Source organism: Dipteris shenzhenensis, chromosome 1 (genome assembly GCF_047967505.1).
Source record: "Dipteris shenzhenensis isolate YYH24624 ecotype China chromosome 1, Dip_SZ_1.0, whole genome shotgun sequence".
In the NCBI taxonomy this organism is placed as follows: domain Eukaryota; kingdom Viridiplantae; phylum Streptophyta; class Polypodiopsida; order Gleicheniales; family Dipteridaceae; genus Dipteris; species Dipteris shenzhenensis.
The window spans coordinates 16011919-16084007 of NC_141596.1; the positions used below are offsets into that span (position 1 = coordinate 16011919).

A 72089-nucleotide genomic window follows, 5' to 3' on the forward strand; every position below is an offset into this window, starting at 1 on the left:
ATATCTCCAACAATTGTAGCCGCCAGAGCCTAAGGCTACATTGGCACGAGCACATCATGCTAGTCAATGAGCCATAAGAAGAGCTAGTGCCAGATCAACAATATGATTACTATACCCAAGTGACTGACTTACCATTGGAACAACCACCGGCAAGTACTACAAAATCATCAGGATGACTACATGGGCACCAATTATATCAATAGTATCGCCAATCGTCATCATCATCTGTCATTCTCCATTATCAAGCGAGCCAAATGCTTCAAATGTTAGAACTATTCACTAGCTTGGCCAAGGAGGAGCATGCACGAGAATTGGAAAGACACAGACTGTAGCAGCCCATCGAAGACCAATTCCATGGAATTGCCATAGAGGTCAGGGCACTTTGGGCACAAATAGATGAGAAAGAGGTTAAAGAAGTGCACATGAACCAAGCTCTCCAAGCTCAAGAGAAGGCAGTGCTAGATGTGCCCTTGCACGTGAATCATCTGCAAGGTGTATTTTGAAATTAGCCTTTTACATTGGTGGGAGACCCCATTCATCATAGAGCTCCTTGGATAGGACATTCACTCTTGCTTCACCATCCACTATGGCTTGGACTTCATCATATGCTTTATGGATCAAAGGCATAGTAATGTTGTGTATTTCATCTCTCTCACCCATTCACACAAGGATATCTTCTATGTCTTCCATAGGTGGAGGGGGATTTGCTCTTTGAAAGTCTCTCAGAGATTGCGACAATTCCTAAGAGGATTCCAATGGGAATTGACACAGGGCAACTTAGAATGCTAGAGAGTGCGGCACCTTCAAGTTGGCGTCGCGGTACATTATGTTGTGATTTTATTGCTAGAACAAAGGCTCTAGTGTCATTGGAATATTAGGACCCTTGGTGGCCTCTTTTTGTTGGCAGGTAATTACATTCACAGGTTGTGATAGTATGTTTGCGGGCCCTAGACTTTGATGGTCCATCCCAATAATGCCAATTGGGATGTCAGGCTTAGCCTCATTTTGTTGTGGGACCTTATTTTTCATGGGACTATCCATATAGGCATGGCCAATCTTTTCAAAGTGGTTGGAAAGTAGCGGGGCTACCGCCATGAGGGCACTCTACGATCCGGTGATTCTCTCCACAATCGTAGCATTGGTTCTCAATATGTGTTGGGCCAAACTTGATTCACATAGACTGGTATTAAACCTTTTGCTCCTTCCACATAGTACACTCAGTACTCAACTTCATACTCAAATTGCGAGTCCACTTCCTTGGCTTAAGGTTGTTGTATTGGAAATGTCGGAAGAGCTGGATTTGGCGCTCTTGGATATGGTCGTGGATTTGGATTCCTGAGTAATTGTGGGACTTGGGTCTAGAGGGGAATAGGATTCAACCTCAGAGTTGGATGCTTGTGCAAGTGCCAGTTGCCTATACACTGGGATGGGTGCTAGTTGGTATTGTTGAGGTCGAGGCGGATTGTTGCGCATGTTGAAGATGCAACTATTTTCATCATGCCCACCAACTACGTAGATATGGCACCACAACCTTGGCGGTGGATTTGCTTATGCATTGATCCTGGCTCTTAGGATGGGGCATTCATTTGCTGTATGATTGGCCATGCAATGTGGAAACCATACATTTTCTCACCATGGATAAGTCTAAGGTGGCGGTTGACATGTGAAGCTTTTGTTCCATGGCATGCATCATTTCTTCTCTTAGCTTCATGGTCATGGCCTCTAGGCGATCTTCATTAGATGTTTCGATAGTGGACTTGGATTTTTCATTTTTAGAGTGCTTATCTCATGCACCTGCTCTTCCATCATCACTACTGGTGTCAGAGTCGGTCATGCCATCCTCGATGTCAATGGCTATCGCAAGAGCAACATTGAATGTTTCATTATTGCTAATCTTTTTCATGTCTTTGTGGATTTTTTTCCTTAGGCATGCAATGAACTCGGCCATGAGGTACTTATCATCGGGGCATGGGTCACATTTGGCAATTAAGCGTTTCATCTTGCCCAGGTATGTACATCTTCTCACCAACATTGTTTGAGCTTACTTAGTTGGAGAGCAAGATCATCTTCTAGTCTCTCAATTTGAAAGAACCTCTTGAATTTAGTTTGCAGTAGCTCCCATGTGGCTCTTTCTTCCACTAGGAGGTCTAGGTATCATTCTGAGGCAAGGTCATTAGGGAACCAGGCGACCTTGGTTTCATTAGATTGATCTCCACCAGCTCGACATGCGGCATCAAAATGCTGGAGGAATTGGGCTAGATCGCCCCTACCATTGTACTTGGGAAGTTTGATTTTGCCCAAGGGGTGCCTGCCTTGATTGTTATTGTTGGGGCCAAAATTGTTGCGAGGGTTAAAGAAATTGTTCCCCTCTGCTTCGAGTTCAAGGTCACCATCATAGCGCGATAGTGGTCTATCATGTCGTTTCATGGAGTCGTCAAAGGAATTGGCTGAATTTCAAGGGGGGAATTTGGGGGAGAGGATTGTCGAAGGGGTTGGTCGAAGCGTAGTTGCATGCAAATCTGGCGAGAGGTGGAACAGGTGCCTTTGCCATCGCAAGTGCACGTGTTGATGTAGGTGTGTTAGGGGGGTTAGAGATGCATTAGTGTAGCAAGGACAATCATGTTATTAATGTCCCTAGGATTGTCCCATGTGAGTAGGGAAATGCGTTGGTGTAGACGGATTGTCAATCGGAGGTCACGATGGAAATTTATGAGCAAGGACAATCATGTTATTAATGTCCCTAGGATTGGCCCACACAAGGGAGAAAATTAATGAGTGCTAGGAATGCCAAAATGGTGTGAAATGGACTGGAAAATTCCCCATAGCGTGGTGTATCCATGTGTGAAATCTTGGTTCAATCGGTTTGGCCACCAAATGAATGAGTTTCGATGGGTTTAAGTCGAGGTAAAATGTGGCCTTTTTTTGGGGGGGGGGGTCCCTTGGCCTTAAGCGTGGTGTGTGTGTGGGGGGGGTGGTCCCTTGGCCTTAAGCCTGGTGTGAATGGGATTTATGCTAAACTAGGTTAAGTTACTCTAACCTACTAAGTTAGTCTAACAAACTAGTTCTTGAACTAAGCTAACTAGTAGTTCTAGCCTAACTATTACACTAATTGTGCTAATTGTTCTAGTTCCATTAACTAGGAATTGTCTAACCTAACCTAACTATCAGCTAGTTAATCTAATTACAGTTAACAAGAACCTAGTTAAGGTTAATTTTAACTTGAATCTAACTAGCCTAGTTAGCCTAACCTAACCAAAATCTAACTAACCCACCCTAGGTTATCCTAACCTAATTATAAGCCTAACTAGCTACATTTAGTTAAACTAATTATAGTTAGTCTACTTACTGAGTGAGAGTTAATTCTAACCTAACCTAAGGCTAATCTAGCCTAGTATAGTTATCCTAACTAGGGTTTGGTTACGGTTAGGGACTCACTTTTTTTTTAATAAGAGGGGGGGTGGTAGAGAGGGGGGGAGGGGGAGTCTGTCGTCACCGGGTGGGAGAGGGGGAGGTGAGGCTAGGGGTGTGTGAGGATGAGAGGAGGGGAGCGGAGGGGAGGAGTCCAATGAAGGAGGGAGTGCTATGTTCTTGAAAGTTTGTGGTAGTTTGTTTTTTACACATACTTGCATATGTTTACTCGTTACTTGAGACGCTAGTCTCCTCGATAGCAGTTTATTCTCAGTATGCACGGCTCTAAGGCTTTTGTCACCTACAGATATATCGGTGTTATCATTTATAATATAAGTGTAGCTTAGGACCTCGGGTCGTATTCCGGTGAGAGACATAGGCTTAAGTGTGTTAAGAAAACATAGTGCAAGCATGCGTGAAAGTGATGTGCATCATCATGATTGGGGTAATGAAGGCTTTCGCCTTCATTGGGGAGTTGAAGGGTTTACGAGGAGTTTGAGGGTTAGAAGGACATTCAGGGTTTAGGAGGTTCCAAAGTTTAGAAGGAGTCCAGGGTTTAGAAGAGTTTCAGGGTTAAGAAAGAGGATCCAATGTTCAAGGTAGAGTACATGGTGGAGAACTCGTCTCCCTCGCAGATCATGGAGGTTAATGGTTGAGGGACTAAGGGTTTTAGGGGAGCATAGGAGTGGGAGAGGAAGAAGGTGTAAGAGCAGAAGGAAGGAGTAGAGGGTGGAGAAGGGAGGAGAAGGAGGGAGGAGAAGGGAGGAGGAGAGGGTGGAGAAGGTAGAAGGAGGAGGGAGGAGAAGGGAGGAGGAGAGGGAGGAGGAGAGGGTGGAGAAGGGAGGAGGAGGAGGAGGGAGGAGAAGGGAGGAGGAGGAGGGAGGAGGGAGGAGGGAGGAGGAGAGGCAGAGGATGGGTCACAAGGTTGGAGGAGAGGGGAGGAGGAGTTGCAAGGTTAGGACATGTAGAGTGCAAGGGAGCATGGACACTCGGAGACAATTGCTTGGAATACCAAAGTAGAACTCAACACAATGCCCCAAAGAGCATGTGCTTCATTCCATTATGGGGTATTTATACAAGTTGGAGAGCTTCTCTCTCTACATATAGGAATTGTAAGACATTCTCTCTCTACATGTAGAACTTGCATTTAGAAGTTGCATGTAGGAGTTGCAAGTTGCATGTTGCATGTAGGAGTTGCATATAGGACTTGCATGTAGGAGTTGCATGTAGAACATGCATGGAGGAGTTGCATGTAGAAATTGCATGTAGAGCATGCATGTAGGAATTGCATGTAGAAACTGCATGTAGGAATTGTATGTAGAACTTTCATGTAGAACATGCAAGTTGGATTCTTAAGAGGGATTATTCCTAGCCTTATGTAAGTACAAGCGGAGCTTGGCGGAGCTTTGCCGCTACTCTACACACACATTCTGTGCTACCTAAGTCCATGTTGGCACAGATACAACACACGCCCTTAGTGGGGATACTCATGCTCAATCCGATTATATTATAAGTCCATCCAACTATGTATGTCACTATGTTATGCAAGATGACCAAAATATCCCCATCTACCGAGCAACTTCTTTCTCTCAAAATGGGAGAGATATGAACACCTTGACAAGGACACCACTAATTCGATGCTATATGTGTCAAGTTCCTCATACGACTAATGAGTGTCCATACAACGGAGTGGCTAATCTACTAATCTCATGCTTTACATGTCAAGGACCTTATTCCTTGAAAGACAGTCCTTATATGGATACCCCTGCATCAGCCATGGCCCCTTCAATCACACAAGCACCATTGTGCACTTGGTGTGGAGTTTACCACATCTATAAGGATTTCTCAATGCAGAGACCAATAGAGCTAGCTCCTACTACACCTAAGAATACAAGTCTTAATCTTCTCAACATTGAGAGAGGCCAAGTGTCCTCGATATCCTTAAATGTAATTACAAGGGTCAACAACAACAACTTTGTAAGTAGGCCAAAAGAGATAAGGCTAGTACATCCCAACCTAGAGAGGTAAACAACAAGGGTGCATTTAAGGTGGGAAAAGGTTCTCACGAGGTGATTATCCAAAATGGATCCAAGGAGACACATCTACCTTTTCCACCTCATCCTCTTCTAGTCATACTCTGTCAAACGATAACCAATTCAATCTACCACCAAAAGGATGAGATGACACTTGGAGAATGTTGACTCATAGAGGAAACCTATGACCCCCAAAGGTCAAGGTGAATACCCAGACCCTGTCACATCAAGAAACAACACAAGATTGAGGCACAACAGTTGGTGTATGACTGCCAAGAAAAATTTGAACAATGGCTCAAGGCTAGCAAGGGGCTAGAAACCATCCAACCTAACTACCACACCTTCAATAGAGCCCCTCGATGCTCTCCCATACTCAAAAGAGTAGACGAGAAAGAGTCACAAGGTTCATCTACAAGAGGTCTATGGCTCACCCACAGTGACTCTACTTCCTTCCAATCAGGCTTCTCTATGGATAGGCCCCCAACATCCACATGGTAGCCAAAGTAATTTGTCTTGGACAAGAAGAGAAGCTCACGTAGGCGACTTACCATACGCTTCAGTGCACAAACAAGTTGGAGGTTGAGGTATCCTTTATGACGCAGTGGGCCTTGAAAGTAGGTATAAAGCCAATTATGACTTTGGTCCACTACTACTATGATGCATACTATTCTCCCTCCAACAGGAATGAAAATTTGGGGAAGCACGCCAATGTACATTGTCACACTCCTTGCCTTACTTTGGTGCCTAGAGGACAGGCCACACATAGAGCGACCCTGCCATTGCATGGGAGTAAATTACCCACTACCGCACGGGGGAGAGATACTAAAGGCAGCCATCTCAAAGCATTACAACCTATAGGTGACACTGGTGAGACTCAACAAGGGACGGCAACCCTTTTGGGAGTCAGAGGATCCATAGTATTTGCTACCTAGCTTCCTCAAGGTAGTCTTGTATTCATTCTGGAAAGCACTAACTAGCGAGGAAGGGATCGATGCATCAAGGCTTACAACAGGGTTGAGTGGTCCTTTTTGGAGGGCACTATGTAGAGACTTGGTTTTTCAGGCATATGGATTAGAGGAGTCTCAGCCTTGTACAACGGGAGTTCCAATAAGATGCTTATTGGTGGCAACTCTCTCACTCATTTTGGTAGATGGAGTTTACAAAAAATTTCCTAACTAAAAAAAAAATTGGTAGATGAAGTTTACACTTTAAAAAATTTCCTAACTTTAAAAACGTTAATAGTAGTGTTGTTATTAGCATCCAAAGAAAGTGTGGGCATTCGATCATTATTAGCATCAGTAGTGTGATAGAAATATCCACAAAATATTTGGGGGGAAATTAGTGCTTGGACTTGTCCTAATTTTCCCAATTAAATATTTATGTATTATATTAGTTTTGGCCAGTTATTTTGTGTGTATTGTATAGCACAATTCACCCCAAAAAAAAGTGTTTGTGTGTAGCACATAATTGTATGTTTATATCATATTACACATAATGTATTGTATACCGTGTTATATATATTGTGTTATAGGAAAATATGTAAGTAACTAAGCATATACATATAGTATTTAGTCTATCTATCTCTTAGAACAAGGTATAGGCTTCACATCTCAATGGGAAATTCACAAAATCTCACATCTAGAATACATTACAACTCTTATTATGAGATAACATAACTATTTTGGTTTTCAGGACTTTGAGTTAAATTAGGTATATGGCGATTATTGTTTTAATAGTAGTTGTTAGCTAGCATAACCATCTCACTTTATTTTTTAATGTATTCTAAAAAGATACGACAAAGTACAACTATAATGTGTTTATTTGATGTGCTTTTCACAATAAAGTGGGTTCAATGTTGATGTAGAAGTAGCTTCAATGTTGATGTAGAAGTAGCGTACAATATTCACGACCTTAAAATGAGAATGAAGAATCAAGAATGGAGAGGTTTATATGACTTATGTTTATATTATGTTGAGGGCACACATGAAAGGAATTCATGCTTGAGTTTGAATTATGACAATGAAATAAAATCAAAGTGATTGTTATGTTTTGTGTAATTTGGAGATGATCTTAGACAATGAGTTTGAATTATTCTAGTTGAATGATTTTGAATATCTATATAATTTGGAAAATACATTAGATCTATATGATTTTGAATTAAGTAGTTGAATGAAATATATATGATTGTTATGATGAATGCATAGATTGAGAAAGGTATAAATGTTTAACAAATTGGAGGTAGTTTGATTAGTTCTTTTAAAATGAAAAAATTTTAATGCACATATTAAGGGTCAATTATAAAGTAACATGCACTCTATGGCAATTGTGCTTAAAGGATCATATAACTTTATAGGAGGTATTTATGGGTTATATTATAGCAAAGCAGGCATGAAAAAATAATCTACATTTCAATTTTAGAAATCTCACTGCCAAAGGTAAAATTGCAAGAATCTCAACATATCATAATGAGTTTTTTCATGTTGGTATTAGCCTCTATAATTAAGCAACATATACTCTATGGCTGTGCAAAATGCATTCCTCAAGTTTATAAGGGTATTTGCATGGGTCATATTGTAACAAGAAGGCATCAAAGAAAATGTATAGCTGACTTTTAGAAATCCCACTCCCAAAGGTGGAGCAATGATAAAAAGTTAAATTGAAGGGATTTTGTAATATCATAATGAGTTTTCTCATGTAGGTGATGGACGCTAACATGCATTCATGGGATAGTCAGTTCCATTTTCTATAATGTGGTGGATTAAACTACATGTAATGGAGTCATCTTTGTTGTGTGCATTAGTATTATATTGTCGAAGCATATGCAACATGATGCTCCAAAAGACCCATAGTTAAGGTTTGAGGAATCTATGAAAGCACAAAAAGACTTTATACCCTTAATTTATGGAAAATGCATTGCCTTGGGAGTCTTCAAAGATGCCTTTAGAATATTGTAAGCTACTTCATAAAAATGAGAATGAAGAAGTAGCCTTCAGAAGCAATAGTCAAAAATGCATAATCAAGGACATTCAACGAGTAATCATTTTGCCAACAAGAGACTAGGCTATATAAATTTGATTTAGATTACTAATTACACATTTACTTGTTTGATGTCAAGTTAGTAATTTGTGACATCTTTTATTGATGGTAATTTGAGTTGTGAATTATTTTATTTGGATTTTTGGGTTTTCATAGAGTATTTAATCCCCTCAAAGAATGCCTTGCCCTTCATCCCTACCTATTGTAAGTAATTTTGGCGATAAACAATTCCAATATACATTTAAACATAAAAATTAGAGCATGAATATTTTCCGGTGTCCTAAAATATATGGCATCTAAAAATTTTATCATTTCAAAGCTTTCTCATATTTTCGCTATTGAAATGATACGTTTAAAGACGGTCCAAGGGGATTCTCTCTCTCTCTCTCTCTCTCTCTCTCTCTCTCTCTCTCATTTGCTCGATTGACGGGCCACCAACAAGAAGCCATACATGAGAGATGATGATCTTAATGGTGTGCTATATAACTTTCAAGCTAACCACCAAGCAAGAATATATTTGTGTCAAGGATCTTTTGTAATGTATTTTTTTGCAATCTTTGTTCCTATTATATGCGCCTATAACAAAAAATAACAAATTAAGTGCCAAAAGTATGAATTTTTTTAAATCTTAGAGCTCATGTATCCTAACAGTTTTGTACAAACCCTAAAAGAATCCATTAATTCCAAGATTTACTTTTTCAAATTGTGGTCATAGGGCATATAATAGGAGCAAAGGTCCCCAAAAATCCTAACTATAAAGAGAAATGGATTAGGTTTAGTTTGGTTAGAGGTCGAAAATGCAGTAGGAGAGACAAGGACACTAGATAGGCCTTTGAACCAAACTTTGGGAAACTTTAAAAATTAGAAAATCATGTCAAATCCCCACCACCACTTGCCATATTACATTCATATTCATTCACCTTTGAGATAAGCTACAATTCATACCACCCTTCATATATTGTCAAGACAAATTTATGACTATCCTATCATACTAGTGAAGAAAATCACCCTTATATTTTAAAAGGCAAATAAGAATGTGCACATGTAGAAAAGAGAGCGCGGAGAGAAAAGAGGAGGGGGCAAGGGAGGGGGGGCGGGGGGAGAAAGAGAAAGTTTATTTAAGTCTGCTGAAGACTGATGGGTCTATGAGACTGAAAGAAAACCTGATACAATGAGCAAAATGGTGGAGCTACTAAGCAAGCATCCTAACCCATGCTAGAAAACTGTGTAGACATAGTTAGTGATATCATTGTACATGTCAACCATAATCATATACATCCATCTTGGCATCATCATCCTCATGTGGAGACACAGTCTGATTCAATACAATACAAAAGGCATACAGAACGTCAAGATACATCCAATGACAGACTAGGCAGTGTAGGCAAGAAGCCCGTAATCGATCCATGTCTGCTATCTAGATGAGTAATCTGTCGTGCCCTCTTGGTTGCTACCTGATGCCTGACAAGCACCACGGTAACCCCGATTGGCCACACCCCAGGCCTAAAAATAGACATGTCAGTGAGTGTGATCTGTGCGCTCTATCAGGTTCACCACGTCTCGATTTGAGGGTCTTTGCTTCTCCTGCTATCCATGGCTGAGAGAGCAACCTACTCTGCCTGGAAGAACTCTGTGATCGTACTTTGGGATGGGCTAGGCACAGTCCCTACTCTTGTCTCCTCAATCTGATGGGACGATCTCGATGTCGGAGTGCCTCTCGTGAATAAAAGCTACCAGGTATCTCGGATCAGGTTATAGGAGTCTGAAGAGGCCCTCGCATCTGTCTCTGAAAAGGCAATGGTATTGTCCATGAATCTCATGGTAGACTAGGCAACGGAAGATAAAGTGCTCCTCTGACTCCACCTCATGGGACTCACACAATGTGCAAATATGACTCTCTATGGCTATCCCCTCTATTCGTCGGCACCCGATGACATGTAATTGCCAAGGGAAACCCTGAGGTAGCGTGTGTCACCCTATGATCCATGAACCATAAGGACGCACACGTAGTGGAGGTAAGTGAGTCTCGAATGCCGCATCTAATTGCGGTGGGGATGCAGCTTGAATGCTCTGATAAGGGAGAGATGGGTGAGAGGTCTATTCCCCAACAAGTGTTACCACACATGCGTGTAGGTCAAACCAATAAGGAGTTGAAAAGGAGAACCTTGGTCCATGGGTCCTGAAAGTCTGAGTGGAAGCATAGTTTCTCCAGTCGGGCCAAGGAGGCGTAACCTCTACTCTGGTGGGCCTGCATCGTCGGTCTCATCGTGAAGATAGGTCCGGAGAACAAAACTCCCAAGTATGTGTATGATGAAACGATCTCAAGTGGTGCCCTATCAGATGTAAACTACTCTCTGTGTCCTGAGTCTCATAGACTGAGACCCCCTATGTGGAGGACCGGACAGGTGGGTGGTGGGGTCCAATGATGGGACATCCTTCCCAAAAGGTGGTCATGTTGTCCATCGGTGCAGTCTATGTCCGTGGAATCCCTCATACTCTGATATTGAGAGCCTTGGTGGCCCTCTGTTGCTGCTCCATGAGGGTAGCCGAAAATTCCCGCTTCACCACATCTACCCATTTGGAAGTCTCTGCTATGGCTGACTGCATGGTGGCTATCTAAGCCTCCACAACTGCTGCAGGTGTACGCTTGAGGCCATGCTCAAGGAAGAAAACTCCTTCCTGAGTTCTATGTGTCGTGTCTGAGCTCTTGGATGAGACTAGCCTGTTACTGAATAACAATCACCTGCTCCTGAGTGAAACGGGCCTGCTCTTGTGCAAATCGGGTCAACTCTGCCTCATGTGCCCGAATGCTACGTACCTCTATGAGGAGAGACTCCCACAGGTCTACTGGGTCAGCCAATGAGTAGCTCAGGCCTCTCCGGATCTTAGATCGGTAAGGGCCTCGTGCAAAGGTAGAGAGGTGGGGCTAGATGGTGGATGGCAAACGGGTGAGGTGAGCAGAGAGGGGATATCAATGATGAGGGAATTCTAGTAGAATACTGGAAAGAGGCTGGCTCAAGGGGAGAGGTAAGAGGGAAGACAGAGAGTACTGTAAACCAATATGGATATCTGGGGACTGTGAAGTGGGTGATGGAACAGTCGTCGGTGTAGCTATCGATATGGCTATTGGGGTAGATGATCCGTTGTAGCTGTCAAAGTTGATGCTAAGAAGCCCATGTTGAAACTTAGGAGTGTCATAGAAGAGGCTAGGACACGAAGACAGAGGGTATATTGTTGCTTTGTGGAATTCCGCAAAGCCTTTGATACAGTACCTCAAGCATGCCTCATTAGGCGGTTACATGAGCTGGGGTATGGGCTGGAGATAGTTTGGGCTGTTATGGCACTTTATGAGAGGGTTTCTGGCAGGGTTCGGATGTGGAGCGGATGGACAGATGAGATCATGAGCACCATGGGGGTCAAACAAGGTTGTCCACTCTCATCGACCTTGTTTGGCCTCTACATAGATGAGCTTGAGTCTTTTATGAGGACACTAGAAGGAGCTGGTTGTTTTCTAGCCGGTTACTTGCTCCAGATTCTTTTGTACGCTGATGATGTGGTGCTATTATCCTCGTCTGCTGAGGGGCTCTAGAGACACCTAGATGCACTATTGGCTTTTCGCGAGTCCCATGACTTGAAGGTCAACTTGGGTAAAACCAAGGTTGGAACTGTAACGATACCCTTTGGTCCTGGGAATTTCTCCGAGTCAATATACAAGACGAGACAGTCTTCTACACAAAGACACATCAGAGACCAAAGCGCCCCTTATCGGTGGTTAGTGGATACAGTTGGGAGTCAACCTAGAAGTAGGAGACGAGGGAGACAGGTAGAGTACGGGGATTCAAGAGGAGTAGCAGTCTTATATAGATCATCACTTATTGGGGCGATTTCAGTGAAGAGGAGAGATCCACATTCTAGGCTTCTTTGGATCCGACTGGGAGGAGGCTGAGACATCACCATATACACTCCTCTACCATAATATCATGGATTTCTTGAGCCGTGGAGATGTTCTCCTAGTGAGGAGCTTAAACACAAGGATAGAGTGTTGGGATAAGTATGGTCAAGGGCTTGCACTATGGTGCATATGTGCATCTAGGGGAGTCACGTGTGTGTGTGTGTGTGTGTTGTAGAGGCACATCTAGTGCTATGATGTGTCTAGTGTGTGACCTAAGTGATGATGTAAGCCAAAGGTCCCCACATGGGAGGTTCCTTTGATTTAGGCCAGTCCCACTGATGTAGGGGCTAATTGCCACTGATTAAGGGGAGGTGCCTACACCATTCTCTTTCTATAAAATGGAGGTCATTCCTTCATTCTAATACATGGATTTTGCCTCACTTGTGCTCTCACTCTTTGTGCCATGATGCATCTCTTCTACCCCACACTCCTCTACATTTGGTACCAGAGCTGATAGGCTTTGTAGAACTCATTTTGGTAGTGCCACCTCATCATCTTCTCCAACACACCTTTTTGAGCTTTCTTCCTCCTTCCTTCTCAGAATTTGCTTAGCTCTATTCTCCCCATTCCTAGCGACTTTTGACAAGCCCTTCCAACTGGAGTTTCTACCCTATGGGGCGCTCCCTTGGCCTAGAGCATTCTCCCAAAGATGGTGTATTCCACCCGTGCTGATACAAGCAAGCTGAAACGTCAAAACACGCAATTTCGCCCTTCTGCTCAACCATTTCCTGAGCCCTTCTAGCACAAGTTGGTCCATGCCTAGAGCTAGCACAAGTTGGTCCATGCCTAGAGCCTGCTGCTAATAAATTTTGAAGGCCAATGCTTATTGGAGCAAGGAGAAATTAGAGAAAAGACAGTCAAAGAAGGTGCAACTCTCCCAAACAAAAAGGTGCACTATTTCAGCAATGCTCTTCAATTATGTGAATTGTGCCCTCCAAGTTGAGCTAGTCTACTGCAATGCATTTTTGACAGTTTTAGACATTTGATGCTAGAGTAAATGCTAGAGTGATGCTTGAGGATTAAAATGGAGGGAGATAATGTTGTTGCTAATGTCAACACTATGAGAAGTATTATGACACAACTAGCTTCAATTAATTCTCCTGTCACTGAAGATGATGCAATGGCAGTGATTTTAAAGAGCATGCCTCAAGATTTTGACTATGTGATTACTACTTTGAAGAATCTTCCTCAACCCTCATTAGAAGGCATCATTAGTGCCTTACAAGAAGAGGAAAGAAAGAACACTTCCAAAATGGGCAAAATGCATACAGAGGCACTTGCAATAAAGTTTTCAAAGAGCAAGTACAAGGCTTGTAAACACTGTGGGAAGAACAATCACCTTGAGAAAGATTGTTATAGAATCAACCTTGCTCATATTGTAAAAAGAATAATCACTCTGAAAAGTTTTGCAAAGAGAAAAAGAGAACTATGACAAATCTGGTTGAAGAGAGAACTCCATCAGCAAAAGAAGCATCCAACTTTGTGGTAGAAGACAAGGACTTTGACTTTTGAGCCCCACACTCCTCTACAAAGAGCACACCAGGTACCGCTGCTAGATTTTCGAGAGGACGTTGTTTTACTTCTCGACATTCATCTTGCTGACAATGACATATCACGAGTGTCTGCTGATAGACGGACCCCTATCACTTCTTACGAGCATGCACTACTCATTATCTATAATGGTCTTGAGCGATGAGCCTCCCCTAATGGCTTCACTTGCTTTCTGCGTGGAGGGAGGTCTAGCGTAGTTGATTATATCTTGGGATCCGCTGCCTTCACATCACACATCCTAGACTTCTCCATTTCACCACCACCACCTGAGACAGTTCACACACATTTCTTCAATATCACTACTTCCCGCCTTGCTCTACCACTCACCACACCACCCTCCTACACTACCTATCACGACATACACTTTGAAGGTGGATGCGGGTGATGATGATGATGAGGATGGAGGCCCCACCTTGATACTGTACTAGCCTTCGTTATCGCTTTGTTGTCCACACCGAGTCCACTCTTGTTGAAGTGTGTGTTAACGTCCTCTAGAGTAAGTTGCTTTGGAATCATGTAATCTTTCTTGTTTCTCCCTTCATCCTTTTCTGTGTCATTCTCTCGCTCGCCTCTCCCCATCTTGTCATGCTTATGCAAAACCTTTTCTTCGTTTTTCGTTTAAGCAAAAGGGTAAAAAAGCTAACACCCATGATAAGCCTCAGGGGCAAGACGATAACAAATAAATAGCAGGATGGCCAATGCCAACTCGTGAGTTGAGAGGCATTCTGCCAGGGAAATGTATCTCTCTAAGACCAGTGGGCATGATGTTTTACAAAAAATAATGGTCAACGTTAAAGCTGGTCGAATCCAAATTGTGCATGTGAGGGCATCAAAGCAATCTTCAATGTGACCATGAGGAGTTCAAAGAATGTGCCAGGGAAATGAATATATCTCTTAAGCTAGAGGGCATTAGAAACACTAATAGCCATAAAAATGGATAGAGAGGAGCAAGAACTGAAGTGAAATTCATATTATGTCAAGTCTCCAAAATGCTGATAGAAACTCAATAAGAGCAAAATATCACCAGAGACGCCGTTTGGCGAATCGCCCAAATAACTACTAATCGCATTGGAATTTATCGCTTTAATCGCTAATTGTAAATTTTAATGCGCATTGAAACCTTCCACTCATGGGAAAGGGCTTACAGATCCAACATAGACATGAAAACGGCCATCACAGATTGAGACTTTCATTTACAGTCCTCATCCAAAAGACCAATATGATCTAGATTCATGGGTGCCACTTGATGCTGCATCCAAGACTGTTGAAACCCACAAACAATTCGAAAATCAGCAGCCAAAGCACATAAATGTACACCTCTTAAACAGCCAGGTAGGTATTGAGTTTTAAAAGACTACCTTGGTCTCTGCACTGTGCTTACCGGCCGCCCAGACAACACACAGTCTAAAGCATTCCTTATGTCTCTGAAACATACCAATACATGTAAGTCCATTTTGTTTTCCTTCATGTATGCTAGTACATGTCTAGAAATAGTGCACGAGTTTTCTAAAGCATAATTTGTTGCACAAAATAACAAACCTGCCAGTGATAGGCCGGTTGCTATTTGGCCTTGAATCGTCAAATTGGCCATGATAGGCAAGTTCAAATAGCCGCCTTCCATCCTTTTAAAATTCAATGAAGTGGCAATTGATGAACAGCTTGCTATAAAAGTACATACACCCAAAAACCAAACACTCCTATGATTTACCTTCTTGAAAAGGAAAAAGTCAGGTGTGCATGCTGCACCAAATGCTTTTGCAACGTCCTGAGTCTGCAAATAAACATCAGGAATTCAGCACAACTCCACAGGTCTTGGATTTCAGATATCAAGAGGAGGAAAACTTTAATTAAAATATAATGGGCTTTTAAAATTCCTTGAACCATTTACAATTGTCTTCAAATTCCACGCTCAAGAAGTTCACAAATTTGAAGATCAACAATGGATGAACAAGAGCGGTCTCTTCCTCAGCAAGATGAAAGCAGGGCCAAAATCACAATAGTCTTCAAGTGCTAATGTGAACAAGAAGAAGAGGGGGTGAAACCCCTACTTGTAGTGGGGGAGGGATCCCCCACCTTCGCCACCCATGTAATCACCTTGGGTCAGCCCCCAATGCCCCATGCCCCCAACCGGCCTTGATAAGATCAGGCAACCTAAAGGCTGACTTGGGACAACCAGGGGGCCAACTTTCTGGAGTTGAGAAGTGTTGCAGTCTGGACCATATAGATGCTGCATTCACATGGCTGATCTCTGGATCTGCCATGTTCCCTCAGATCATTCTCATTGGCTTCTTCGGGGGCATTAAAGATTGAGCAACTAAGGACTGAGTGAGTACCCAGAGGGTGGAGCATTAAACTCCAACCACTCCCCTAATAAGAGTTTGATGGTCTGATTCCAAGAAGCTGTTCGGTCATGTATCCTTTACCTCCAGCTGCAATTTGCCCTCTCTTGCTCCGTCACTGCCTGAACTAAACCCCAAGCTGGGCAGGCGTGGGGATCAGCCCATGCTGGAGTTAAAAAGTAGTTGCTACCGCTGTTGGAGAGAGAGGTAGAAGAGCAGATGGAAGAGTGGAGGTGCAGAGGTGTAGCAGAGGTGGAACAATAGGAGGGCTGAGTAAAAGGTGGAGAGAAGGTCAAGCAGGCATGAGCAGAAGTGGAGTGGATGGATGGAGAGAGAGAGAGAGAGAGAGAGAGAGAGAGAGAGAGAGAGAGAGAATCACCTCATCATATAGATAAGGAAATGGATATCCCAGCGTTCTTGCTTCTTCAGTCATGAACTCTGGTCCATCCTGCTCATGCCCCACCATTCCAACGTGAGAAAGATTTCAGTCATCATTTTCAGTCATCATCCAGAAAATCAGAGGCACTATAAGCTATATCCACATAAACTATTTTTGAGGCATGAAGAAATCTGACAAACAGGAAGAAGTAGCATGAGAGTAAAGAACCTGAGGATGTGTTTTGATTGAGTTTGAGGAAATTGCCACAACACCAAGCCCTTGCTGTAATATACAATGCAAATGCAATAAACATCCTAATATCAATCCATTATTCATCTATACCAAGCCTATAGAAGGCATGTTATGAAAAGAAATATGCCAATAAAACAAGGTGATTTCTCAGGGTATAACAAACAAAAGGCCATCTAATTGAGCATCAACTCTGGCATGCCATAGCATAAACATTAAAAGAAACTATCTGAAAGAGAAGCGAACATACTGGAATGTATTCGTTGGCCAATTTCACAAGATCAGGCTTCAAATGCACAACGAAAGGACAGTGATTACAGATAAACATGACCTGCATAGAATCAGGATGTACATTAGAGATAGCCAGTTTTGTTCAACCCCTTTAAGAAAAGAAGTTATTTGTAAAACCAAACAACCTTCCTATGTCATGCATGGTATCAAAACCGACATTTCTTCTACTTGACAGGTGGTGTGAAATGACTTTTAAGATTATGACAAGCCATCCTACCTTGCCTGACAAAGAATTCCTACCTTGCCTGAAAGAATTCCAAGGAGGGTATTCTGTTTAATAAATTGTTGTTTTCTTGGGTCCAAAAATGTAAAAAATATGTTCAACATATATATAGTAATAATTTCATAAAGCAAATTGTAATTTCAATTTCGGTCTCCACATCAAATTTGAAGTAAGACTGTCCACATGTCTTCCAAGACCCATGATTTCTTCAAAGGAATCTATGTATTATCCAAACGATTGGAATTTGATGCTTTTCACAATTGCAACCTATGGATTGAAATGCTATGTACACGCTCCATGTTATGTCCCAAAAGTTTGTGACTGGGAGCAAACATAGATTGTGGTTTTAAGGAACCACATCCATGTGGCTTTTAAGTGATTGTGATGTGAAGCAACAGAGATTAACTTTGATTTGAAGAGTCAGGGCTTGTGCAAGGCTCTTCAGAATTGCCGACAGGGTTTTTGGTGTGACAAAAGGTGAAGAGCAGAGCTAACAGATGAGATCATCACTTTTTGCAGAGGGCTTGCCTGAATCAAGAACCCAGTTGGACAATCAACAATGTCTATTCCAAAAGGCCAGAACATGTGGCTGCAATCTCCTACAAGCTGCCTAGGGTCAAACTATTAAATAGCAAGCGAATGGCCACAAGAGGGTTATGTGATTCTGCATGTAGCAAAGTGACCATGAACTGCAACAGGAGCAGAGCATGCTCAAGAAAAGTGGCTGCCAGGGTTTTGATTTAAGGTTTACTACAACCAAGATTTTCCTTAAATTAGATTAGACTTTTTTGTACTTATCTTCTTGTACATTGCTCCTAGATGCTAGGAAAGAGTACTATAGAATTGGCCTCTATGTGTCTACATTTGTGTAAGTAATGTTCTTTATGTCATACCATGCCTAACCACATCAAGAAACAAGATGGCACCAGTATGGCAAAATAATATCATCCCAAGCTTATCGCTGGGAGAAATGGAAGCCTTCTTGTGGCTACTCCAAGTTGGTTTTGTCTCGTAGTCTTCGTTTCCTCCGGTTGTTATCAACGTTCTTCCAGTCCTTGCTTTTTCCTCTCGTGTTGGGTTAGTTACTTTACGTTGCATAATATTTACTCTTCGGCTTCTATAAATGAAATGAGAGGTGGTTTGGTATCTTTGTCCTCCATGGTTTTTCGGTGATGGTTTGTGTGGGTTTCTTTTTTGGTTGTTATCAACGTATTCTAGTCTGCCTTGCTTTTTTCTCTCTTGTGTTGGGTTAGTTACTTTACATTACATAATGTTTTACTCTTTGGCTTCTATAAATCAAATGAGAGGCAGTTTGGTATCTTTGTCCTACATGGTTTTTCGGTGATAGTTTGTGTGGCTTTCTTTTTTACTTGATCTTTTGAGTTTAGAAGTTAAGGCAATCTGGTGGATTGTCACTTTTTGTTCATGGAGTTACTCCTTGCTTGGTCTCGCCTGACTGCTTGTTGCAACAAGGCAGCTTTGGCAAACTTATAGTTACCTCAACTGGTAAAGTAGCTTTCTCACTTTAAGCATTAGTGAAATCTCTCCAAGAGGCTCTTTCTTGCACTATCCCTTCAACACGATTCATTATGTTGGCTTCTGTAGCATGTCTTGAGCTTCTCAATCTAGTAAGCTCGTATGATTCTCTTTTTCAGTATTAATTTTTATGATTTTTGACAAGATCACATGCTTGGCTTCCTTCCTAGGCTTTGACAATCACTAGGAGCAACATTTGGGTCATCGATAAGCTCTAACATTCATCGTTTGGATCATAGTAGTAGAAGTGATGTTTTAGGCAAGCAAGTGCTTCTCATTCTAAAGATAGTTTATTTGATTGGTAGAGTGGATAAGAGTGTTGCGACAATTATATTTCTTACATCACTTACCGCAGATATTATAATGCGACAATTATATTTCTACGTCACTTACTGCAGATATTATAATATACTCATGTTGACTAAGGAGAAGTATTATATAAGACCACACCAGACGCGACGAGGATTCTAGTAAGTGCTTTTTAGTTGGACCCATGTTTTGGCAAGCTAGATGGTTGGAATTGTGGGTGATTCCATGGCATGTATTTTTATTAAGATGTATGTATATCAAGCATAATTACGTTGGGATTAGTTGTTACTAACACAATCCGTTTCTTGAGTACAGATAATGAGTTACATAACAAGGAATGAAGATAGTGAAGATAATTTGGATTGGGCAAAATATTGAATAATTGATAAAGGCCATGGTCCCAATATTGTAAAATAATGAGCTAATTTACCTCATTATTTTGGATGAGAGCACGTTAAGCCTTAAAATATTTGGAGCCCATAAAGCTATGTTAAGCAAACCCTCTAATTGTGAACTAGGGATGCTATTGATGTACTATTAATGCCTCTTTTTGCTTTTCAACTAGATATAAAAAATACTCTAGATGGAAAGAAAGAGCCACCATCTAGAGGGGACCCATGCTGCACCGCTCTTTACTTTGCTTTGTTCCTTTGTTCATGATTTTGGTGATTCATAAATGGTTAATTTTCAGTTTCATGATGATGGTATCAAGGCTGATTGAGAGGGGAGGGGGGGGCGGGGCGAAGAGAGAGAAGGGGAGGGGGGGGGGGGGCGGAGAGAGAGAGAGAGAGAGAGAGAGATTACCTCTTTGACTGTGCAAACAAAATGAACAAAAAAGAAGAGCTCAGTCAGGCAATTAAGCCTCCCAGGTGAGAATCTCACTTGGAAATTCTACTTAAACAAAACTGGTGAACGTGCAGCTTTATGTGAAAACCAATCAGCTAGTCCCATACATCAAAATTCGCAGTTAATATATGCTCTAAGGTAAACGACAATGGGACAAAGTGGGTTCTACAAACTTTAGCAATAGCCCGCACGACACTGGGCAGACTGCAGCTACACCGTTCCGCAATTACTACAACAAGGGCTTCAGCCTTCTACCAAGTGCCTTTGGTTTCTGCAGAGTCCAAGCTGCACATCTACGCAGAGACCGGACTCCGCGCCAACGTCTCAAGAATGAGCGCATAGACTACATTGGCTTAATTGGCAACTTTTTCACGGGATCTTTACCTGCAAGCATTGGTATGCTGTCCTAGCTCGATGTGTGAGCAATTATCTCAGCAGCACTCTTCTGGCCTCAACCGCAGTTGGGATCGGATACAACTTGACAAGTATGCTTCACTTGTACTTACAAGTTTTCAAACAATGGTAGGCGCTCCATGAATGGATTCTAAGTCGGTCTCAGGCATAGCCAGAAGAGAAGTCACTGTGAAAGTGCAGCGAATACGGGAGCAAAAACTCAAAGCAGAATATGCAAACTGAAACAGCATAGAAAAGCGACTGAAAACAGAAGGAAATGCAGAAGAGATAATTGTTGAGAAAACCTCCACGATAAGTTGTACAAGAGTAGCAAGGGGTGGATCCCAGGCAGAATCTGACCGACCGCCCTGGGTTGACCCAACCTGGACAGGTCAGTTGACCCGAACTTGGTCAGGCCTCTAGTTGACCACTAACTGGCCTGGTTACTATCCCATATTATGGTCTATACCAGCCTAAACCAGCCTGCTAACACCGCCTCTAGCCCTGGCAAAGTGCCCTCGCTAGACTGAAAACACAGTGAAAAAGGACTAAAACACTACACCTCTCTTTGGGCAGGCACACCCACATAACAGCCCTCACTATATAATATACATACAAGAGATGGCCTCTACCCCCCCCCCTCTCAGCTCCTGGATGTAGAATCAACCTCAGGAGCTCAACGATGCACTAAGTAGCAACTCAGGAGGGTTCTACTGGCTTCCGTGGCATCAAAACATAATTCACATGCAAGGGCAAGCTCCCTTCTGATGCCTTTCTCCGCACAATATCTTTCAAGAGCATGGGCACAGAATTTGCCTCTTTTGTCAGCCCAAAGAGCCTTCACAGGCAGCCCAGATTCCTTCTCCCACCAGATCACACAATTCGCGGAACTAGGTAAACGCTAGATCCTTTCGGACCACTAAATACACCCAGGTGAATCTACTGCAATCATCAACCAGCAGCATTTCGTGAAGCCTTCTGACCCAGAAGCCTTTGAAAGTAAGCTGCTCTGAAAATCTGATACTTTTTCTAAGTTCTTAAGTAGAATGAACTAAATGTTCAAGGTTGACCAGTCTCTGGCAGTGAAAATGCTCTGGGATTCTTTTTTTCTAAGAGGGCAGCCCATAGGGAATTCACAAGTGCGAGGGAAGGTGGCTCAATACAGATTCGAACAAAGAGCACTATGTAATCGCACATCGGCCCTAAAATTGCAAAACACAAATGCATATCCACTCAAAGCTCTGCAAAAGATATACCTTATTGAAGACTCTACAATCGCAAATGCTGGACAAGATTCAGCCTTTAGCCTTCATATGAATCGCTCTATGAAAGGGCTATCCAACTGTCAATTGATAAGCTGAGCATCACATCTAGAAAACGCTGAGCCTCCAAATGCAGGACTATCCTGCAATTAGAGGCTGACTTACTGGGTAGGAAATTGGTCATTAGCCTTCCTGTGCCTCTTCATGATCAGCTCACCTTCCTGCAGACTCCTCTGTGGACACCCATACTTCTTCAATTCTACCTCTTCAAACAAAAAGGGCTTGTTTGAATCTGTTCTAATTAATACGTGCATCAGGAAGCCTCTTATCACGTTAATCTCTTGTCCTCCTTACAAATTGCTTTCTCCTGCCTTTCAATTGAGTCAACATGTACAAAGTTTCATTTGAGCAATATATTCTTGGAGTTGATACTTTCTTAACACTGTGCTTCTAATCGAGACCAAAACACTGAGTTGATGAGTTGAGAAGACTTTGAATCCATCACACCATGGTTCTAATGCAACGCGTTCCCTTTCCCTCTGTTCCAGTAGAGTTTGCAGGGCTTTCTTGCTCTTTATATTTTCATTTTAAATACATTTATGGCTACGTGATCTCTTTTGATTCGTTCCTTGTTATAACTAAAACGTAAATGAGATCTACGCGTTAGTTTTGGCGGTTACATGGTGCGCCCATAAACTCCTGCCAATAGTTTCAGAAAATGAGAAGAAAGTTTATAAGTGAGTGCATGGTCCTTAATTAACAAATGTTGGATTCTCTCCTTATTGTCTTTGCAAAGAAAAGTTTCCGAGACAAGGAAATTTAGCTCTTCAACGTACCAGCAGAGCAGGATAAGCATCGAAATCATCAAGCTTCCACGTTTTCCCCGTCAACGGCTCTGGCAACTACACACAAAAATTATCTATAAGCGCCCACCACTTAAAGCTTTTGTTTTTATTTGGTTGTTCTGTCTTCAATTTCGGATTATCTCCGATATGGAACTAAGATTCACCATACGAATGCCAGCTCAAACATGAAGCAAAGGACTCAAAAAACGACCCAATAGCCGGAAAGCGTGTAAGGACCTCGAAATCAGGGGCACGGGAGGGCAAAGGGATTGTTCTCGATTCGGTTCGGGCAGCTCGGACGAAGAGGCGTGGGGGGCGAGGCAATGAGGCATGTTGGGATGAACGGAAGCTGAGGTGCGAGGGGAAGAAGGTAGAGGAAAAGCCATGGGCAAAAGGCAAGAGAGATGTGGAGAGAGGGCAGATGGCCACCTTGCAGGAAGAGCAAAATGCTGGCAAAGCCGGCATGGCTAGAGAGCATGCCACTCAAGAGCCACACATCTCATGGCGAACTTGGTGTGGGTGAATCTCTTTACACATTCCAGGTGAGTTTTTTAATGATGCTCCCACAGACAATGGGTGGGCATCTCGTTTACACACACGCCACCCATGACCAAACCTTGGTTGTTGCGGCTATTGGGCAGTGTATGCCCATGGGTAAGCACAATGGGTAGCTGTTGTCTCATGGGGTGCGTCCATTCAAGCCTACTCCCAACTTCCATTGGTTCACCCTCCAATCCTTTGACAATATGCAGTTGGTTGGCGAAACTTTTAGCAAAATCTCATTTAGAACATCAGACTCTCTATCAGCCAAGGCATAGTTATCCCTCAAAGCTCCCTGAGTTCTCCAGCATGCACATCTAGGATCCCATAAATGAAACCACACTCTAATGCCTTTCCTATAAAGGGACCTTGCCGCCAGCAGCTCAATCCATGCCAGGGCCTTTCCCTAGTAGGTTACCTCCCAGGACCACCATAGGCCTTCCTTCAAACTAGCATCTCCTCTCAACCCCGATCTCCCCTTCCACTTCATTAGGGGATTGCAAGCTTTCCATGCATCCACCAAGCCAACAATTAAATCTGATCTTGAAATTTTAACAGGAAGCCACGAACATAGCTCGTTATACCAAGTCGTCTCCTTCCACACCCCTACCTCTCTGCCTTTAGCATTTTCCAAGAACCATTTACATCAACTCACCCACGGAGCAATACATATAAAACATACGAGGCAACCATTTTCCAAGCAATGAAATGTTTTCAAAATTAATATCCAGGACCCCAAGTCCCCCAGCACCTTTAACACGTCCCATGGGATATAAAGCCACTTCCTGTTATGCCTATCCTCCGCCCAAATGGAAGCCCTCAAGAGCTTCTCTATCTCAAGTCAGTGACATTTCGAAAACACCATATAGTGGCTAGATACATAGTGGAGGCTGCTAGCACATGTTAACCACAATAATCCAGACATACCACCCAGGGACTGCGCCATGCCATGCAAAATTTTCTACCAAATCTTATCCTTGAACCAATCCAACCTCTGTCGTATGGTAAGGCCAACGCATAATGGCGCACCTAGATATTTGACAACCGTGCCTCTATCTATCCACTTAATTAAAAAGGCATCCAACCACACCGATCTTAATCCAGAATTAGTACGAGGCCAACAACAAATTGAACCTAAAACCATGCAAAACTTTTGCATACGCCACATGAATTTTGACTACTATCTCTCGATTCCTAGGTGAGCGCTACCATGTCATCCGCAAATGACTGAGGACAATATTGGTCCCCCAAGAAGAGGACAAGCCCCTTAATATTACCCTCTTGCACACCCTCTCTAATCAGGTGAATCAACGGGATGGTACATACTGTGAACAAGAGAGGTGCTAAGGGGCAACCCTACCTCACAGATCTACAAAGAGGATTGTGACCCACTGCTCCACCAAATCAGGCATAACACCGTTGCGGCATTCTGAAAAAGTGCACCATGCAAACCCCATTTCCAAATCCTAATTTGTTTAGCACATCAAGCATGTAATCCCAAAGAACCCTATCATAAGCCTCATCAAAATCGAACCCCAACAAAACACATTTCTAACCCAAAGTAGCTGCATAATCCAACACTGACAACACATGCAAAATATTATCATAGATATCACGCCCCTTGATGAAACCGTTATGCTCCCTATCCATAACACCCATGCAAATGTCTTTGATTTTGATATCATAGATATCACGTAGGCCTGATGGCCTAACAACGGAGTTCTATGTCACTTTTCGAGGTGTAACTAAGCATGATTTTGTGGAAAGGGCTAATTGGGTGATGTTTACATGCCAGCTATCAAAAGATGTGAACGTAGGCTTAATAAAGCTTTTCCCCAAGAGGCAGAACAAACTTAAGGGGAGAGATTGGAGACCTATTTCTATGTTGAACACCTCATATAAAATCATAGCCAAATCGCTGGCGCGCAGAATCAGAGACATTTGCATTGGCCAAAAGTAAGATAAGTGAGCCGAAATTATCTCAACTAATGAACAAACAAGTAAGGACTAAGCTAAAACAGGGTCAAAGAGTCATAATGTCCAAAAAGAAAAAATGATTTAACAATTCCACCCATATCCAGCGAAAACTGTATAATATAAATAAAAGGGTTACCCATAACTAGAAACATCATAATTTAAATAAAAGGTCACCCATAATTATGTTATCTTCTTTATTCTCCTCAATGGTAGTAAGAACTACAAAGATCATATACATTCTCAAGCTATGGCTCATTAGTTGTCTCTTTCCATGATAGTCTATACTTAAAGGAAAGCATATTCTATGAAAGCAATGATTTTTATCAATGGTGTCACTTTCATATAAGTTTCTCCTAGATAGTTCACCCACTTTCATGTCATGGAAAAATTGTGCATTAAACTATTGCTAAGGGTTTGCCATTATGTGGTGATCGTGCCCCAATGGAGAGCCGAGCTACAAGGCCATGCTATTGCAGCATGGGCATCCTCAAACCTATCTTGAGGGAAGATTGATTGTTGTTGATAAAGATCATTCTTAGTATGCAAACGCATCCATATTGTTCTACTTCCAATGTATAGACCCCCAAGAAATTCCACACCATGTTTAAGCTAGTTAAAGATTTAAAATTTGCAACAAAAATTTTGGTGGGATATGGTTTCAGCAACCCATGGTTTTGGAACATTTGTTTTGTAAAACCATGGTTTGGGAGGCCAACTAAGAGAAGCTAAGGATAAATTAAGAGTTATATGCCTAATTATAGTTCATCATGTGCAAATGAATGGTCTAGATGTGATCCCTAGATGCAGTGGTCACCTTTCAATGATGTGACCTTTAATGAAATCATTTTTGAGTCCTAATAGAAATTTACATAAAAAATGGATTCCCATGCTTATAACTCTTTGCGTAGATCCCAATCTCGTTTGGTGCTCTGTGCAAGAGGCTTACCCATGTACCGACGAGAGTATCTACCCATGAGAACACTGTGTGAGAACTGCCATTGGGGGGCTTACGCTGAACTGTCAAAACCAAGTCATGTGAGAAAGTTTGTGTGCCAAGGATCAAACCTGTAAAATAAAGATGACAACTGAGTGTCGGGCATAGCCAAGAGGTTGTACAAGGTTGATGTATGTGTGTGGAAAACAATGCCAAAAATAATCAACAATGCGTGACTTTACATGGGTGGCATGTGTGTATGCAAGAAGAATGCAATAATCATGAATCCGAGAAAGATCACTCTGCCAAGTGTCACATTGAGGTGTTGAAGTGTCAAATGCCAGGAGAGCTGAACGGGTATCAATGTGTGAATGTGTACACCAATGATAGATCCGATGGGATTAACGCCGCCGGTGGAAACTAATCGGGTAATGTGGCAATGCCTGACTTGGCTTGGTAGACTACACGTCAAATCACAAAATGCAACAAATGAAATTTATCTTAATTCATTTTATTTGCTAGGTGTGCTGCAATGGATTAGGTGGTTTCGATGATGAGGATGCAATGTTACTGGCCCGTGGAAATGTCAGATGGCAGATCTAAGGTGCTCAACGCGTAGGGCGCAATTTGGCGAGCAATTTTGCCTTTTGGAGCACTGCAAAATTCCCTCTAGATCAAAAGATACGGCCCCCGAAAGGACAGCCAATAAGAGAGCAAATGATGAGGTGGCCCAGTGAGTTCATGTGCTCTTACAAAAAGGTGCCTATGAGGCACAATGTGCTAAGGAGGCACATAATGACATCACATTGTGCTGCCGACAATAACTGAGATCATAACATGACTTTCCTAGTATGCTACAATGCAAGGACCAATCACTAATAAGGAGAATTCACCATTTAGGTAAGAAGAGCCAGAAAAACATAACAAAACAGATGCAATTGTGGCCTCTGCCCATGTGGAGGTCTTAACACCAAAGTGAAAGATCACATACCATTAAGTAATGACAAATTCATGCGACAACCCTTTTACATCCAAAATGGAAAGAACCAGATCAAATTATTAGATATTAATGAGAACAAAAAGCAAATTGCTACAAGAAGAGATCGCGAAATTGCATACCCCTGTTCAATGGATTGCTACAACCACCAAGTGAAACAATGGGTGTAAAGAACACTTTTCTGCAAACTCAGGTAAGTGAAGAACCAACCTCTGAGATATTCATAGACACTGAACCATCAACAAGATGGAGGCCACCATAGTCACCTTTTCAGCAATTTGGACGGCAAGAATTGTAGGATGTAAACAACAGGAGAATGAAAGACAAAAGGAGCAGCTGTTTCTGCTCCTTTTTATTCATAACGGCTTGAGATGCAGGATATATTTCTTGCACACCAGTAAATGAATTAATATTGTGAGACAACGGAGGTGATGGACGATCTAGAACATGATGCTACACTGATGGAGATGAGATGCAAACAATGAAAGGTATAACCATACGGTAAAACCTCAATGAACCAAATACAAGTTTCAACCAAGGTTTTAATCCTAAAGTAAAATGAGAGAAGGACATTTCTATGATATGCGTGCGTGTGCATGTGCGTGTGTGGGGAGGATTTCACAAAAGAGAAGTGTGTGTGTGTGTGTGTGTGTGTGGATGTGCATTTGCATGTGTGAGAAACTGAGGCGGAATTACAAGCAACATTAAACAGGGAAATAGCGACAACTCCTTTGTGGAAGCTCTGATCAAGGAACAACCTCATGGCATTTGGTCCACATACAGATCAACAAGATGGTCGAGGTTGTTTGATGCCATTAGGAAGTGGATTGGGTGATTCAATCTGTTTTTTTTGTTCCTGTCACAATAAACAGTCCATAAAACCAGCGTGTTTGATTGTTTTTCCATATTCTTTAGTGGCTAAGTAGAGGCCATATGGGTGTATAGGCTAGCAGAGTTTGGGCTTAATTGAAGCTGTGATGAGGAAGGAAGAAAAAGCTTCAGCTTAACTTTCTATATACAGATGTACTTTCTCTCCTTCTCTTGCTCTCTAAGAATGTCCCCCTGCCAAAATGAGTACGGTCAAAGGAAGGAGCAGAGAGAGGTGGAAATAGGCTTCTCTACCAGCCGTCCCTTGGAGTTAATACTCCACTAGTTCCACCTTTCCTTACTTTACAAACATCAGGTGCCACAGACCCTTTCCCTCTTCATTGAAGTTTGTGGCACCTTAATCCTTACATGACATGCAAGCACCATCGTGCTTGTTTGAGCACATATGCTCCTTCATCATGAAGTCAGTGGATACATTGTCTAAACTAAAACTGTTAAGAGCCATGACAAAATGGTTGAGCCTTTCACTGAAATACACACTTTCAGCCTCAGTAGTCCATGGTACCTTGAAGTTAATGAAACTGTGATGGCTTCTACCATCCACCAAGATATACACATTCTTGTCCAAAATGTCAGGAATGGGAGGGCTTGTGCAATTTCAAGATCCATCAAAGCCACCTCATAAATTAATATCTCAATAGAGTTCACCATCATTTTGAGCAGTTTCCCCAAAATCTTTTTTTCCACAAAGAGAGAGCTCAGCTCAATGCTCTCCCCATCCATGAAGGAATGCTGATTACGACACTATTCCCCCAAATCCTAATTACCACTTGAGGGAATGATTCCCAGAAGGAACAACTTTAGATCCTTCCTACATAACACCTTTACAATCTTGAAGCACTGTAAACGGTGTTGTAGCACTGGCTCTCCAAGCTTCACCTTGTCTTCTTCCTCCTGGGATTCAGTGAGTTCATTGTCTTGACATCAGCACCCCAGGACGCCCTAACTTTGTAACTCGTGTCCATTTCTCACAAGAAAGGTAGCACTGTCCTGTCTCTCTCAGCTGAGAATGAAGGAAAACACAAGTTTTAGCAGTATAGTACCACAAGATAACTTTTGTCTGCCTTGATATAGTTGTCCATCTTGCTTGATAGCTCCCCAAGCTCACTAAAATTCCCTGCAAACTCTTTCTATGACCATCCTGGACTCCCATCGTATTCCATTTATGCAAGACAGCACTTCCTTCCACTGCTTTTGAAAAGCCAATCAAGAGAGCAATACGCTAGATAAAGGCCAACTTAGTGATGCCATGCATTAAAATGTCCGAATGTAGACAATGTGGCTATATGTGTGTGTGCATGGGCCTGGGCGAGGGCAGGGGCGGGGGTGCATATGTGCGTGCACGCACGTGTGGACTCTATGCAATCATCAGGTCTTTGATGATCCCTCTGTGCCAAGTATCATTACTTCTGTGCATCTCTAAGGCCATCATTTTATGATTGTCTACATGCCCGGGATCTGGATTACCCTGATATTTTCCAATGTATGTAGCTGGCTGTCCCCTTCTTGGGGACTGCTCTTTGTAATATAATGTCAACTGGGAAAAAGAAGTATGTGTGTGTGTGTGGAGGTGGATTTTAGCACATCAGTTTTGATGAACAAATAGTTGAAACATTTGAAACAATAGTTGAAACCTCTTAAAGCCAGAAGAACATGTACCCATAGGACCTTGCCCAACAACTTGTCCAGATCCAGACAATCAAAATGGCTCTGTTTGCTGTTTTTTCAATCCACCTCACAAAATATCCCTAGATGAACAAACATATCCCATCCTTGAGAGAAAAATGAAAGTGCTTAGCATCCCATCTATATTGAAGGATATTTGGTGGCATGCTCAGGTCGCATGCCGACAAATCCTAGGGAAATGCCAGCTTCTCACTGTGAATTAACTTACAGTTCTGCCTCTCCATCATCCATGCCACACACATCTGTCAGGTATATCCATCTCATCTTATAAGCTCTCCAATCTCTTCCTTCACTTCAGGGCGAAGTTTCTCTTCAACAGATTATTCATGCACCTGGCCATTAATTTCAATATGGGTGAGAACTAATATGAATATACGATTCCTCTTCCTCTCATGTGCTCTTCCCATGTATCAACAGTGGCATAGATGTGCCATTCCACACACAGACAGCCTCTCAACCATCCATGCCGCACAGCTGTGGCAGACATGTATCCAGCTGCATCCATTCATCACAGAAGCTGTCCAGTTTCTTGTGTGAACTTCCTTTGCATGGGGGTGAAATTTGTTCTAAACAACACATTCGTGCACGTTGCCATTGATTCAAACATAGGTGCACCCCAATGAATATGTGGTGCCATTTTCCTGCCATAACTCCACTCGCCCCTCCCACTTTCCAGTCGCTGCATATATATTCCGTAATAGCACATAAATAGAGACATTCCCTGGTTCCAAGTTGAGCATACATTGTGCGGCATGTTCTGCCAGCTCTATATTGCCATGCATTCTGCAAGCACCAAGTAAAGCTGTCCACACAACAGCATGAGGTTCCATCGGCATTTTGTTGATGTAAGAGACTGCCGCATTCAAGTGCCCTGCACGACCAAGGAGATCTACCACACAAGCATAGTGCTCCTTGGTTGGCATCACCCCAAAGTCTCCATGTATGGAACCAAACCAGTGGCAACCTTTGTCTACTAAGCCTGCATGGCTGCAAGCTGAGAGAATACTTGTTAGCGTAATATGGTCCGGCTTCAGGCTTTCCTGTTTCATTTGCTCAAGCAATTGAAGAGCCTCCTTTGCATCCCCCTGTATAGCATAGCCTGCAATCATTGCATTCCATGAAACGACGTCGTGAGACTCCATGTTGTCAAAGACAAACCGTGCATTCTGAAAATCTCCGCACTTGGCGTACATGTCAACAAGGGCAGTTCCTACACAACAATCCAATTCAAACCCAGTCTCTATGATTTGCGAATGCACCCCTTTGCCATATGTTAAGGCTACCACACCAGCACAAACATTTAGTATGCTGATGAAAGTTACACAGTTTGGCTTTACACATTTCTGTTGCATTTGCTTGAAAAGCTTAATAGCTTCCCCTCCACACCCTCGATGGGCATACCCTGCAATCATTGCATTCCACGAGACCACATCTGGTTGTATGCCTTCTTCCTGCATACATGAAAACAATTGAAGAGCCTTTGATCTGTGTCCATGCTGCATATATCCTGCAATCATTATGTTCCAAGAAACTACATCAGGTTTAGCACCCTCTTGCTGCATTTTTGTAAGGAGCGCAAGAGCGCCCTCAAAGTGGCCATGCTGGGAGTGCACTGCAATCAATGTATTCCAGGAAACATTGTTTGGTTTTACGCCTACCTGTTCCATTTGTTGAAACAGTTTGAGAGCCTCCTCACCCTGCCCAAGGCGAGCAAAACCTGAAATCATTGCAGTCCACGAAATCACATCTGGTTTGATACTTGCCTGTTGCATCTCTTTGAAAAGTTTAAGAGCCAGTTCAACATCCCCATGCTGGGCATATGCTCTAATTACTACAGCCCAAGTGACCGCATCCGGTTTTATGCCTTCCCGCTGCATTTGATTGAAGAGTTTAAAAGCTTCCTTCAAACGGCCATGCTGGGCATATCCAGCAATCATTGTGTTCCATGATACCACATTTGGCTTAAAGCCTTCTTGTTGCATTTGCTCAAAGATTTCAAAAGCTGTCACATCACACCCATGTTGGGCGTAGCCAGCAATAATCACATTCCAGGATGCTACATCAGGCTTGACACCTGACAGTCGCATTTGCCGAAAAAGTTCAACTGCCTCCTTGACAAGACCACACTGCACATATCCTGCTATCATGGTTGTCCACAAGACCACATTTGGTTCAAAAATTTTGTCAAACACAGAGCGTGCACACTCTAAGCTCCCACATTTGATATACATGTTAACGAGAGCAGCCTCCAAAAATGCATCAGACACAATCCCACATTCAATGAGGTATGCATGAACTCTTTTGCCTTCTTGAAGGATTTTAAGGTTGGCACAAGCTTTAAGGGCGCTTATAATGGTGACTTTGTCCGGCCTTGCTTCAACCTTTTGCATCTTGTAAAACAGTTTCAAAGCCACATCACTACGCCCACATTTGGTGTACATGTTAATAAGGGCAGCCTCCACAAAGGTGTCGGTCTCAATCCCACTTTCAGTTATATATGCATGAACTCTTTTGCCTTCATCAAAAACTGAGAGGCTTGCACAAGCTTTAAGAATGCTTGTGATGGTATACTTGTCCGGACTTACTTTGGACTTTTGCATCATGCCGAACAGCTCCAAAGCTTTACTATTATAGCCATGTTCGCAGTAAGCCGCAATCATAGCATTCCAATTAAAGCAATTTAGCGTGGCCATATTATTAAACACATGGCGTGCATCCATTAGACTTCCAAATTTGGAATACATTCGGATGAGGAAGCTGCAAATGAAGGGGTCAAGCTCAAGTCCGGTTTTAATCAAGTGGTTATGCAGTCGTCTGCCCTCCCCCAATGCTTTCAACTTGGCGCACTCTTGTATGAGGCAACCATAAGAGCGACCCTTAATGCCGTGTTGATCCATTTTACCCAGAATGTCCAGGGCCTCTGTTAAACGGTCCTTTTTTACCAGATTCCTCATCGACCTAGGTTTTGCACCGTCACTGAGTGTATCATACGACCTAAAACCACAACAATAGTGGCCTGGACCTTCTTCTTCCATTGCAGGCGGCTCTAAGTTGACCCAAAGAGAATTGCATGTATCGTCTATCCAAATAAAATAGCCTCTCTAGGTGGCCAGGTTTTACATAAATGGAATGCTAAATGGCAATTAATTGTGAAAAGACATTCGCAAAACTACGGTCCTACCAATGCCAAACTGTACCCAGAATCACGCCAGAGTTGTTGTAACTTTCTACCCAGAATCATGCCAGAGCTTTTGTAGCTTTTTAGCTCCAAACATTTGCCAAATATCAAGCCATAGTATAATGGCGAATACCATGAACATGCCGATGCAAAATCGGGTCAAACAAAACCTTCAAGCGATGTAACGACAGTCCTATCTCGGTATTCCATGCTAATGAAAATACAAAAAATAGTTTCAAGCATTTGTATCCATCAACGTGCTTCACTCCCGAGTGACCTTGGTGTGAAAATAGATGGTTACTTGAGAAAGTGGGACATGGGAATAGGCGACTCACCTATTTTGTTTTAACAGGCAGATTACCACATTTTTAATCGTCCAATTAGGTCGAGGGGACGACAGTTTCTTTCTCTTGCGATCTAACAAGCATAAATAGAATTGTTTTATTGTCAATAAAAATAAGGGCATAAAAAGTTTTAGGTGTAAGCATAAGATATTGTAAATTGCCATGCAAGAATTGCTAGCTACCACACTATATAGAGGCATTCGTTGGCATAGCATAATGCCTTGAACGATCATAGTGCAAATAATTGCTTACTTGAGGAAGAGGGGGACCTGGGAAAAAGCAACCTTCCATCCCACACCTATTTTCTAGGCCCTAGAATATGAGAAATAGCTCTCAACCACGCCTCCACCTCTGCAAGGAGCCTGCTCCAAGTCCCATAGGAACTAGCTGGTCCACTATCCCACCGTGCCCAACATATGCGATTCCACTATCCAAGCATGAGGTCATTCTAATGCCAAGTAAGAGGTTACCTCTCAAGCTCCTCCCTACAATAGGGGCAAGCACAAATGAGTTCAAATACCAGCCACTACCACAAACTGAACAAACTCTAAAAAGACTTCGCATCAAAGGGGAACCATCCAATGTTACACATAAGAAGCTACGCATTAAGCATCTAAGTAGCCCCATGTATCTACGATGAAAACACCACCACAAGGTGCCATGTACCAAGCAAGAAGGACTTGGTTGGCCACCAAATACTTACCTACTAGAAAGTTTGGCCAAGTTCCAATACAACACCTTGCACTGCACACTCTCCAAGATTAAGGTGATTTGCTACTCTATCGAGATGTCCATACCCTATTGCCAAGTTCCTAGGTATATCACTTTCTGCTGTGGTGGTATCCAGTGGAGCGAAGGGCTACTCTCCAATCTCAAATCTCCTGAATCTCCAATTGTTATTGTAAGGATATCGAATGACTTAGTCTAGCTAATTCTAGATCTAGAGGCCTCACATTATGTGCCTAAGGTGTCCTTCAACCGCCTCCAGACTCACTATTGAAACCCTCTACAAAAAGGGCCATATCATCTGCAAACTCCGCATCCAACAACTCCTCCTGCTGTTGAATCATAGCCTCATCTTAGTAAGACCCATGGCCTGAGAGAGCAAAAAATATCCCAGCACCTTTGCTATACAAAGAGGAAGAGAAAGACAACAAGAGAGTATGCTAGCCTTGATCAAATCACAAATTATACGTGGTAGAAATCATGGTATGTGTGTTGATATTAAATATATAAATGTAAGATCATTTAATTTGATGGCACATGATAACATAGACAATGCATGTGGCATATTGAGCTACATACACTTCATTAAAAAGTAACATTCATTAATATATTAATAATTACAAAATATGTTTATGTTGTGAATCAAGTATTATATATACATGATTAAAATAAGAATGTGTAGGTTTTTCTTTAGGTTGTTCATGTATGTTACAAGTCAAAATTTAAAATTTAAAATTGTGATGGTGTTTTGAAACTGAAAAAAAGATAGAAAATTTTAGAATGTATGTATCGCTAGCTACTACAGTGGTGTGTAAGAAATACCAACATCCATTGCCCTCCCCCCTCCCTCTTTTTCGCCTTATGGATTCACGATTGCAACAAGCCGAGAGTCGCTAGAGTGACACTAGTGGATAGCATTTGCATGCATTGCTCTCAACCCAAAGTAGCTTGGAGGATTACTCCATCAGTGCTCCTGCAAGATTTCTATGACACGTGATGTGGAGAAGGCAAGCTGGCTTAGGCTTATGCGGACGACTAGAAGATAGCTAAGTAGGAGGAAAAGGAGCCCAAAAGTTCAAGCAAAAGGAGGGGTAGTGGAAGCTAGGATAGCTAAAGTGGGCCAAACCCACTTAGGCTTAAGAGCTAGGGATACCTTCCTTGAAGGCTTTGCAAGTTCAACACTCCTTGTCTTCTTTTAACTTCTTTATCTTCTTTTAGCATCTAAATCATGTGAATTAACATTTATTCTTGTATATATTAGGCTATCAAAATGGGAAGGAGTGTATGGACAAAGAGTATACCTAGGTGTACCACGATGGTATAGAGGCACTCTTCAAGATGTTGGTGAGAAGGGGGGAGCTCATCCCCTTTGTTGATGTAAGCAATTCAAAGTAGACATATTTATTTTTCATCAAATGTTTAATTTGAAAAAGTAGAAGATGAACTAAGCTCTAATATGCATGCTCGTTAAACAATCTTGAGATATGAACAAAGCCTTGGACGAGGCTCGGCACGTTGAGGAAGCATCTAGAGGCGCACGTGGACAAGGAGATGATGACTATGAGGAAGGCTATTTATCAAATGCTTAAATTGACCTAGTAGAAGATGAACTAACCTCTAATATGTGTGCTTGTTAAACAATCTTGAGATATGAATGAGGCCTTGAATGAGGCCGGGCATGCTGAGAGAGCATCTAGAGGAGCAACTGGAGGGAGAGAAGATGATGATGAGGAAGGTGGTGGCCATGGGGAAGGGGGTGAAAATGACAAGGACTCCGCCGATGACCATGAAGATGATGATGTGAGTAGTGGGCTAGGAGTATAGGGCTAGGAAGTAGGGATATTTTTGTGGGGGTTAAAGGCCACTGTACCTTAACCTCGGTTATGTACAATACTCAAACACATATATATATGGATGAAATAGAAGATAAGGGTGCTCTGCACCCACCAAAAACTTGTGTCTCTCAAGCTCCCTCTCAGCTTTCGTTGTGTGCTCACAACTGGTATCAGAGCTTGGCAATAGAGCTTGGTGGTAGTGTGAGCAGCCTGGTGCAGTCTCTAGCCCGGAGAGAGAGTGGTGCATCCTAAAAGATCCTTGTTCAGCAAGAGAGCTGCAGATTTTAGAGCTGCTATAGTAGATGGAGAGAAAGGGGCAAAATCCTCTTGGGCATTTGTTTTGCTGGGTTGCAAAGTTGAAGGTGCAGGATATAAGCAAATCTTCTCAGACACACATATGTAGTAGCGCAAATATTTGGAGTTAGAGACAGAATTTTTTGAAGTCTTCAAGGAAGTTGTAGATCAGATTGAGAGCCACATTTTCACTTTTAACATCTCTGTCATTTGAGTTTTCAGTGAAAAGTTACAGCTCCTGTAAAAAGTGACGAAATTCATTTCCTGCAGGGATTTTGTGTGTTGGATCTCCATATCTAGGCCACCATTTGTAGTTTTGACACTTCTAGTGGATCCAGAGTGGTCCAAAACTTCTACTTGAGAAGTTGCTTCTGGTTCCGTGAACTTTTGAAGCTGTGGTGAATCTTTGACTACTCCGACGTCTTCATTTTGCCATTTCCTGTGTCAGTAGGATCTTAACATCTGGGCCTCCATTTGCAGAGCTGTCTGTCCCGTTGGATCCGGGACTGCCTAAAACATATGTCCACAAATTTGCTTGCCATTCTGTGAAGAATCAAGGGAGTTGTGATTCTCTGTGTTTTTCCGTCGTCTCTTTGAAGAAAATTTCTCAAAGTTTCCAAGACCTTCTCATTGATTGCCATGTGGCATTTTGACTAAGGTTAAGTTTCCTAAGGTTTATTTTTGCAAGTAAATGCAAGGGTTGACTAGCTCTTACTCCATCCTTGGATGAGATTTTGGAGTTCTAACAGAAGAGAGATATTTGTAGATTGTCTTGCTGAGTTCGAGTATACAGTGACACCCATGTTTTGAAACATCCTAAGTTCTACTTTCACTAGCGGTCATTATCGTAAGGTCGTGATTTCTTGGATATACCTTATGCAGATCACTCTGGTTGCAATCGCGCTCATTTGTGGTTTGCATTGGATTGCAGTGGATGCTTTACAGGCCATTTGGATGCATTGCGATCCTTGTTGGATGTGCTGATAGGCCCACATTGCCTTGTGGGTGCTTTATTGATGGACGTTTAGCACACAGATGCTATTTTATGCTAAGGGATAGCTTTGACATATTGCAGTGGATGCACAGGTTGTGCTATGATCTTTTGGATGAGACATTATTGATGCTTATGCCCATGGACGATGTTTATGCTTGAGGCATTTGGCTCTTATTGGCATTATATTTGCCATTGTTTTGTCATTGTGGGTTGACATTTTCTTTTGGGCCAGATTTGCTCATATGGATGCATAGTATATGCACATGAGTCAGATGCATTTTGATGCTTTGAGCCTTGAGTTTTGGTGACACTATCCTTCATTAAAGTAGACATATTGGGTGCATTTGGTATTTGGTGTGATTTCTCTTTTGCAGGTACTAGCATTTGGGATTTCGTTTCATTTGCATCATGGCATCCTCTTCCATGTCTGAAAAGGAGTTTTTCAGCATTAAAAAGTTTGATGGGACAAACTTTTCTTTGTGGAAAGAACAGATAAGGGATGTGCTTATTCAAAAGAAGCAGATTAAACCCTTGGTAGGGATTGAAGCTAAGCCTGCAGATATGTCTGAGGATGATTGGAATGAGTTGGATGCATTAGCAAAGTCTACTATCAGACTTCATCTTGCAGAGTCAGTTTATTTCACAGTAGTAAATAAGTAGACTACGGAAGATTTGTGGAAGAAATTGTGTGCCACTTATGAGAAGGAAACTAGATCTAATAAAGTTTACCTCATGAAGAGGTTGTTTGAGCTGCAGATGAAGGAAGGGGTCTCCATTGCTTCTCACTTGAATGAATTCAATATTATTTTCAGTGAGCTTCAGGCTCAGAAGATGAATTTTGATGCGGAGACTAAGGCAATATTTCTCTTATGCTCATTGCCATCCTCATGAGATACCTTTTGTACAGCTGTCAATAACTCTACACCTGATGGAGTACTGAAGTTTGATGATGTTGTGGGTAGCTTACAAGTTGGCCAAGGAGATTAGAAGAAAGTCTATGGATGGCAATAAGCAGGAAGTAGCCTTAAATGTGTACAGGGGCACATCACAGTTCAGGGGAAGTCCCAAGAAAGAGGGAAGTCTCGTAGCAAATCCAGGGCACGGAACATGGAGTGTTACCACTGTGGCAAGAAGGGCCATATGAAAAAGAATTGCTACAAGCTGAAAGGAGAGCAAAAGGATAAGAAAAAGAATGCAAATTGGGGTGCAAATAAGAGGAAAGAGAGTCCAAGGGAGGATAAAGGAAAAATGAAGATCGAGGAGATTAATGCAGTCACTGATGATAATAACAATGACATTCTCTTCATGTCTAGTCTACTTGCAGACTTTCTCACCACTTCAGATGATGCATATTCCCAGGATTGGATTTTGGATTTTGGTGCTTCATTCCATGTTACTCCCCATAGGGAATGGTTCTCCACTTATGATAAAGGAAAGACAGATTGTGTGTATCTTGGAAATAACTATGCATGTGACATAGTGGGAGCAGGTGACAAAGTTTTCTTTTGCAAGGGTCTGCATTTGTCTTGAAAGATGTGAGACATGTGCCTAAGTTGACCAAGAGTCTTATTTCAACAGGTCAGCTAGATGATGCTGGTTTTCAGACCACTTTTGGCTTTCAGAGTTGGAAAATTCAGAAGGGCTCTATGGTTTTGGCCAAGGGTGCCAAGTGTGGGACTTTGTATCCCTTACATGTATCAGGTGTCTCTGATCATGTTGTTGCAATAACCGAGCAGCCAAGTACTTCTTTGTGGCATTGCAGGTTGGGGCACATGAGCTAGAATGGAATGAAACTCTTATGCCGTTTGGGTTATGTACCACATTTGAGTTTTTCAGATTTTGAATTTTGTGAGCACTATCTCTATGGGAAGGAAACTAAATCAACCCATAAAAGAAGGGGAAAGAAAGACTTGAAAGGCTTGATTTGGTGCATTCAGACTTATGTGGTCCCATGCCTACACGGTCATTAGGCGGGGCTGAATACTATGTGACATTCATTGATGATGCAACTAGGAAAGTGTGGGCTTATGCTATAGCTCGAAAGAGCAATGTGTTCCAGGTATTTCAAAAATGGTTGCATTTGGCTGAAAATCAGTCAAGTAGAATGCTTAAATGCCTTCAGACTGATAATGGTGGAGCGTATATCTCTCATGACTTTCAGCATTTCTGTGATACACGTGGGATTAAGAGGGAGCTCATGTCCCCTCGTACTCCAAAGCAGAATCCAATTATAGAACAGATGAACCGCACCATTCAAGAAAGGTTGCAATGTATGCTTTCCAATGCATGTCTTTCTAGTGGTTTTTGGGCTGAGGCAATGAAGACTGCAGTGCATGTGATCAATAGATCACCTAGCACGAGTTTGGATGGTGGTATTTTTGAAGAGGCATGGAGTGAAAAGAAGCCCTCTTAGTCTCATTTGCGTATATTTGGGTGTGAGGCATATGCACATGTGCCAAAAGAGCTTTGGAAGAAGCTAGATCCTAAGTCTAGGAAATCCATCTTTTTGGGTTATGGTGAAAGTGGAGAGATGGGCTATCGTCTCTGGGATCCAGAAGCAAAGAAAATCATACAAAGCCATGATGTGGTCTTCAATGAGAAGAAGATGCATAAGACACCCATGAGGGATGTGGAAATGAGGGAAATCACTTTCCAAGATGTGAATCCACCTGTATATGTTGATAGACAACAAGCTATCCATGCACCAAATGTGTAGGAAATGGTGCCACCAGGTACTCCCACAGGTACACAATCAAGGGTAGATGATGGATCATTTATTGGTGGCAATGATGAGCCAAATGTGGTTGATATATGCAGGCAGGATAGCAAGCTAAAATGCCCTTGAGAAGAACATCTAGAATGTCTAGACTACCTGAGAGATTTGTTCCAGGGGTAGACTATGTGATGCTTACTGATTGCGGGGAGCCTTCTTGTTACAGAGAGGCTATGATGCGCGAGGATCAGCGCAAGTGGGAGTATGCTATACAATCAAAGATGAGTTCACTCATAAAGAATAAGACTTGGGACTTGGTTTCTTTGCCACATGGAACGAAAGCATTGCCATGTAAATGGGTCTACAAGATGAAGGTCACAGGTGATGATGTGCCTAAGTACAACGCCCATTTGGTTGCTAAAGGGTTCAAGCAAGACAAGGGTGTGGACTTTGATGAGATATTCTCTCCAGTCATGAAAATGACCACACTTAGATGCATACTTGGACTTGTGGCAATAGAAGATATGGAGCTCATGCAAATGGATGTCAAGACAGCTTTCTTGCATGGGGATTTGCATGAGGAAATTTACATGATATAGCCGAAAGGCTTTGAAGAAAAGGGCAAAGAGCATTTGGTTTGCAAGCTGAAAAAGAGTCTCTATGGCCTTAAGCAAGCGCCTAGAGAATGGTATCACAAGTTTGATGCTTTCATTCGGTTCCAGGGTTTTAGAAGAAGTGAGATTGATCACTACCTCTACACTAAAAGGGCTCAAGATAATGGCCTGATACTCTTGGCCCTTTATGTGGATGATATGTTATTGGCTAGCAAGAACACTTATGAGCTTGATGCATTGAAGAACAAGTTGCATGAGGCCTTTGACATGAAGGATTTGGGACCTGCAGATCATATTCTTGGTATGCGCATCACGTGTGACCGGAGTAGGAAACTCCTTCGGCTTTCACAGAAGGAGTAAGTTACAAAAGTGTTGCAGCATTTTAATATGGAGGGGGGGAAGGCAGTAAGTACTCCATTGCCTCCATATGTGAAACTGAGTTAGGCAGATAGTCCCAAATGAGATGAGGAGAGGGCCATGATGGCCAAGGTTCCTTATGCATCAGTGATTGGGAGTCTTATGTATGCTATGATAGCTACTAGACCGGACATTGCATTTGCAGTGGGAGTTGTTAGCCAGTATATGGCTCATCCAGGAAAGAGGCATTGGGAGGTAGTTAAGTGCATCATGAGGTACATGAAGGGTACCAAGGAGGTGTGTATCTGCTTTGGTAGAGGAGAGATGCATGTATTTGGATACACAGATTCCGACTATGCAGGGCATGTGGATAGCAGGAGATCCACTTCTGGTTATGTGTTCACCTTTGCAGGTAGTGCAGTGTCATGGACGTCTAGTGCACATAAGTGCATTGCTTTGTCTACCACAGAGGCCAAGTATGTTACATCCATAGAGGGTTGCAAGGAGGCTATATGGCTTGATCAGCTAGTGAGAGATTTGGGGATTCATACAGATGTACCGGCATTGCATAGTGATTCCATGAGTACTATTCAGCTAGCACAAAATCCCATCTTTCATGCAAAGACCAAACACATTGAGGTCAGGTACCATTTTATCAGGGAGGTACTTGAGGACAAGCGCATAGAGCTTGTCAAGGTTCATACAGATGATAACCCTACAGATATACTGATGACAAAGAGTCTACCTAGTCAGCAGTTTGAGAATTGTCATGTATTGATGGGCATTGGATAGTATGCTCATTGGTTGTTCTCCCTTAAAGGCACATTGGCCTTTAAGTGGGAGGTTGTGGGGGTTAAAGGCCACTTTACCTTAACCCCGGTTATGTACAATACTCAAACGCATATACATATGGATGAAATAGAAGATTAGGGTGTTTGCACCCACCAAAAACTTGTGTCTCTCAAGCTCCCTCTCTCCCTCTCAACTTTCGTTGTGTGCTCACAATTTTTGTGTAGATAAGTGCACACACACACACACCGTTGAAGTAGATCATGAAGCCCAATCACCGATTACCTTGCATTCGGCAATTGTACTCTGTGGATGTTAACATGCCCTCCTTCTTGTTGTTGATCTGCCCCCTTGAGTCAGCACTAGCGGAGTTGTGTGGTGAGGACCGTTTGTAGGACTGCATAGCGGTCTAGCTATCATGGAGCGAGGCGAGTGAGGTAGAGCGATACTTCCAAAAAAAAGGTGGCGTGCATATCCTCGTACATGCGGATGTCATGTCCATGGAGATTGCGGATGCGGAGGTAGAGGTGGAGGCCTTGGAATTGCGTAGAACCAATGTCAGTATTGAAGACAATGTGGTTGTTCAAATTGTGGAGGTGGTTGTTGATGGGGCAACTGTGGGCACGGAGATCGTGGAGGAGTAAGAAGAGGAGGCGGTTGAAGTGGACCGTTGCTATGACGGTAGGATCTAGAACTAAGCCGTATGTGTTGTTGAATGACTCGAGGCGAAAGCAAAATCCCTCCTAAGTCATATCTTTAGGAAAGTTGTACAACATATTGGGGTCCTTCTACTAGAGTTCTTTGAATTCGGCCCAAGTCCATTGTCGTTCAATTGGCATTTCAATTGGCATATATAGGAGGTGAATTCTGTGATCAACGTGGACAATGCAGTAGTATCGCCAAAATTTCTCTAGCTTCAAGAAGGGGAGTCACCATCATAGCTGTAGACCAGCATCTGCATCGATCGTTGAGACTGGAGCGTCGGGGGCGAGGCTGTATCCTCCTCTTGGGTGCGTGCATCGCTAGTTGTTGAAGGATTGCGTGATGAATTGTGTGAGGGGGCGCACCTCTAGGATTTCGTATAGATGGAGGTGGGAGCCATCAAGTTGGCGCTTTCAATGATGCATAAGCACACTGTCTGGCAGCTCCTGAAATGACTGCAAGTTGGGGTGCCATTAGACATCTTCAGGGGGGGAAGCAAGAGGAGTTGGTGGAGCTTCATGATCTGGAATTGGCATGGGCTCCGTCTTTGCTTCACCCATTGGTGTTGTTGCTTCGACTTCCTGTACAAAATTGGCTACCCTGAGCAACGTGTTGAAGGCTGCATCAGGAAAGTCGACTGAAGCTGTAGAGGAGATGGATGGGGAGGTCCCGTGTTGTGATGTGGTGGTGTTAGAGGCTGGTCAAAGCCATCACCTACCTGAATGGCCTTCTTGGACCGAGTTAGGGGGTGTGGAGGGATCTCGGAGCCGAGCGACAGGGACCCTTTATCCTTCCTTGCGAGCTTCCTCATTGCCTTGCCTAATGCCTTGGCTTGCATCCTTGTGATGACTTATAGGGGCACTGTGGCCACCTGGCCTTGTTCGATGCTAAGCGGATTAAGGCTGGTAATCTTTGGTGGGATGATTGGGATTGTCGGTCTCCTCGTGGGACAGTCCTGGAAAAGATACTCGGTCCCACACCCTGCACACAAGGGTGTGGGGTTGGTCGTGGTTGGAGCGGCGAGGTACGATCCCTGTATGGACAGTCCTTCAAGAAATGTGGCCCCTGGCATTTGAAGGAGGAAACTGAAGGGTTTGAAGTACCTCAGTAGGGGCATTCACTTGCTCTTTTGGGACCCTAGTAGGTGTAACATTGGAGTGGGGGTCTCCGAGCGATTGCGTTGACAACACATCGTATATAAAGTTTGTACAAGACTCCAAGGAGCTGCCCCAAAAGTTCTTCCTTAGATTCATTAAGAGATCTCGCTCTGCATGTTGGCAACACCTACTCCCATAACAATCGATGGAAGAATTCTGCTGCACCGAATCTAGTGACATTTTGTACATTGCTGTTGGAGGCTCTCTTTGTTTAGGCACCTTGTTAATGAAAGTGTACCTTCTTTTCTTTGATGTTGGATCATCCCTTTTCAACATTTGATCATTGACCAACTCATCTATACTAGCAACGTGGTCCATGGGCACATATTGTTGCAATGGGCTTCCTTCAAGTAAGGTAATCTGCTTGATGGGCCACTTTACTAGGCTGAGAGAGCCGACATCTTGCATAGAAGACCCTGAGTCACTTCCTCTAATTTGTTCTTTCTTTTCAATACCCACACCAATGCAATCATTACCCAATAGGTCAAAGTTTATAGAGTCTCCCGGGAAAACATATAAGATCACACCTTCCCCCACGGTCTTTGTTTTGCTCTCATCCCATAAGACAACCTTTTTCTCTTTCCAAGATTCACGAATGAAATTGTCAGTTTCTAATGAAGAAACTGGCATTGCCTCAACATAAGGTCGCTCAGGCTCACTTGGTGCAGCTTCTTCAGTTACCACATCATCTAAAGAATCACCAACATGTTTTAGAGAGCCCTTAGGCCACTTGACAATGCTCCAAATTGCCTCACCAACAAGCACTGCAGAGCGGTCTAGAATATGGGGAACTGTTAATCCTTTGGTGGGAGGTAGTGGCTCAGCGTGCCACTTCCCTCCTCGTAGGGGTAGTAATAGTGAGGTTTGTGATCTGGATCCGCGACTCCTCCCAATCATTGGGCACTTCCTCTACCAACACCTAATTGACTGGGGTTACACGAGGTAGTGGGGGTTGCAGGCCCAATATGGGTGGCGATAACGGAGGTGGCTGAGTTCTGTACTAGCTAAAATTGGTCACAGGAACACCCCGTGTGATCAGGGGGTTAGGCAGGGCCGTTAGGGCCAATGGGGGTCTCATTTGATACATGGGTTGGGGAAGGAACCTCGAAAATCAACATGGGGAGGTATCATGGTTTGCCCACCTATGGCAGTATGTGCAGTAGAGTGCCGGCCTTTCCCTTAGGTGTGAAAACCCATTAGAGGGGTGGTTGCCATTGCATACCCCACACCAAACGTTGTCTCTCTGTGGAAACAAGTGGGGGTTACTCGGTGCCTCCTTGGAGGTTCTTGTCCTCCACTGTTAGCCTAGCAGATGTAGCAGATTGGAGGCCAGCTCACTCATATCCAAGCCCTTGGGCTCGTTGGTCTCCTTCTTGATTGTTTCTACACTCGAAGACCTAACCAATGGGGCTATTTTTTAGGGATCCGAGGTTTTATCCGAATTCACCTTGTCCATCATGTTGTCACATATGCGGATGGCCACATTACTGCATAGATCGAAGGAGGTAGGATTCGTCACCAATTAGGTGGTCGTGCAGTTTCGGGTCTGCTAACTTGATGAGGAAGTAGGGCAACAGTCGTTCATTGCTCATCCACTTTTACGGTTCACAGCGAGCATTGAGGTGTTTGATCTTGGCAATGTAATCCCTTAGGGATTCTTTATCGTTCTCCTTTACCCCATACAATTGATTAATTTGGCTCCAATTATGGCCGCTGGGGGCGAACCCCACAATGAAGGCCTTTCTTAATGTCTCCCAGTTGATTTTCTCTTCTCGGGTGAGAGCTCTATACCATTGGCCTGCTTTGCCATCCAAGCTGAGACCATATGCATTGGCCATTTCTAGGTCTTCGAGAGCACCAAAAGCTCTCCGTCTTGTCGGAGCTAGATAGATCTTCCCCATGTGGAGTGATTTGTCCAAGCTCTCCGTCTTGTCGGAGCTAGATAGATCTTCCTGTCGAGGGCCTATTAACGCGTGGGGGCTAGGAATTGTGCTTCCAGATTCCCAGCTAGGGCATAGGGTAGGATGAGCATAGCTCGAAGCACTATCTTTCGGCATGGGATCCTTGGGCGAAATTCTCTCGGACCTCAAGTGCATGTGGGAGACCTCTAACTAGGCACACTCAGGCTGAACTGAGGTTTTGGATTTTCTTTAATTCTTAGGCTACCCCAGAGGTATCCCAATGGTCGTGGGGATAGCTCTATGGCGACGATCATAGGGGTAGGATAATGCATCGGATAGCGGGATACTCGTATAGCGATGGGCAGTGGAGTAGGTGTATCGCGACGATTGACAGAATAAATCTTGCCATGTCTTTGACGGGATAAGACGCAAGTGGTATCCTTGTGGGCGTAGGTATAAGGTTAAGACAATGGACGACAGAATACTGATCAACGCGTCGGTCGGTGGTATATTTATGGCGACGGGCATGGAGATTGAAAATAGCAATGGGCGACGTGATAGGCTTATCGCGATGATCGACAAAATAAATATAGCAACAGGCGATAGAGTAGGCATATCGCGATGATCGACGGAGTAAAAATAGCAACGTGCAGAGGAGTAGGCGTATCACGATGATCGGCGAGAGACGGATATGACCACGGGTGTGGGGGTGGGCCCACCGTGCTGACAGTGGAATAGCAAGATGGCAACGGTCGGCGGAATAGCTCTAAGGCCACGGGTCAACTGCTGTCAGGTCGACGGGATAGTTAACTCTAACACACATTGAATCAAGGCACTGGTTAGGCTGCGCAGAGGTTAAGTCGGAGGGATACGACTAACACACCTGGTCAACGTGGTTTGACCGATGGGATACAGCTAACGCACCAGTCGACGGGATAGCTCTATGGCGCTGACTCGTGGGGATAGTGGAACACTATGTCACCGATTGGTTTTTGTGGATTTTTAAGAGATTTTGAGTTTCTGTTCTGGTTTTGTTGTGCTAGGGGGGTGCTACACTACCTAGTCTACCTACACAATGAAAAAAACTTGAAGGAAAAACAATTCTTGCAAGCCAAAATGCAAGATTTCTTGAGGGGTGAGTTCTCGAACACAAAACAACATCGAAATTCAGCAAGAATCACATCTTTGTTGTTTTTTTATGTGTTTGGACATCACACACTCCTTAGCAATCTCACAAACTAAGTTCCTATCAACTCAAAACACTAAAAAGCATCAAGAACAAGCTTCAAATGCTCCAAAATGACTTTCCAACAAAAAATGGCAGCTTTCCTAACTTTTCTATCCAAACTCTCACTTCTTAACCCTCTCCTCTCCTACAACTCCACTAACAAAGCTCCAAGTTAAGCTTGAAGCCTTGTGCAATGGGTAATAACAAAGGAAGACAAGTGCAATGCAAAAGCATACCTTTTATCCCCGGCAACGGCGCTAAAAATGTGTGAGTCTCAACGATGAGTCATTGGTCATGGGGATGTTGAAGAGATGCTGATGGAGCCTCCACTCCAAGCTACTCTTTGTGAGAGCAACGCAAGGCATGAGCCATCGACAAGTGTCACTCATGCAGCCTCCGAATTGTTGCAATGTGTTTCCATGAGAGAAAGAGGGAAGGGGGAGAGGGGAGAAGAGAGGGGAGAAGGGAGGGAGAAGTAGAGGAAAGAGGAGAGTGAAGGGGGATGGAGTGGCAAACACAAGGGTACTACAATGGAAACAAGAGAACACCCAAAACACTCTCTTGGAAGAGAAGAGGGAGCTTGTATTCAAACTTGTGCAAATAACAATGAAGACCAAAGTCAACAGTTTGGCCTTTTATACTTGTCACCTTTTGAAAGGAGGGCCAACCCATTTCCTTTTAGCACTCTCCTTCTCTTTACAACCAAAGGCTCTTGGGCCCGTAGAGTGCCAAGGCATATTGCTATTCTTTCCATCTCTCCCTACTAGCGGAAATAGCGCTTGTGTTAACCATATTAGAGCGCTTGGGACAAGCCTAGCATTAGGAGGTGTTCCTAACCAGCTCCCAAATAGCGCTTGAGTTAGCCTCGCACCTCCAAGGCTTAGGCAATTTGGGGCTCAAACTCCTTGAGTGCCCTCACACCTTAAGTCATTTGGGGTTTGAAACCCGTGCATGAGATTTAAAACCTAGAGTGGCAAGCCTTAACTTCCACGAGACACACAATAGCAGCTTGCAGCTGGAACATATAACCTGTGCACATTGCTTGGATGCTTTGGCCTTGGGATATTTGGGGATCAAACTCCCTGAGTTTGTGCTATACTCCTTCCATGTGCACGTTGCCTGCAATCATTGGCCTTGGGGTATTTGGGGATCAAACTCCCTGAGCTTGTCCGTTGAAGTAGGTCATGAAGCCTAATCACCTCCAATCACTGATTACCTTGCATTCGACGATTGTATCTGTGGATGTTTACACAAGGAGATACATTTTTCTTGGTTTAGAATTAACTACAACCCCTGCTAAAATAGAACCAATGCAATGTTGCACAGGGAAACACATTTTCCTTTATTTATATTTAACTTTAAAATCAAGGAAAATGTGTTTGCTTCATTTAGGACTAGCATTTAAAGGAAGAGGAATGTTTAACTTTGTGCAACCACCACACTAACATTAAATTAGCATGGCCGTTGTGACAAAATACATCTTCCTTGGTTTAGGATTACAACCCGCACTAAAATAGAATGAATGTGGTGGTTGCACAAGGAAATACATTTTTGTTCATGTAGGGGTAGCTTTTAACTACCTATTTTAAACTCAATGTGAAATATATGAACAAGTGTGGGACTCCAATGCCGTTCTCACGTGAACCAGCCAACTAACATAAATACATTTTCTTTGGTTTAATTAGGAGTAGCTATAGCAATCTCCAAGAACCAAGATGGCGGTCGCACCAAGCCAACATCAGTGCGGTGTTGCGAATCTAGATTAGCGTGGGAGGGCTACGCATAGATAACAAGTGGAGAGTTTTAGCTAGATGATAAGTGGCGAGCAGCAGGTAGATGACATGACAGACTGTGGAAAGTATGATGTACAAAGATGCAACGCAGAGACTACACAGAGATGTAGCACAGAGTCTGATGTACAAAGATGTAGCACAAAGACTGTGCAAAGGAGGGCAGAACTGCTCATGTAGTGACATGTGTTGAGTTCTATGGTGTTCAAAAATAACAAGTTTTGATAGATTCCGTCTCATGATTATGCCATGAACGCAATCATTACACCAGCAAAAATCCTAACGAGAGCACGAGTCTGTCCCAAATTCAAAATATTACCGCTAGTGCATCACGGCCCTAAAATTTCCCCCAAAATAGTTATGTGATTGGCTTCACCCAATCGTGCATTGACGCGACTAGCCAGCTTGCTATCCCATATGACCAGAGAGAGGACCAACTAGATAATATTGTAGATATTTATACCTTCTATTTTGAGATGTAGAATAGCATATTCTTCATTTATAATTATTTTTCTAATAAAATCTAATTTGTTGGGGTAATTTATCAAATTTTTTTCTTGCAGATGCAACCATGCTAGTGAGACTTTTTTGTTGATTGCAAGCATCAACTAGAGCAAGGCAACAAAGGGAGTTAGGTTATGTTTAGTTTTGAATATTATGAGAAATAACACTAATATTGTCTCCATACAACACATGCTAAGATTCTTCCATCACTAATAGTGCATTAGGAAAGTCCACCATATGTTAGAAGTAGATAATGCTAGAATTTATTGTCACAGGATTAAAAACCAAACAAATCATTGTGCCCTTTCTTGCTTGCCATAGGTCATGCCTACAATTAGCAGAAATATGGTTTGACTGAACTCTAAAGAGCTAAATGAAGATTAGTCAAATATTTTCTTGCAAAAGTTTAAAAATGATATCAAAATAGTTGAATGTTTTCTTGCAAATAACTTGAAATTGAGATCAGCATGTTCTACAAGATCAATGAACTCATGTCCTAACCCTCTTTTGTATGTCCTAACTTGGCATTTAAGATCAATGAACTCATGTCCTAACCCTCTTTGTTATGTCCTAACTTGGCATTTCCCAATCCCCCTAATGTATAGAAGTACCATTTCACATTAATAGTTTGAAACATACATTAATAAAAATAAAACATATATTACTAAAAATGCTTGGGAGGTTCACCTCACAAAATTGTAGTGTACCACATGGATTCAAAAGGAGGGTCATTTTAGTTCAAATGTTAGAAAATTTTTAACAAAATTACAGTAATAGGAGGTGCCTTCTATTAACTTTTCAAAAAAATCCATTAGTTCATAAGTAAAGAGGGCTAATTTTATTCGAGAAGAAATTTTAGTTGAGGAATTTTTTAAATACCACTTGAATGCACACGATACCTAGGGTTTCTTACTAGTCCCGTGTAAAAATGAGACATACAAGATACTTTAATGTACAAACTAGATTTATTCAATTACAAACTAGATTCATATTGAATAAAAGAGATTAATTTAAATGCTTGTACAATAATTAAATATGACTTCAAAATTAGTTGTGACTATCTTAGTATATACAACTTGAAAAACATATTAGCATGTTATACAAGATTAGTGGCTTGGACCATTAGGGGGATCATTCCCTAGTAGGAGTACCACTTATCGCGATCTAAGAATATCATTGATATTTACATTGGAAGCTTTATTCACCTCATTTGTGTCTAGACCTATGAATGTATCACTTGGATGTTTATGTCCCAAATCAACATGGATTGCAAAAATTCAAAGTTGCAAAAGAGACAAAAAGAAATTAATAGGAAGGCTCGTGACAAGACACAATAGATGAAGCGATAACAACAAAGTGTCACATAGGCACCTATAGAGGCGTAGAGGCATGGCACAAATTGTTTTTTTTGGGGGGTAGAAAAGTAGTTTGTATTTATATTAACAAAAGATTGATACAATGGATTTCCATACAACCTTTGTATTTTGAGGGAAACCCAGTAAAAAGGATCTTTTGATCAAAGATTTGTAGCAACAAAAACACCTAACTATGGCTGCATGAGAAAGTAAACTGATAGTAAATGTCCTTTCATAGAGTCTCTTTTTCAATAGGAAAAAGAGGGGGTATGTCTTGATTTTGTAATAACTCAAAGAGTCCTTTGCAGTTATTGGAGGTCTTGTAGTATTCCTCCACCTCTTCCTAAAGATGGGCAAGTGTTTCATTGTAGTTGTATATTTCCTGATCAAGAAGGCAGTTAGCCCAAGCACACGATAAGCAAAGATATTAGTAATCAGAAAATTACTTTTGCAAGAGAGAGAAATTACTGTCAAACCAATGTGAGAAAGAACCAAGAGCATTGACTGATTGACTTTGGAATGTATAGGCATTCTTGGGAATCTGTATAGACCACTATGCATGTGCTTTCATAATAACCCAAGAAGCATAAGGCATTTTGAAGAAGTCTCTTATCAAGATTGTTTTCCTGTTTATAGGTTCCTTAACCTGTATTTGTACAAATCTCCACACTTTTTAAGCACCTGGGCAAGTTATAAAAAGATGAAATACATCTTCTTTGATTCGAGGGAAGTTTTTATCTTCTCACTTCTGTAGTTGGTCATACTACTTTCTGGATGATGTGCTAGAGGAGGGGACTATATTTTTCTGGAATGTATTTCTCCCAAACTAAGAAAACCTATTCTTCCTTTAATACTTGTTGTTTGTTAGCTTCCATTTTAAATTGAGAGTTCTAGCAATCTCTACTATGTCATTAAAGAGTGTTGGAATAGGGAATAGGTGTGGGCTCCCTAGGAGCCCAGCTAAATTCTTTTGATAGTTTCAATACATAGCCTCCTTTCCAAGTAGAGTCTCGCTACCACACCAAGAATCTACTCATGACCAAACCCTGTTCCTAATTAGATAGCATGAACTCCCTTCTAACAAGCTTTGACAATCTCATCATCATTTAGGGAGGATTGCTTGAAAAAATTAAAACCCAAATAAAATGAAGTCCTATAAAAGCTCCCTTACTAGAAAAGACTATCTGGCATTTGATTTGTTTAAAGGCAAACCATATTGGTCTCCAAAGTTGACTTCTCTTGGTTTGGCAAGGCTCAGGGTTGCACAAAATAGAAAGTATGGGATAATTCTTCCATTTAGGTATTATTATGGATCTGACAAGAGTAAAGTTTCTCAAGAGGAGGCTAGCCCAATCAGCCTTGGGATGTAGTACAGCTTAATCACCCATGAGGTAGCCAGTTTGTAAGCTGCTTGTTGAACTCCCCACCCCCGACATGGCACAAATTGGACACAAACCACCTAATGAAACATATAGTGCAAGGTCATCAACACTACAAGCAATTGATCTTGGCCACATAACAATACCATACTTAGTACCCCATGGCACATTGCTAGACAACAATCATTGTCTATCATGTGCCTCCCTTGCTAGTCAAAAGTACAATTGAACTTGCCTTTGAAGAGTTGCTTCCAAGGCAACCAACCTACCTTCTAGTGCACTGTCATGAACCTATTTATTGAATACCCATTAAGCAATACATTTGCAACATCTCTATCTTCTTGGACCTTGCATTTGCTCTTGTAGTAGCTATGTCATTTTGTACCTTTCTATTAATCGTGCAGTCATTAAAGCCTTTGATAGGGCATTTTGGGTGACAAAGACTCTAGGAATCTAGCCTTGCACTTCTTTGTCTCCCTTGACATGTGGAATATGTGAGGACAAATCCACTTTCATCCCCTCGGAATTGCATATACAATTGTTGGAAAAAGAATAGAGGGAGATCACTATGATATGGCGGTCATCCCTTCATTTCTATAAATTTTGTATTCGCTTGACACTACATATCCTCATTGGTGTAGAATTGGTATTTCACCTTTCATGCCTCTAATCGAGAGAGGTTTAAAAACTTCACATCACCTTTTCTCACCCCTTTGGCCACATCTTTCCATTTCAATCTCATTGGCTCTGCCCACTTACTCGTCTTCTTTTATAGCTTCAATTGCTTTGATGTGGAATTCTTGTGGAATCAAAGTGAGGATGTTTGATAAATTTTTGTACATCCTATGCACCCATGTCACTCTCTAATCCTCCTCATGAGCTTCCACTTCGCTTAAACGGCACTTCTTTGCCCTTCTTTGGTGTTGACCCGCACACACCCTCCTTCATTCCTCATGTGCTCATTGCTAATGTTTGCAGGCATTTAGGAATGCTTTGGTTGCATAAAAAGAAAGTATTTTCTTGAACAATAGTATATGCTATAGCCTCTAAAATAAAATAAAAGATGGCCATGTCATTAATAAATCTCCATTGTCCCTAGCCATAAGAAAAAATATATTTTCTCTTTGAGGAAAAGAAAGAGCATTTTCATTACACCTAGCCATAAGAAAAAATATATTTTCTCTTTTAGAAAAAACAGACCATTTTCATAATATATTCAAGCCATTGTTTGTTAATGTGCACATATTTTTCAAAAATCACCCCCTATGTATCCCCAAATGAAATCTCAATTTCAATCATGCACATACATATGAAATCAAATTCCAGTTGTCTACTTAAAATACTTTGCATATACATCTCGCATGTACAAAGAAAACATGTAATCAATGATAAATGGATCTATAGAAAGAAGAATTCATATATTTAGAATAGTTATTTGGCACAACTTGAATAGTTATTTGGCGCAACAAGTTCAAGTCCATCTCTTTGCCATGGTGCTGATGGCAATTACTCCTTTACACCCAACTGGCCCAAATGTTTGGCTATGTTAGAAGTTGTTTTTCATTCAACAAGATTTGCCAAGACTTGCCACCATTAGGCTTGCCTTTTCCTTTGCCAGGGTAATCCTTCGCCAGCAACGCCTTGTCGTCTTTGTCGTTGTTGTAGAGATTCTCCCTAACTTCTTCCTGTAGTAGTAATATGCCAAAGTCCTCAAAAGTCAGAGGTTTGGTCCTCTGTCCTGCTTTCACAGTCGTAAAAAAGCTTTTGAAACTCCGAGATAGCCTCCTCAGTACCATCAAGGCCAAATGACATGAGTCCACCTTCTGACCAACTGATGCCAGTTGATCCCTCACCAACTTGACCTTCGTCAAGTGGCTATGTACTAAATCTCCTTCTTCTATATCAAGGTTGTAGAGCTGATGCTGAAGAAGCAAGATCCGAGATGTGTTGCATGTCTCGTATAGATCCTTCAAAGTGACCCACACCTCTACTGACGTCTCAGCCATCTGGATGTGAGGAAGCATAGAGTCTGCCGTAGTGCCTATGATCAATGCGAGGGATGGGCATCTCTGTCTTCCTAAGCTTCAAGCTCCTCTCTGCCTACTGCCATGAGTATATTCCCATGTCTGTCCACCATGTCCTCCGACTTCACCTCCACTCTCGTTGTCAGTTTCCATAGCTTCCGAGCCACTAAATGACTCCAGATCTTCACCTTCCAAATCGAGTAGTTTGTCCCATCTAGTTTCCCAGACTCTCCAAAGTTAGGGATAGTGAAAGAAAGAAATCAGGGGGAGGAGGAAGGGAGAGCAGGGGCTGAAGAGGCTGAAGAGGTCGACATCTTTGCTGCTGCTAAACCACACAACAAAGTCAATCAAACTCAATCTTCTAAGCGTACCATCGAGAGACGAACATCACATGCCAACAAATGCCATTTAGACAATAAATGACAGCCTCAACGCCAACTTTGCCATACAACATAGAATATAACCCATCATGGTTAGCAGCCACACCTCCTATCTTATATCATACCTAGATTGATATAGCTATCAATAAGACCAGAGCCTTTCATACGAGTTACATCATCCTCATAGTCTTAAGGTACAATACCTATGTTCTGCATCCCAATTGTTTACCTTTGTATACATGTATCCACTAAATATCAATGAGTTAAGACACCTCTTGTAGTCTTAAAAGCTATCATCCAATCATGAATGACAATGTATGATCATAAAGGTGACGGTAAATGCTAGTGAAAGCCCATATGATATAGAAGCCTCTTGCATAGCTTTCCTAATAGAATACTAGTAACCTTAAGCCCTTACGCCATGGTGGGAAAAAGGTTTTAGTAGGAAAAGTCAATTCCCCATGATGAATATCATATTGTTTGGTGGAAATGTGGAGTAGATGTCATTTTCAACCTTTAAAAGCTTCACTAATTCCCTTTTCCCACAAATCCCCTAAGCTCAAGAGCTCTTGGGTTTTGTGGGAAAAAAAGGTGGCGAACCACATGCCACCTTGGCATTAAAGTTATGATTTCCCACAAAACTCCCATTATGTCATAAGGCCTTTAATTTCCATTAGCAGCTATGCAAGCGTAGAGACTATCCCAAAGATAACCACTTTTGTCAAAACGTGACAATTAATTGACAATGATAGATAGCAGATGAGAAGCTTTTCTTGGATTGTGGACATGGCACTCGTGTGGAGGAGGTCATGTGTACTAAAGCTGTGGCTTTGTGAAGGTAGCTACTACATTGAAGAGATTGGAGTTGGTGATGGTGAGATCGTTGGAGACACTATGGGATGGTCGGGTCATGCTGGGTCGCCTTAGTCACGAGCTGACTGCGTAGGAGCGCACTATGGGATCATGGAGGGTCAGCTGGCTTGGTTGTAGGAAGCTGTGGAGCCATTGTAACGCCGTTAGCTAGGTGTTGAAGTAAAGGAGTTGCCTCTATGGCTGGAGCAGTTTGGACATTGTTGAGCAGCCCATGCTGCTTAATGAGCCTTCGGGAGGCTTGTTATGTGCTATGGTGAGGAAGTCTGCCTAAGCTGAGTTGCTTAGGTTGTTGCACTTGAGGGCTAGCCGCCTTACGAGTTCTGGAGCTTGAGTGCTTGGTCGCTCTTCGTTGTAGATCTAGTGCTATTGGACCGTGAAGCCACTTTGATGTCTGGTGCTTCTGCATGCGCCAGGGAGGAGACAATATGAAAATCTCTCTTCTTCACCCGACCCTCTCGGAAGAAACAGAGAAGGGATTCTTCACCCTTACAAAACCTTCCCTCACACCTCAATGAAAATATGGATTCGAGGCAGAACCTGAGAGGAACTCAAGACTGAACCTTAGAGAATTGAACTCATAAAATCTCTCAAAGAAGCTCTCAAAACTCTCAAGGAACATTAAAGATGATAAATGGCTATAACTTGAGTTCCATAAAGCAGAATGGAGAGCTTCTTGAACCAGAATGGAGGTGAGAATCAGCTCTACAAGAAGAGCTAGAGAAGATGATAAAGGTGCCTCACAAAGAGGGCTTGTGCCTTGATAGAAGCAAGGGCTTGAACTCTCTCTGACAAAAATCTCTCTCAATTGAAGATGCCTCATGCAAGGAGGGCTTGACACTCATGAAGGGAGTGGAGCACCATCAGCTCTGATACCATGATAGGAGAAGTGAGAGAGGGAGAGAGAGGAGTGCACACGATATAGCTACCTGTACACTAAGTGTATTGACAATGAACATGAAGATATACATGTGAACCCCTTAGGGTTAGGGTTAGGGTTTGCCCATATGCCCTATGCAGATGGTGCAATTTACACCATCCTTAACGGTTTCTTATTTTACAAATGCTTCTCCTCTAGCCTTCGAGTAGGTTTTGTCTCCATAGCCTTTATGAGCTTATAGTTCTACATGTCACATCTTTGTCCTGATTATTTGGGTCATGTCCATTACAAGCCCTTTATATATTGCATGTCCTTCCCTTCCCTAGGTACGGCCATTGCATGTATGAACATAAATCATGCATTAGTTTACACAATGTCATGAAATAAGCCAAGTTGCCTCACATGCACTTGTTGTTAAGCTCTATATTTTGTTTTGCTTGATTACAAAGAAATTGTTTGGCTAATTGTTTGAAAGCCATGAAATAGCATCTTTGCCAAGGAAAATGCATATGCGTGTGTTGATCTTTTGTGATCATGATCTTTTGTAAACAATATCACAAAATCCTTGTAGGCATGTTTCATTGCCTTTATATTCAATGCAAAGTTGATTTGTTCCTCTAATATATCTAAAGACTCTTTTTCATAAAAAGTAAGGAGGATGGAAGCTAAGCAGCAGCCCAAGCCAGCGTAAACCTCCGTCGCTCCTTTACCTCCCATCTATAAGTGTACCTTTGGGTCTAGCCCTCCTCTTTTTGGACTATCCCCATGCCCCTCCCCTTTCCACCAAAGTTTCTTTACGCAAGGATTATCTACTCCCCCTTAATTCTATTTTGCATCTCTTGTTCTCTCTATGGTCTCAGGCTTCTGCCTACCCAAATGATGCTAATGGTTCCAGATAATGATTTGTCCCAACATCTTCTACTTGTTTTAGTGTACCCAATGTCTCCAACCAATGCTCTTACACAAGGGTATTCCGAGCGTCAAACAAGTTTTTCTTTTTTGTTGCTCCAGTTACTCAATAGTTAAGCTTCCTTTCATGTGCTCTCCACTTCTTCACACCTAATACTACCAACAAAGGACCATCTTAGAACAAGGTGCTGAAGGGTGGATAGTATTGTGTAGGGCACTTCTTCTTTCAATCCAAGTGGGTTGCTCGAAGAATTCAACCTATGCTTCAGGACAATGATGCAAATTCATCTCAAAAAAGAGGGAATGCTTTTTCCAAGCCAAAGGGTAATGCCCAAGGCAGAATGGCCACTGCAGTTATAAATGAGGATTCATTGCACAATTCAGTTCAGTGGTTAGAGCCACATGCTTTTTTTGGTTTTTCAAGACCTCTTACTTCTTCTCTTGATAATTGGATCATATTGAACTAGGCAAAAAGAAGTTGAAATCTTAAATCTATCAGATTTCTTAGAAAGGGTCATCTTGCATTTCTTTTTGAAAAGCTAGAAATGGCTTTTGCTGTTTAGAAGTCACACATTGTAGTGAGTCCAAAATCAGCCTCTTTATCTTGACCATTGGACTTCTTCCTTTGATCCAAAAGCTCCCCAAGATACTAAAGCCCTTGTTTGGGTAGAATTGCCTTATCTCCCACTAGCTTTTTGCATTGAGGCGGAAAAGCTATGCTCAAGTCTAGGCAAGGTGTTATGAGTTGAAAAGGAATAGTTCATCAACCCTAGAGCTCACGCTCAAGTCTGTGTGCTATAGGATCTTATAGAGGATCTCCTTGATAAATATTAATATTTTCCAAATCCTCTCCCCCTCCCCATCCAAGATTTGAACAACTTGTGTATAAGAATTCACCAAATTCTTGCTTGTTTTGTGGGAGGGTAAGTCAAAACATCGAGCGACTGCATTTGAGTGAGCCCAAAGTTCAAGCAATGCTTATGAGGAACTTTGTCTAAACCTGTAGGAGCAATAAAATTTTACTAAAAATTTTGAATCTACATGACACTATTACAAATTGTTTTTAATTATTTTTTGTATGATTCTTGGCAACTTACAAAGATTAAACTTACTATTGGATAACTCATAGATCCATGCAAGTAAGCAATCATAGATCCATCCAAATCAGCAATCATTCAATGAATACAAAGGGAAATTTCTTAGCAACATACAAAGAGAAAACATATTATTCGATAAATAATAAATACATGCAAGTTAGCAATCATTCAATAGATACAAAAGGGGAAATGCTGCAATGTCTACACCTCGAGGCGATCACTTAGAATTATGTAAGGTAGCACATAAGTTAAAGGGGTTTCTTTATTTTATGGAGTTACATACATGGCAACAATAGTCCCACCGATAATATAGAAGCTCCTCCTAGTAAAATCTCTCACAAACAACTATTTGTAGCTCATCAATTTTTATGCTACCGACATGATTTGATCCATTTTGTACACAAAATGATCACATGAATAAAATGTTTAAACTATGGAACTAATAAATTATTGATCACCTTATGACCATGATGATGCTAAAATAAATATGGATCGCCTTCATATGTCCTTGACCATGTATACACCTCTAGGATGGAGGGAGGAAACCAAGGACCCAATCTCTATATGAGAAAAATCCATGGTCATAATTAAATATAGAGTTTGATAAGGTCCGGCTCTCATGAAACAAAGATAAGTAAAAAGTTTCTAAAGATCTAGAATTTTGACACTTTAACATGATAAATGTATTCATTCATATCATTCTGATCGTTTTGACTACAAACATGACCATATTTGGAGTCCGATTGACCAAGTTATCGCGGCCTCTAGGGAGGCTCCTCCTCCCATTATTTTTTTGCCTTGAAAATGGAAATTGCACAAGAAAAACATATACTTTGACCCTTTTTCCACCCCTCCTTCGTTGACCCTTGAAAAACATTGCCAAACATTTTCAAAAATTGTTGTTTGTTTATAAGACAATTGATTACTCACAATATCATGGGTAGGACAACAACCGTAAAAGTAAGCAATGCATGCTACTTTTTGAACATAAAACATCACACTAGAATGCCAAAATTTATGAAATTTCTCGCTCAAACCGTTGCCTCGCTTGAACGCAATCGCTCGAATTTTGGTAATCCTCGTGGAATAGCAGGTCACTCCTTAAAAGATTATCTAACAACAAAAGTCCAAAAGCACAAAACAAGCACTCTCATTTTGATGAGGAGCTTGCTTCAAACTCTTTTCTTCAAGAGATCAAGATTGATAGGTTTGCAAGAGCCAACAAAGTGCGAGCGAGCCAAACTAATGGCTCCAGTGTAGGCAAACTATAAAATGTGTAAATATTTGTCCCATTTTCCTGGCTGACCTGATACATAAGCACGCAGCATGTCACAAATAGTATTTTGTGTGACTTCAGTTTGACCATTGGACTCCGGATGAAAAGCGGTGGACTTCATACTAAGATTATCAAAAAAGTGATGTCTAGAAGTTACTACATAATTTACTATCTCGGTTGAACATGATTACTTTCCAAAGGCCATGGTGAACAAAGATATGCTTGATGAACAAATGAGTAGCTTAAACTACTGACAAAGTCTTTTTGCATGGAATAAAATAAGCCTATAGTCCAAGTCATATCGAAACCTGAGCTAGTTGTAGGAAATCCAGTAATGAAATCCATAGAGATTTGTTCCCATGGACCGGCAGGAATCGGTAAAGGCATAAGGAAACCTTGATATTTGCCCTTGTAGCTCTTGACTTTCTGGCAAATAAGGCATTGTGCAACAAACGATGCAACATCGAATTTGAGCTTGGGCTAGAAAAAATCTTGAACTACAGTTTGATACGTTGCAACGATACCTCTATGCCCCATGTAGGTTGGTTGATGCACCTCTTCTAGTACTAAATGACGAAACGATGCAGTGATGCATAAGCGTTTTTCATAGAAAAGGTAATCATCATGAATGGAATATGAGGCCATAGGGGACCATTGGCTTGCTTAATTTTATGCCAAATTTTTGAAAAGTCTCGATCATTGGCATAGGCATCCTTCATAGGCTCAGAGGGTCTCCCTCGATGACTGAGATATTATATAGGCTAGGTTGTTGACTCAATGCATCAGCAACTACATTGTCTTTGCTTGGTTAGTATTGGATCATCGGTTTAAAACGGTCAATAAAGGCAGCCCATTTTATGTGTCTATCAAAGATCACCAATTGAGTAAGGAGATGTCTAAGTAATTCAGAACCCATAAGGTAGTGCTTCCAAAGTTTAAGGGCATGGACTACAACGGCTAACTCTTTATCATATGTGGGAATAGTTTAGCTCCGTTGGTTTCAACTTACATGACTCAAAGGCAATCGGATGGTTATCCTGCATAAGAATAGCCCCAAAACCCTACCCATTGGCACCAGTGACCATGACAAAGAAGGGTCTCGTGATGTTTGGCATGATCAAAATTGGTGTTCGGGACATTGCCTCTTTAAGTCATTGGAAGGCTAAAGTGTGTTTTTCTTCCCAAGAGAAAGCACAAGTCTTAAGTAGAAGTTTAGTCAATGAATATGCCTTGTGTGCAAAATTCTTAGCAAATCTTTGGTAAAAACTACATAGACCTAGAAAAGATTGTAACTCATGAATATCTTTAGGTTGTGGCCAGTTCACTATTGCCTCTACTTTCTTGGGATCCACTCGAACACCTTCAGCTGCCTGTGAAACTCTGTGACCAAGATATTCAATTTCAGATTGGAAAAATGAACTTTTCTCTGGGATGGCATAGAGTTGGTTCTCACGTAAGACGGAGAAAACAAGATCCAATTGTTCGACTCTTATGATAAACCATGATATCATCGAAGAAAACTACCACAATGTCCAAATAGGGTAGGAAAATACGGTTCATCATCCGACTAAATGTGGCAAGTCCATTAGTTAGGCCAAAAGTCATAACAAGGAATTTGTAGTGACCGGTTTAGATCCTAAAAGCAGTCTTGAAAATATCTGGCTCGGTCACTCTCACTTGATGATATCTTGACTTAAGATTGATTTTGCTAAATATTGTGGCTCCTTTCAACTTGTCAAGAAGGTCGTGAACTCTTGGAATGGGGTATTGATTCTTCACTATTATTTTATTTAAGGCACAGTAATCAATGCACATTCGAAAAGTCCCATTTTTCTTCTTGACAAGAAGAACAGGTGCCCCGAATGGTGAACTACTAGGTCGAATCAAGCCTTGAGGAAAAAGGTCTTCTATTTGGGATTGAATCTCTTGTTGCTCAGTAGGATTATGTCTATATGGTGCCTTGCATGGTGCAGCACTACTTGGGATAAGATCAATCTTATGGTCCTCAGGTCTAGACTAAGAAAGGCCAAGGGGTAAGTCTTCCATAAAACAATTAGCATAGTCATCTAGAAAAGGATCAAGAGGCTCTTGCTTAGGTTTTTTAGTCACGGAACTAACCTCGACCTTGTTGACCATAACAAGATATGTTTTGTCATGTTTGCGCATAGCTCTTTTAGCTTGGATATGCGGCAATAAAGGCCAAGAGTGAGGGCTTTTGTCACATTCCAAGATCACAGACTCAGTGTCTTGAGTCACGAATAGTAGGTCGCAAACCCTCGATAAAGGTACAGCATTGCTCCTTACGTTGTACTTTTTAAATGGTCTGTAATTGAAGTAGGGCTAAAAGATATTTCTTAGTATATGCATCCACGATTTCATTGTCTAGCTACCTCCTTACTGTGTAGGTAGGAAGCGCGTCTTAATTTTGTCTTTGAATGCTTCCCATGTCTTCGGAATGCATGATAACAAGCATGCTAGGTGCGATCTCCCCCCATAGGAGTGATGCTCGTCTTCCACTTCCTATGTATTTCATTGATTTCATAATTTCGAGCAACAACTCATACAAGCTCATGTACATCTCCTTCATGCACGAACTGGAGATAAGCCACACACACCCTTTTGAAAATAGCTTGCCTTTTCTAGACATAGAGTTTGCTTTTTCCACTTTAATTAATATGCTTAGGCTAAGCCTCTAATGTTCCAAAAATTAAAATATGTACATGAGCATTTGTAATTTCAAAAACTAGGCTTTCTGAAGTAAGCCTTGTTTATTTTTGCATCACTGGTTATGCCTTACGTGCACAAAAATGCTTGCCGCCAATGGCCATCACCCGATTTGTTACTCTTTCCCTGGATTCAGAACATCCATCAATAATGGAAATATTTCAAGCATAAGAAACCTTGGAATCAATCACCAATTTTATTCAATCTTCCAGCATTTAAGCGATGTAAAATCAACAAATCATAGATGGATGGTGCACACATGTGACACATACCATCGCATGGTGCACACACTGCTACACATGCATAAAATCATACAAATTATGCACACACTACTACACATACCACCATCGCGTAAGTGGCGCACACACTGCTACACACTCATATGGCCATAGACATATATCTAGACATGTGTACGGATGGTACACACATGCTACACATACCATCACTCATCGCATAAGTGGTGCACACACTGCTACACACTCATCGCATAAGTGATGCACACTGCTACACACTCATATGAACATCGAACACACACTGGATCAGCTGTGTGACAAAATGCTAGATCCCATAACTAAATATTGAAATATTTAAAAAAATAATAGAATAATCCCAATTCTCGTAACAAATATATTCTAAGGAGTGCACCACCAAGATGATGACATAGTCAATAACTATCTAACTTCGAATTTTTCTCTCTTCTAAGACAAGTTTCATTTGATTCCATGCGCTAAAAGTACCTTAATAAATCCCCCCCCCCCCCCGCCCTGACATCCACTCCCAAAAAAAAACACAACAAACCTTGCTAAAGCACATTGCCCTTCATTGAAGGTCATGCTGAGAAAGGAGGTTCATATACAATGATGGTACATGTTTTAAGCCTTTCGATGAATCAAAGCAATAAGTTTTTACTTTTTAAATATAGAGAGAAAGCTTAACATAAATGACTCCTAGTAAAGAAGTCATATAGAAGGGTCACTATGAGGAGATCTAGGATCTTAGTATATGAGGAAATATAGCACATGAGGAAATAGGATCAAATGAAAAAGGTGGTCCCATCCATATTCAAATGCATTTCTATTTTATTTTCATCCCACCGTGTGAAAGAACTAGAAATGGGTTAGGTGGGAGAGGACACATTGCATCATTTTGTATATTGAGGGTGCGGATAAGGACACATATGATGCATCCTATCACCATCCCACCATGTATTAACAAGCAAGCAAGAGAGTGCATAATGTCCTCAATAGCTCTAACCTTCATTATCCCAATTTTGATGGAGTATATTGATAGAGGAGAATATGCTCATGAGTTCATTTTGAAGGGAGGCAAGGAGAGAGGTCACATGAGCAAAATTGGAATGGGCATGGGAGTGGGATAAGTGACAAGGATGTGGCATAAAATTATTAGAGGGACACTTTTGTAATGAAATTGTAACAAGAGCGCATTGCTAACAACGTGAATGATATTTAATCATTCACAAGACCTGCCCCAAGATTAAAAAAAGCAAACAAAAAGGAAATGCTATGGGGAGAGAGAGAGAGAGAGAGAGAGAGAGGAGGGGGGGAGGGGAGGGGAGGGAGAAAAGGTGGAAAAGGTGTGTAATAAGACTTGAGGAGATAAAGAAGGGGAGAGCATTCAAGTCCAATGATGAAGAGTCAACATATTGTCCAATAGGAAAAATGCACATTCCAAAAATTTTAAAAATGCCTAATTTCTACTTTGCCAAATTTGAAGAGTTGCTAAGGCTACCCAAGAGAACAGGCCAAAAAGCTAGGGATGAGTTGGGTGGGAGGACACATTGCATTATCTCGTGTTGAAGCGTTGCTAAGGCTACCTAAGAGAACAGTCCAAAAAGCTAAGGATGAGTTGGGTGGGAAGACACATTGCATTATCTCTTGTGTTTCAAAAATGGGGACAAGGACACATGCTATCATTCCATGCTTTCCAATCCCTTCAAAAAGGGGATCCCATTTGGTTTCCAAGGTCTTGAGGCAAAGGTCCAACATGACATGGGAGAAAAAGCCCCTGCTTAGTTTAGGATGGGAGTATTGATGACAAATCCTAGACCCATGCATTGTGGTAAGGCACCAAGTCTTTTATCTTAAACTATAGTAGCCCCAATTTGTGAGAATTTGTAAATTTGAAGGACATTAGGAAATGTAGAAGCTAGTCGCATGTAAAACAATGACCCATGTCTTACAATTCCAAAGATTTTGCACATGCCATTTACTTGAGAGAAAGCGATGGCAAACATGTCACCTTTCTCCATAGAGCATAGATTAGTGCGATGAACATAATCTTTAATTTAATTTACTTATGTACTTTTAACTTTTCTAGTGCATCAAAACTAAGGCTTTTAGAGATTGAAGCATTTAATAAAGCATATCATAGCAAATATAAAGCATAGGAACAAAGAGGGGTATGTTCCCCCATACATTGATAAATGTACATTGATATGGGAACCTTAATGTGTTCATTTTATTGCAAATGAAAACTCTACTTCCACCTAAAACTCCTTGATCCAAATAGAAGCCTTTTTTTTTTCATCTCTAATTTGAGAGAGAGAGAGAGAGATGGGGCACATTCAACATGGGGTGCACTTCCCATATAGTTCACTATTGGAGTTCACTAATATATTTGCAATGGCTATGGCTAGGAGAGGTAGGCAATGACAAAGCTTATATAAAGAAGCATGTGGAAAGGTTCATTGCCTTAGGTAGACAATAGTGATGATCCCATGAGTAGAAAAAACAGACCAGATTTACAAGCTCCTGCCATCTATAACTTGAAATTATTCAAAGAGCAAATCTACAACTTGAAATGATTCAAAGAGCAAATCTGTAGGGTTGCCTCAAGACAAAATGAAGTAAAATATGCACCAAATAGGATATGAGGACAGTTTACCCAGCCATCCAAAGAGGCAATGAACGTTGAAAACAAAAACTTATAAAAGTCCTTACTTTACACAGGATAGAGTCAGCAGCCCACTGTGTGCGCTCTCTGTCTCTCTCTTTCTCTCTAAACATGGCACAATCAAAGTCTTCCCATCAGCTCTGCTGGCTCGTGCACATTAAAAAACTTGTTTGCATCAATAAAACATGTTGTCTATCGATGCCTTCTCCGCCGTGCCATGACACCAATACTCTCGAAATTTCAAGTCATCGATACTTCGGAAATTTCAAGTCGAGAGACGTTTTAGACAGCTTGTACATCCCGCCTTCAAGACGAGAGAAGACAGCAAAATATGGTGTGAAGACCTTTGCTGCAAGTTGCAAAATTGTGTAGATTGCCAAAAGGGAATGGGCTCCCTGAGCCTCAAAATCTTTGACAAATGGCTGGCCCAGTTCGGTACTGATTTGCTCCAAACCCCCAGCCATCGTTTCACTACCCAAAATTCCTAGATGTAAGCAACGCTAGGGCTGAATGAACTTTGCTCCTGTTTTCTTACAACATCACCATTGGATGACTTTGACTTTACATCAATTTCTGCCCCAGTGATTTCTCCACCATGTAAACTGCCATTTTGTGTTACACGTTTGCTATAGTCCCAGTAAGATGTAGTAGATCAAAGTAGTCGGTAAGGCAACTAGCATACCAAAGATAACTCTGCAATTCAAATAATCAATTGTCAACAATGGCCTCCAATACTCTCCCGATTAGTTTACACAGTCGATCGGCAACACTAACTAGTATCGCTAAGGTAACAATTCGAGTCACAAAGCTTTCCACAAAACCAGGGAAATGGGTTGAGGCATACGCTGTGCTGAGTATATCCGGATGCAAATCATATTCCCTTGCAAATACGAATGGAACAATGCCTTGGGGAAGTGCCGCCTGGAATATTAACAAATATCATACATTATGAAGTGCAGGTATCGAAGAATAAAACTGGGTCACAACATTGCTTCCAATGTTTCTGCTGGATTTGCTAAAGCAGCAAGGAGCGTATACTAAAGTTCTAACAAAAACTTTCGTTACAACACATGCACTCATGAATGTGTCCATACCATTCCTACAATTGGAGTCGTTAAAAAATTCTAAATGTAGCCATGAGGTTACGAACAGGGCAGAACACTGCATCATAACAATACCTGTACTATGGCTGCATGTAGGTCAACACCCCGTAAGCCAACAGCAATCGATGAAGCAGCCATTACGGCAGGTCCTGTTAAAAACCTTACAGCCATTGCAAAAGTGGCGAGGGAAGTGCCACAGGCGATCAGTCTGGGTTGAAGGGCCATAAACAGACCTGGCAAAAGGCAGTCGATTGTATGAGTCCACAAAGATAGACTTGCATCTCTGGTATCATTCACTGGAAAATCATATGTATTTATGACACAGAGCACACAGGCATAGAAGTCCTAGCTCTTAAAAAGTTGACTCGATGAGACTTTCACCTAAACTGAACATAGCCATTCCAAGCCCAGCATCAGATAGTAGACTTATTGAGTTGAGAAGGATCTTTGGCATGGCGATGTTCCACCTGCAGTGAAAAAGACCGAGATTTCAGCTGTAGATATAAGTAAGAACGACACAGGAATCTTGTAGAATTGCATTTGCAAATCTCTGCAGCATAAGTATTCAAAAGGAAACCCGCGAAAGATTAATACAGGAGCTAACCTGTATGAGATCAAAGACCAAACGAGGCCAATCAAACTTGAATATGTATTAGGATTTCGCAAGAGTTTGCGGCCAACCATCTGCAGAATCAGCTTAACCATAACAGGAGTTGGGGGCATCTCCTTAGGTTTCCCAAATACGGGCAATTTTGGAGATTGTGCTGGTACATTTTGTCCCTGCTTATCCACAGAGGAGCCTGTCTCAGCAGGAAACTTGGCTTTGCTCCCAAAACTAAAATCTTCCCCGACATAGGGAATAGATACCGCCTGCGGTGGCTGATTTAGCGGTTCATGCACATCTGCACGACAAAAAATACGATTAATTTTTGTTGCCTCCTAAAACATTCACGTCTTTGCTCTCCACAAGCAAAAATAAACACTCCATTGCCATTGTAGAATTAGACAGATTTATGACTTCCGCCAAAACTTCGCAATTTTACACAATCCGAAAGTTCGCATTACAGCTACAGATATGAACCGAAACAAGATAAACATATGTTTCCCGTAGATATGCAAGCAATCGGAAGCTTGCGAATGCTTTCAGACATCAAATCAGAAGTTGGCTGCTATAGTAACTTACCTCCGTTAGGTGCCTGCTCGTTGGAAGGAGGGACGTTCATTCGTACTTCTTTAGCTTCCTGAGCACTTTTGGAATTGTCCGCCCCTGCAAATTCAGCGCCTCCGAACACATGAAGGCCAGCAGCTTCGGACGTTGGGGATGCAGCTGAGCTCCAGACGAACATGTGCAACTCCTTCCCATCGTCTTCTAACCTCGGCGACGCTCTTGGATCCGATATCTTCTTGCTTATTTGCGAAGCTTTAGGTGAAAACTTACCCGCATTTGCTCCTGGATACCCGGTCCAACTGGTGCTATTGTTATGAGCAGGACCCCCTTGTCCTCCCACAGAAGCGTCATGGAAGGGCATACTATTTGGAGGTTGGTTCCTCATCCCATAACCGTGGCTGAGAGGTCCATATGAAGGTGGAGGTAGGCGCGGAGAATTCACTGCTTTCGCAGCCTGATTGAGCTCTCTATAATTATCTTCGTTCACATTGGATGCCCTCGGAGTCGGACCGCGCGAGGATTGAACGGAGTACACGTCCGATGCAGTGAAATTGGACTGCCTTGGGCTGCCAGCTCGGTTGGACATGAAGGAATGCAGGTCCGGGTGATTCATTCCGAATTCTCGGGGAGTGTTGTTTCGAGAGGAATAGACGGAATATATCTCTGCTCCCGTCAAATTGGAAGGCCTTGGGGTGATAGCCTTGGATGAAGCCATGGATGCCAAGCCCAGAGACCTTCGGGGAGAAGCAAATGAATTCATGGCCTGGGAACGTGAAGAAGTGGACCTGCGGATGGTGACGCGAATCTTGCCATCATCACCAACATCCGCGTGAGTTTGGAGAGGTTCTCTACCGTCGAGGGAGACGACATCGGAGTCGACCTTGAAGGAGATGATAGAGGCTGCAGTCTCAGGGAACTGCTCCATGACAAGGAGCCTGGCTGCACGATACTCGAACAAGAAGAGCATTAGAGTATACCAAATGATGCACTGCAGCACGACCAGCTGCACCATGAGACCCCCGTAGAAATTGCCATACATGGCCGTGAGCATAGGAATCCCCATGACCAAGGTGTTGGGCAGCGTTGCGAGGGCGAAGAGGGTGATCATCCAGTCCAAGCTCCCGCTCCGTGAGAATTTCGCCCAGGCTGCCAGCACAATCAAAATCGCGATCTTGGACATTGTGTCTGCTAAGAGGAACATGCCGTCCATCTTGTAAGGATTGTTGGAGGATATGAAATGGAATGACAGCAAAGGCACAGCAAACACTGCCACAAAGCGGTTGATCCCGGAGCACTGCACGGGAGTGAAGATCTTCCACCATCTCACTGAACCATAAGCTAAGATCATTGCCACATAAAGAGGCACCATAGCGCTGAGCACGGTGTAGAGATCCTTGATGCTGATCATGGTGACTGGAAAGGAAAGCGAAGGTAGCAACAAGGGGAGGCAAAAGGATGCACTGCTCTATATATGTGCGTAAGTGGGTCGAGATTTTTATGAATATTTCTAGCAGAGGAGACAGAATGTGTGCAAGGTGATTGCCAAAGAAGATCAACTCTCAATGCTCTACTTGTTTAATCGAAAGCTCATTACCAAAACCACTCCCCGGGAGCCTGTTGCATTGCCCCCCAGATTTCATCCTGGTTTCGTTACATTCACCGAGTCTGTGGCACTGGCACTCGTTCTGGCTGAGCTCAGAGGAGAAGTCTGTGAATAATGCACAATCGAGAAGCTCAAGAGCTCGAAGAATGGTTACCATATAGCGAGCAAAGTATTAGCAAGAATTGCATAAAAGGAGGGAGGGAGGAGGAGAAGAAGAATGGGCAACTGGGAGGGATAATTGGGTCTACAAAGATAATTTAATCTCTCTCTCTCTCTCTCTCTCTCTCTCTCTTTCTCTCTGTCTCTGAATGGATAACTTGTGGGGAGGTAGGAAATGGCTGCACACGCTTACAATACAAATAGCAGGTAGGAAGGGCGGTAGGGATTAAGCAAGAGGACGAGAATGAAAGGGGGGGGCCTAAAGCGAAAGGAAGGAGAGGAGCAAGGAGGGGAAAAGGGGCAGAGAGAAACAGTAGACCCACATGTGAGATGCAGGCCAAAAGGTTAAAAAGGAAGATGAGAATGGACGAGGGAAGGAAAGGACAGCACACTGAGGGGGGGCAGGTCAGGTCCGTTGGGGAGGGGAAAGGGGCATGTGAAGCGACAGTTGGGCAAAAGAGCAAAGAAGAAGAACAACAGGGGAGGCTAAAGGAAATCCTCTGCACACTCTCAACATCTGAATTTTGATGAAGAAGAAGAAGAAGAGAGAAGGTGAAGATAATGGGAAGACAAAGGGTGGCTGTTTTAAGAGTAGAAGAGGCAGACAGGCAAGGACAGCTCGCGCTTTTGTGGGTGGGAATTAAGCAAGCAAATAGGACGGCAACTGAAACTGATTCTCAAGTGGGCTCTGCTTCAAAGGTTTGTTGCTGTTCTCCTCTCCCCATCTATCTCCCCAACGAGATCTAAAATCCTTTCAATCAATCAAGCTAACTGCCTCATTGTGGGATCTTTCTTGTTCCTATCCCTCACACTGTTTGTTTCAGTCCACCCCTCACTCTCATTTCCTGTTTATCCATCCGTCTCTCTATAGATTTGTTTTGATGCATTTGGCCCTTTGGCCTCCTCTTGTTGAAGCTTTTTTCTTTTTTTCTTTAGAGAAACAGCATTGGCCCTGCCACAGTTCCTGCCCAACTGCCCCTCCTCCCAAGTAGTTTGTCCTCTGTGAATTTTGCTTCTCTCTCTTTTTTTTGGGCATTTGGGCTCTCTCTTGTTTTCCTGCCCTGGAGAGCTGTGCCTCCCAACTCCCCGGCCCTCCCCCACTCAAGCGCTTTCTCAGCACCATCACCACTCTCAAGAGCCCGCCAGCAGCAGCCCCCCCCTCCCCCAGACGCGCATGCCTTCCTCACCGCTGCGCTGCTCAAGCGAGCGACCAGCAGCATGCGCGCACGCTGCACTTTGGTTGCAGTGCACTCGCTTTGTAGTGCATTAGTGCATTATAGCGAGCGAGAGAGAGAGAGAGAGAGAGAGAGAGAGAGAGAGACACACACACACACACTCACTCACCGTCTCTCAAACAGCGACACGGCACAGAGAGAGGTAAAGCAACAGTGGCCTGGTGACTGACTGTTGGCAGTGGGCTCTTGCCTCACTGCCCCCCCATACCCTCCAATAGCTGTCGCCTGCTTGCCCTCGTCCTCTCAGACCCAGATTCCCTCGTGGGTGCTTCCACCATCGCCAGTCGACAGTAGTACTCTGCCCCCGCCCACTCAAAAACTCTCCAGACTCCACAGTTCCTTCTCCAACAGCCCCACAGACGCCGCCATGCCCTGCCCTCCCGCCAAACGAAACGCCAGGTCGCTGACAAAACAGGTGCAGAAACCTCTCATTCCGATTCGCTTCCTCCTCGCCATCTCTCACATTCCGATTCGCCTCGCCATCGCTCAGCTCTGTACCTTACGCAAAGCGGTCAGGCGGCCCAGTGGGCAGTCGAAACGGCTATAGTGGCCGGAAGGCATCTAGATGCAGAGGGAATGGATGGATGTTCTACTTTAAACTCGATTGGAATGCGGCATGGATGCAAGCAAAGATGGATGATTGTGCATTGGAGCAATTGCCCGGGAAACGATGAGAGAAGGTCGCTTTTCTCAGGCCCATGCCCCCACCGCGCTTGCTCCAAAGTGGGCTCTCACTCTCTCTATCTATCTCTCGCACCGTGCACGTCCCAACAAAGCAAATTGCAGCACAGATTGAACAAACCACCGTGCTATTAATTCCACACTACCACATTGCACAACCGCCGTTCCTGAGGGGACTTGCCGGCCTCTTGTCCCTACATAATTTACATAACGCTGACGGCGATCCGCCGCAGCAGCTCAGCTGGCTAACATCGCCCCCAAGAACAAGGCACTAGTACCACGGCATCGGTTACGCAGCGTGCCCCGCGCGATAAATGCGCTCCTGCGTGGAGCTGACGTGGTGCTGTGGTAGATGGTACACGTCGCAGGGCAATTGCGACAGTAACGGCAGCTCGGGAGGTGGGGGTGCCACGTTGGCACCGCCAAAGAAGCAGCCATTGTGGCAGAGGAAAGGGGGTTCTAGAGTCCATCTTACTTAAATTTAGCAGAATGCTAATTTAGCGGACTGCGGTAGACTGAATGTGATGTGGCGGCGGTGGGAAATGCGAGGGCTCTCTTTTTTTTATTTTGTCCTTTTAAATTTCCGACCATTTTTGGGTTCTCGTGCGATTTTAATGAATTCATTGCGATTTTCTTTTTTGAATGAATGCGCGCGTGCGGGGACATGAGTTAATGCTGCGGCCGCGTCTTTTCTACTATTTATAGAATCCTTGGCAGCCGTTATTTACTAGGCGTAAAACTGTGGCTATCGCCCCATCTCGAAAACGGCGCCCGCTCTAAGTGGGGGGCCCACCGAGCCACGCGGCGGCCAGGATGACGGCCTGTCGGCGGGACTGTGGCGGGCCCCGCCGCTGATTAACGGCCACAGAGCCCCCATTATACTTTCATAAATCCGACACACGTGGCTTCGGCCTCCTTAAACCCGGGGCCCGCGATCTATCTTGGCGGACATTCCCTATCTAAAAGGCTACATTTATAGGACGGCCGCCGGCAAGGGCCCCACTTTGTGGTCTGGTCCCCACATGGCGCACTCTTCTAAATGCCCACATGGCAGGGGCCTGTACAGCTCAGCTATGACCCAGATTCGCAGAACCTGTAGTGCACTGCGTTGGCTTCGAGAAGCTGAGAGGTTCGTTACACGAACAAGGTCAGCTTTTTATGCTTTCGTTCATTCTACAGCAGGAAGCTTAGTCCGAAGCTACAACATATTTTATTAACACCAACGGAACGAGACATCGATTAGTCCCGAAGACGGAAGTTTGAAGACGGAAATCGGAACCAGTCGAAGGATCGCATCTTTTTTTTTGTGTTCGTAGGTAGATATCTATCTATCTATCTAGTAGCTCGCGCAAACCGAGCAGTGCACACAGTGCCCTGCATCTCTCCTAGGAGCTCTCAGCTCGCTCTCATTCTTCTTGGAGCAGCACATTATATAATAATAGCTCGCAAGAAGTGTCCACAGGAATTTTGTGACTCGTGGATCGTGAATCGTGCCAACAATCTCCATTTGCATGTGCCCTGGGTCCTGGAGCT

The 72089-nt window shown here is 42.6% G+C and overlaps 3 protein-coding genes across 3 annotated transcripts; all 3 read right to left on the bottom strand.

Moving 5' to 3' along the window:
• Positions 1-14968: 14968 nt before the first annotated feature.
• Positions 14969-23186, bottom strand: LOC147905448 (Thioredoxin superfamily protein). The gene is made up of 9 exons (XM_087372704.1): positions 22890-23186; positions 22644-22709; positions 17198-17278; positions 16927-16980; positions 16699-16767; positions 15689-15751; positions 15520-15602; positions 15339-15404; positions 14969-15241 (listed from the first exon to the last, which is right to left on the bottom strand). The coding sequence occupies exons 1-9, from the start codon at positions 23115-23117 to the stop codon at positions 15211-15213; spliced, it is 741 nt and encodes a 246-aa protein (XP_087228830.1). The 5' UTR covers positions 23118-23186; the 3' UTR covers positions 14969-15210.
• A 5750-nt stretch (positions 23187-28936) lies between these two features.
• LOC147905449 (pentatricopeptide repeat-containing protein At3g16610-like) lies at positions 28937-33047 on the bottom strand. The gene has a single exon (XM_087372681.1). It carries the CDS (start codon positions 32707-32709, stop codon positions 30274-30276), a length of 2436 nt encoding a protein of 811 aa, XP_087228807.1. The 5' UTR covers positions 32710-33047; the 3' UTR covers positions 28937-30273.
• Positions 33048-64414: 31367 nt separating this feature from the next.
• On the bottom strand, positions 64415-68782 carry LOC147905450 (putative auxin efflux carrier component 1b). The gene is made up of 6 exons (XM_087372715.1): positions 66894-68782; positions 66315-66612; positions 66092-66177; positions 65786-65943; positions 65452-65528; positions 64415-65300 (listed from the first exon to the last, which is right to left on the bottom strand). Exons 1-6 carry the CDS (start codon positions 68284-68286, stop codon positions 65234-65236), a joined length of 2079 nt encoding a protein of 692 aa, XP_087228841.1. The 5' UTR covers positions 68287-68782; the 3' UTR covers positions 64415-65233.
• Positions 68783-72089: the final 3307 nt, after the last annotated feature.

Coding starts and splice junctions, on each gene's coding strand:
- LOC147905450 (XM_087372715.1), bottom strand. CDS start 68,286: ATGATCAGCATCAAGGATCTCTACACCGTGCTCAGCGCTATGGTGCCT. Junction 66,613..66,893: donor CGAGCAGGCACCTAACGGAG/GTAAGTTACTAT, acceptor TTTGTCGTGCAG/ATGTGCATGAACCGCTAAAT. Junction 65,529..65,785: donor TACATGCAGCCATAGTACAG/GTATTGTTATGA, acceptor TTAATATTCCAG/GCGGCACTTCCCCAAGGCAT.
- LOC147905449 (XM_087372681.1), bottom strand. CDS start 32,709: ATGGAAGAAGAAGGTCCAGGCCACTATTGTTGTGGTTTTAGGTCGTAT.
- LOC147905448 (XM_087372704.1), bottom strand. CDS start 23,117: ATGCCGGCTTTGCCAGCATTTTGCTCTTCCTGCAAGGTGGCCATCTGC. Junction 22,710..22,889: donor CCCGTGCCCCTGATTTCGAG/GTCCTTACACGC, acceptor TTTTGTGTGTAG/TTGCCAGAGCCGTTGACGGG. Junction 16,768..16,926: donor CAATCAAAACACATCCTCAG/GTTCTTTACTCT, acceptor GGGCATGAGCAG/GATGGACCAGAGTTCATGAC.